The following is a 52601-nucleotide window of genomic DNA, read 5'->3' on the forward strand; positions in this document are numbered from 1 at the left end:
AATTAAAGTGCTTTTAACATATAGTTTGCTAGATTTTTAGAAAAATTCAAATTAGTTATACAAACACCTTGATCTCACAGCACAAAGCCATACTAGTACTGGAAAGTTAGAACTTTGAATTGTGGTATGATGGCACTACCTTCAGGTAACAAGCTGAATTAAAAAAATCAGACCTGAACATTTGAGAGCACTTGTTAAAATTGTCCTTCAAGTATCTGACAATAATTATTGGCAACAGGTACCAGATGTACAGCTTCACCTGTCTATCAGCATATAATTATAACTGGGCTAAGGATAATTCAGTGGTAATGACCTAAGCTAATCTTACATCTAGCAAACAAAAGATGAAACAGAAAGCAACAGTTTATATTTCTTTTAACTGTTTTCAAGTTACTCTATGTAAGTTCTTTATTGCTTTGAAGCCATAGTAGGATCCAGAAGCAAGACTCATGCAATATAGCGAAGTCCACGTTGCCCCTTGGCAGCAGCTAGCATGGAATAAGTGACTTCAGAAAGTATTAATATACTGTGGCTTTCTACAATGGACTACAAATCACCTACAACAAATTCTACAACTGACTACAAATCAAAATAAAAACATGGCTTTGAGCTCAGCAAGTATAAAAAATTACCTCCTGCAATAAGTTTGTTTCTGTAACAGCCTAATTTGAATTTAGGGAAAGAATAATTGTGTCCAACTCTCAGCGAGGAAGCCTAAAGATAGCCTCTTGTTTTTACCTTCTAAAATGCACAGCAGGGGAGATGTTTTCTAATTCGAATATCATTACACTAAAGAGTTAGAGCACTTGAGAGAACCAGTACCTATTACTGCTATTTGCATACTCTGACAGTGTTGTGCCTTAACTTGATACTTGAAAGGTTTGCTAAAGTTAACAGGGCTCAAAGCCCTTTCTCTAAACCAGCTTTAAGCCCCTCAGAAGCCAAAATATTTCATTAAAAAAGTTTAAGAACAACTGAATTCTGCCAATCTAGTTGATTATTCTTGATTGTTCCAGAATTCCAAATATGGTCATACGGTACTATAGCGTGAAAACAGCCTGAATGGCAAGCACTTCAGAGAACCATAAAATTTCAAATTACATTACAGTATCAGCTTTGTTCTCAGTCGGGTTTAACAATTACAACAGAGCTGAGGTGACACCTAGTGGATAATAAAGTATCGTTTTAAGCACACAATTCAGAGCACACATACTCTCAGTGTAGGTGTTAACAAACATGTCGATTTAATCAGTCATTACCCTTACAGATTAACAGGTGACATAAAAACATTTAATAAAACATTTAATTTAATTTCCTTTAAAAAAAGGAGAAAGCCGTGGATGACGACCCATGCACTTTCATATACATGGCTTATTTCCAGGAATGTCCCTGCCTTTTCCCACTGGTATGGAATATCCCTTTAGCCCTGATAAAATGAAACTGAACAATTTGTCAATTAGGTCTTCCATTAATTAGCATTCATTCTGTACAAGAAGGAGCAAACCAACAAATTCTGTAGGAACCACAAGATGTAGGCAAAACAGACTCACCAAAGTGTCTAATCTTTTGTTCATGTTTTTGCATAAGTGGTTCAGACACAGCTTCATCTTCAATTTCTTTTCTTTTTTGATTAATAAAACTCTGAGGAAGAGAAAAATTGTACTATCACAAGCTCCACACATACCATTTAGTGAGACAAAGGAGTTATATTTTAATATGTTCCTATTTAATTGGCTATGTTCCAATTTTAGAGTCGTATCATATTTGAGAAGGTTGTTTTTTTTTTTAGGAAGCGCATTACCTAGTAACAGAATTTCAAAGATTCCTTATAGTCTCTGAAAAATTTCTGTTTTCAGATAAGAACTTACTGATCTGTTAGTCATGAGAATCATGTACATTGCAGCCTGGATCAGATAAATCAATGAAATTAGGAGATAATGATACTGATGCCAAACAGATTTTTGCTTTTATATATTCTTAAATGTAAATTTGTAGCTCTGTAGCCTATTATTGTATAGCTGTATAGATTCATAGCTAGATTCACCTGCTCAGTTAGCAGGAAAGACAAACACATTCCTAAAAGATCAATCCTAATTTGGTTCTTCTGACCCCGAGGACAACACTCTTCCATAAAGAACTAGAGAGTAAGTTCAGAAGACAGTCGAACTTAGAGGGGCAATTACCTCAACATCTGTGTTTCTAATTGGGTATTCTTGTAAGTTATGCTTATTTGCTAGATTTATAAAATTGTAGTTGCTCGATGTCACATGTGCACCTTTGGGGCACTTTTCAGTGTGTATTTTGGTGTGCTGTGCACCTGGAGGTGCACCTTCATGAAAAGTCGACCACATTTATCACCTGACTGCGTCTGGCTTGTGACTTTAGGGCTCAGAAAAAGGCAACAATAGCTGTTGAAATAAAATTGTGAAATTAAATATGAGATTATACTATTGTAAAAGTTCATATAAATAACTTATATTTCAGTAGACAGTATTAGAGGCAAACTAACAGTTTCATCTTCTGGATTGGATAGGCCATTTAAAGACCACAGAGTTTCAACCCTCCCTACCCAGGCAAGAACATCTACCACTGGATTAGGCTGCTCCAAGACCAATCTGATCTGACCTCTGTTATTTCAAGGGATGGGGCATCTACAACTTCCTTGGGCAACTTGTTCCAGTGTCTGGACGCCCCAATAATAATAATAAAAACTCTTCCTTATATCCAATCTAATCCCACCATCTTTCAGTTCAAAGCCATTCCCTCTTGTCCTGTCACTACAGGTTGCGATAAAAAATGTTTCTCTCCATCTTTCTTATAAGGCCCCTTTAAGTACTGAAAGGTTGTAGTAAGGTAAATAAGGGAATCTTCTCTTTCTTCAAGCTGAAGAACTCCAGCTCTCCCAGCCTCTCCCTGTAGGAAAGGTGCTCCAGCACTCTGATCATCTGTGGAGCTCCTCTGGAGCTGCTCCAACACGGGTCCTTCTTGTACAGGGGACAAGAAGAACTGGCTAGAACAGGCTGCATTACTCTGAGGGTGGGTCTCAGCAGAGCAGAGGGGCAGAATCCCCTCCCTGGCCCTGCTGCCCGCTCTGCTCTGGATGCAGCCCAGCACACATTTGGATTTCTGGGCTGGGAGTGCCCATGGGTGGGTCATGTCCAGCCTCTCACCCACCAGCATCCCCAGCCTGTGCTGGTACCAGTGACTGCCCTGACCCAGGTACAGCACCTTGCACTCAACCTTGTTAAAACAGATTGGGTCCCATGGACCCAATTCTCCATCTTGTCCAGGTCCCTCTAGAAGGCTTCCTTCAGGTCTGATAACTGCACCACTCAGCTCAGGGTCACCTGCAAACTTGCTGAGAGTGCCCTCAATCCCTCTGTTTCATTTTAATGAAGATATTAAATATTACTGGTCCCAATACAGACCCCTGAAGGACACCACTGGCCCCTGATGTCCATTGGGACTTTGAGCCATTGACCCCTACCCTTTCCATGCCACCAAACAAACAATCATTTTCTTATCCACCTAACAGCCCACTCATCAAATCATCTCTCTCCAGTTTAAGAGAGAAAGCTATTGTAGGAGGCTTCACAGAAGTCCAGATAAATGACAAATGCAACACTTCCCTGTCCACTGATGTCGTCACCTTGTCATTGGTGATGAGGCCACTGAATTGGTCCAGCAAGGACCTGCTCTTGGTGCAGCTGTGCTGGCTATCCCAAACCACCTTCCTGTCCTATATGTGTCTTAGCACAGCTTCTAGAAAGGTCTATTCTATGATCCTCCCAGGCAGAAAGTTGAGGGACATAATGTGTTTTTGTGCTGTACAAGACACAGAAGACACTCAGACTAGTAACAACTGGAATGAACAAAAGAGACCAGCACTTGTTTCCATGCACTATGATGCAGGACATACCTTATTAAAAACTTCTTTACTAACAGGATCGGTGTTCCATAGGTTCTGTCGTTCCCTCTGGTTCAGTGCTTCTTCTTTTCTTCTCCACTCTTCCTCTCTCCATCTCAACTCAGCAGCTTCTGTCCTTGCTTGAGCAGATTCCTGATCACAGGATTCTGAATTATGCAGTGCTAAACTACCAAATTTTTGCTGGGCTTCTGCTAGGTTCCATGTGCATTCTACAGAGTGCTTCACAAACTCTCTTTCTTTTTGGCAGGCTAATTCAATCCCTTGGCTGTATGTCTGTAAGGAAAATCAGACATGCCATTTATGGAGAGAAAATTGTTGGTTTGCAGTTTCTATAGAAGCAGACTGACCTAAATCTCAAGGGCAATAATAATGCACCTGGAAGGCACCTTAGATATGCAGCATTATAATAGCAGAAGTGATGAAGCATGACAATGTACAGCTATGTCTTCTAGAAAGAGATTTCCAATTCAAGTCACCTTAACTTTATTGACTATATTTGCAAAATCATGGATCATGTGCTGCTATCAGTAGTAGTCTCCAGACTGTAAAAATACTTTTGACACAACTGAAATCCCTCTGGCCATCTTAAGGCTGGAACATTAGCAGCAACTAAGTGTGAGAATACTCTGATTATACACTTTTTATAAGAAAGAACTGGGTTTGTGATATCAGATCACAACAGTAAAGTAACTGCTGCTGTCTGCATTTCAGTACTAGTACCTAAACAGATGGCCAACATCTCCTCTTGAATTGACACTAGAAGTGGTATTTAAGTTATAAAGTGGCCAAGGCCCAGCACAAACATGTGCTCCTGTTGGTCAAAACTGTCGAGGATGTCACCACTCATAGCTGGGAGAGGAGAGGGACATCTTAAGCAACCCTATTTATACTGCTTCCAGGTAATACACTTCCAGGTGCGTGCTCAGAATCCACACTCCGTAATTCAAGAAACTACCCTCTACAGCATACGCCATGCCTTTTCTACCAAGAGTGAAGAAAAAATGCATCCGTATGCATTAGTTCCTCAGCTTTCCACTGCCACGTTATGAAAGCTGCAGTGCTGATAACCTCTGGCAGGGGCACCCGAAGGACAATTTGCGAAAGATTATCTGAAGGAAACTTTAACGCAAGTAAATCGAACTTGTTATCCCAACTTTGTTTGGGAATTACAGGATTTTTATTTCTGCAGTAACAAGAAGAAAATTCCACCGTTGAAAAAGTAACGTAATGGCAGCTGCTTGAGAGAACACACAGAATTCCTTGGAACGCGTTTATAAATCGCCGCCTCGCCCTGGCCAACAGACAAACACACCGCCTGCCTCTCTGCTCCCTAGGCACAGGGACGCTGGGACAACTCCAGCCCAGCTCCTTCCGCATCGCCTGCCCGCGGTGGAGCTGTTGCCCAGCGCGGGCGGCGCCGGCCCCCCAGCTGTCCCCGCCGGCCCCCCCGGCACGGCCCCGTCCCGACACGCTGACCCCGGTCCCGCCGCCCCTCCGCGGGCCGCGCCGCCCGGCACCGACCGACGCCACGGCCCCGGGCGCCAGGGCAGCGGGGCCGGGCCGTACCTGCACCTCCGGCAAGCGCTGACGGAAGGCGGCAGCCTGCGTCCCCTCCTCGTCCTCTTCCTCCGGGGCGCCGCCGTCCCGGGAGCGCGGCAGCCACAGCGCCATGCCCGCTGCCGTCCCGGCGGCGCGACCCGTCCGCCGGAACTGGGGCAGCGACACTTCCGCCGATGGCAGCGCGGCCCGCAGCGCCCGCCCCGGCGCGTCGGGAGGAGCGAGTGCCGGGCGCGGCCCCGGGGCGGCAATAAAGGCAGCGGGGCGGGCGGGGGCGGGCAGTGCCGCGGCTCCACCTCCGTCCCTGCTCCTGCCCCTGCCCCGGCCTGCCCCCGCCTCTCCCGTGCCTCTGGAAGGCCCGTCGCTTTCCTGCCGGCTGCCGCGCGGCGATGGCAGAGCGCCAGGTGCGTGTGTGTGTACGTGTACACACGATCCTTCAGTCCCAACAGCCCCTGTCGTGCTCTCTAGGGTGTTTTAATAGCTTGGGTTTCAGCTGGGAATGGAAGTTAGCGAAAAATGAGGCCATACCTTTGTGATAACACCCCTGTAAAGATTAGATGTGCCCTCATTGTAGCCCTACTTTTTTTACCCATGCATTGGCTATTTAGTTCTTCCTCCAGACAGGAGTAGCTGACTGATTATTTGGAGGGTCACATGTGTAAAGTCTGCTAGAAAAATATTCCAGGAAAACTTCAGGTTAAATGGGACCTGTTGCTGTTGTTTATTTAATAAACTGATTACTGCTGTGGCCAAAGGGATAATATTGGTATGTTGCTCACAACAGTTTTCATCAGATAGAAGAAAAAAATTACAGTTTTCACTAAATCGTTTCCTTGTAATCAAATGTTTCTGTGTAATGCTATGGCCTATGAAATTTAGTTCCTGTTACGTGGAATGATAGAAGCAAAAAATACAAAATGAGAGAACTCCCACTGATAGCTTTTAACCTGGCACCCTTTTGAGGTTATCAATAACAAAGCTAAGGGCCACCGAGTCCGTTCTGAGATAGGGTCCAGCAGACTTGGACTGATGCACGTGCCTAAAACTGAACCAAGGGGTTTCATGTGAAAATATCCTTTTCTTTCATAAGGTTACGTTTCCTGGTGTGCTTCTGGCTGAGAAACCAACGTATTTCTCAGTTTGCGCATCTTGGATCAACGCAAAAACGAGGAACAAATGTTTTCCTCCTGTTTCTTCTCTCTTGTCTCATAAGGTGTGTTTTGAAAAGGTGACTAGTTTGTAGCATACCTTGGGCTAGAAATTGATGTCTCAAGTCTTGTACAAGATGTGATTCAGGTATAATCTCATTTTTCTTTACAAGTTATAGATTATTCTTGTTTCACATGTATCTTAACCTAATAAGATGCATTATTAGGCTCATTCCTCAAACAGAACTTCACATTTCTTTAAGATTTTATTATCTGGAACTTTGACGTAAGTGGTAATGAAAGGTCAGCTCCCACATGGACAGTTCTTTCCCAGTCTCTGCAATAGCAACAGTTTGTATGAGGGTAATTGAAGCTATTTTGATTCTGGTATGATTGATCTGGGATCAATATGATACCCTAATTATAATATGGCTATCATCTGTTAAGATTTCTGTCTGTATAGAAGACATATGAGGTAAATGAAGACCTAAATAAATGATAGACAAGTGTTTTTGGTGCCCTTTTACATGTCACTCAAACACCTGGAACTGATGATAGGAGTCTTCAGTGTTTTTCCTGTATGTTACCGGATGTTAATGTATGTTGTGTTTGAAGATTGTTTTAAAAAAAATGTTATTAAGACACAGTGACAATGTCTACTGTTGATCAAGCCCATGCTGAAGCCATTGCAAAACAGGTATGCAATAAGTTTAGAGAAATAGTATTTCTTGTCTATTTGATGGAGAGTCTTCTTGTTTGTTTTTCAAATTACTCTCACTACCTGTGTGTTTTTTTTCTCTAAAACTGTTTACATCTGTCTTTCAAGAAACATAAAGGAAAACTTCCTTACATTTTCTCTGTGGAAAATTACTGTCCTTTAAGGTATTTAAAGTTACAGCTTTTAATTTTTTATTTTGGAATGTGTCCTATAGGATTGGCCAATAATTAAAGTATTTTTCAAACATATTTCCTAATTATTCTTGTGGTTCTGCTGGTTTACAGTTCAAAAAATTGCTCTTAGGGTAATGTAAACCTGGCATTTTTTCTCTACAAAGTACAGGTGGTTCTGAGGTTGATGCTGATATGAATGAATATGAAATTTCAGCTTTGTTTTTTCCGAAACATTGCATAACTTCAAAAAGGTAAATCACATCCTAAAGTACACACTAATATATAATATTATCTAAGTTATTTTCTCAGTGGCAGCTTGGCAGAAATTACAGGAATTATTCGGAATAGGTATTAAAATGTTCTTGTGAATGCTGGTTGGTTTAATTAGTGTTATAATGAATTTATTTACCTCTTACTGTTTACCCAAAGGTGTTTGAAAGCACCTTAGATCCTGCTGCAGAAAGCAGAATACAGAAAGTAAGTATGATTTTTAAAATATTTGAGTAGGTGATAATTAAAATTGAAAAAGTAGATCCATGTATTCACATAGTGAATCCCTTTCTCTGACTGTCTATCCAGAGTACATGACCTGGAACATGGTGATCCCCCTTTATGTTGTTCTTATTTAAGCAATTTGAATGGCAGCCTTTATAAGCAAGCACCCCTCAAATCAATTACATAATTTTTCCATTCTTAGGACAGGTCATGTCCTGACACCTAGTGTGACACACTAGGCTAACCTGACACTGTGCTTTTTATTTTTCTATCAGTGATTTTGCATTTTGAAGTCTATGACAAGTCATGTCACATTTAATGATTAGGTACTCTTTTAAAATCCAAAATCTATTGCTTGTAGGAGCGTGGGGGAGAGAAAAAAAGTTATAACTATGGCCTGTGTACATTCTGTGTTGTCATTGCTAGTAAACTTTCAACAGTCAATCACCTACAGAGGCACATGTTTTGTTAAAATATTTTCATCCCTTAGCTATAATTCAGTTGGAATCCTTTTGTATTAGCTGGGTTTCAGGTTTTTGTCCTTCTGGAGCAAGCCATTCATGTAAAATCAACAGAAGGTCAAGCAGAAGCCACTGACTGTCCCATTGTCCCGGTGGATTGTAAATCCATCAGAACCTGTCCGTCCTGATATTACTTTTATGTGTGTTTCTATTCTAATAATCATGATAATAATATTAGAACAAATACTCAAGGAATCAAAGTAGAAAGTAGCTTTTCATGCATCTCCTTTCTTATCTATATTTGTTCACTCTTCTGACTCCTTTTCTGTCCTTCCTCCATTTCTTTTTAAAAGGGTGGCTTTTGATTACTGTTCCAGCTGTAAACATTAAATCCATTCTATTATTCAGCCACTCTGCTGTAGTTTATTTTTAATCTCCCACTTAATGTAAAAAAAATTGGATTAACTCATCTGGTGTCTTCAGTTAATAGGCAAGTAAACATTTTTCCATAGGCAAGTAAATTTTTTTGCATATGCTAATTAATTTGATACTAAGCATATGCTAATTAATTTGATACTGTAAAACTAACACTGTAAATATGTTAGTTTTATATCATGCCCCCTAGCTTTCTCTACCTCATAAATTTAAGGAGCTCCTCCACTCGTATTTCTTTCTACTTCAGCATTTCTTGTATATTGTGGCTATACACTTGAGTAGAAAAAAGAATTATGTTCTGATTACAGTCATTGAATAATTTATTGGGATCAGTCATGATGCTTTAGTTTCTTCACCCTAATTTTCTTGTTTCTGATAGCAGTCTAGTTTGCTGGTTACATTCAACCAGAACACAGTAATGTGGAGGTCATCTTGTTAGATAGTCATCTTGAGGCTTTGTATTGTATGTTCTTGTAAGATGGGAAAAAGGCAAATGGACACTGGGTGGCAGATGAGTGCTATTGTTGGGGTCACTGATTATGGAGCATTCATGTATGTTCCAAAACTACAGGCAATTTGCTAAAATTGGTTAATATTCTGTTGCAGCAAATTATAGTCTATGTTCCCCATGTAAAAAATATTTCTTGCACATTTGATATTTGTTTTTCAAGATATTTTGCTTCAGATAGTCATTTTTGCCTTTCTTTTTTTCTTCATGCTTTTAAGAGTTGCTGATATATATTAAAGGATAATTTGTGATTGTATTCCTGGTTCAAAAACATCAATGATACTGAAAAAGGAGGACGCAAAGACCAAATTGAGAGAATCTATTATCTCTATATAAAACCTAAACAAGGCCCAAAAAAAGGTGATCTGGCTTAGTACAGAGAGTGCTCATTTTCTTGTATGATTATTTTCATGCAAGCTTTGTGGGTATCTCACTCTCAGGTAACAAGATGTAGTGTATAAAGCTTGTTTGTCTCCTGGGCATAGCAGATTTTTTGTGTGTGTCAGGACAGAAAAGTCTGTTCAGTATTAACTCTAAAAGGGACTCTTTAAAATAATACCAGAGGATTTAATTACCTCATCAGCATATTCTGGCCCTATAGAATATCCATTCTTTATTCTGCATAGTACTGATTGATATATCCTTCATCCCTGAAATTTCATCTGTTTTTCTTCTTGTTGTTGTTTGGCTCTGCAAAAATATGTAGCTTTGAGATTTGCCTTGCTTATTGTACTGTGAGGCATACTATCTTCTCACAACTTTTTTAATTTGGAAGATATTAACAATAGCAAAGTATATTCCTCACAAGGGGAACCAGTGCCTACCTATGTCCTTGGTGCATCCAATGTAATTTGCCTCATATGGTAAAACTGGGTATTGCCTTCTCTTCAGTGTCAAAAGCTCACAGAAGTTTTTCTTGGTTTTTGTAAAGCTGGGATCCATTAGAAAGGCAGAAAAGTAGTGTGGCTAAAAAAGACGAAACTGAATATGATCAAACATAATAATCTCATTATTAACATCTTCCAAAAATTGTCAGTCTTGTAGCGTGGTCTGCAGGGTTTGTTTTTCCTCTGACTAGAAGTGAACATGTCCCTGCTTCTTTAAAGACAATGAACCTGTCCAAGTGAAGGCAGCAGCAGCTTTTATAGCAGAATATCCATTGTGGCCATCTTACTGTCACATCTCAGGAAGGCAAAACCCCTGCTGTATTTTCTAAGCCAGATACTCGACAGTGTGGCATACAGATTGCCTCCTGTGCTGGGAGCTTATGAAACTATTTTCTCTCTCTGGTTGTGCCACCTGTGTGGAGCATCACTGACCTCCTTTACTCAGAACAGTTAGTAGGCTTCTGAAGGAAGAGAAGAACTAGCGTGGTGTAGGACTTGGCAAGATTTTGCTGTAGTAACCCAGGGTAGTTCATATCCCTCATCCAAGTGCCTACAGTCCCAAGCACATCATATCTGGTCATGGTGACCTGGGGTACCTTATTTCTTCCCATCTGCATGTGCAGAGTCCCAAGTGCATTTTATCTTGTGGAAGTAAACAGGATAGCTTGCTTCCTCCATCATCTGCACTCAGCTTTGCACAGGTGCCAGTGTGATGGCCAGCTGCCAGTCTTGGAATTCAAACAAAAGCAGTGAGATCCATAGGGAACAAAACAGAACTTTGCACATGTAAGTAAGGCAAGCTAGTTAATCAGTGCAACTTTTATTATCCACCCCTCCAGGGCTATTCTTTGAGTTGTACTCCCATGCTGTCCCACTGGTCCCCCCATTTGATTTGGGTTGGTGTATGGGTAACGCCATGCTATCAGATGCTTTCATGCTTTGGCAGAGCCAAAGTTGTTGAGTGTTGTGAATGCCTTGTCCCTGAGAGACTGGCATCACGTTTTTGCTTGTAATACATAGATACTTACACCCTCAGTTTGTAAGACACTACTTGCATGCTGTGTAGTTTGTTGGCCAAATTACACAGCGTTCATTTACTACATGCTGGCTTTCTGGAAGAAATGCATTTTGAAAATTATGATGATTGTTTTTCACATAAACACACTTTATGATGACACATCTGCTGAATAATCATTGGAATGTTGTAATTTCATATATTTTTTTTTTATTTTATTCCTGCAGGAGGCTGATTAGAATATTTAATTCTTTTCCCTGTGTGAGGCAACTCCTAATTGTACTGAAAATATTGAGAAAATAACTTGGTCAAGATTAAGTAATTTGTATATAAACACATACCTTATTTTATAAAATATGCACTAGATTGACATCCTCTATCACAGCTCTGGACATTCTCTACAATCTAAATAAGTACTCTGCCTTCAAGTCTTGTAGTTGTGTCCATCCCCAGCATACTTTCACTCCTCTATGATGCTTGGAAAGTTAATGACAACATCAAACTCCAGGATTGCTCTGCTAAAGCAAATCTTTCAAAATCAGTGCAAACATAAATGGTTTCCCAATGTCTTACCCTCTTCAATTCCTGTTCAAAGAACAAAGTAATCAGCTGCAGCAGTAAGAGCTCTGGGGGTTTATTGAATAAGCTGTTTTTCTGCAGAAGTAGTTTTTCTTTTAGTCAAGCAGGTAAAAAAACCCTGATGTTGTCCTATATACAAATACAGGAACAAATGGTTTGGGCTTGCTGTATTTCTGTGGTTTTGTTTGCTGTGGCTGTCAGGAATGCAAAACTAAATGTTCCCTGACAACAGAGGAGGACAGTATGCTAAAGAGTAGCTGCTGTCTTAAACATTTCTGACATCAAATAATTCTAAATTGAGCTGAATTGTGGGCTGTTCCTGTACCACATTTCCTAGGCCCACTAGTGTTCCAACTACCACCTGCTTCTGAAAGCATCATTATGCATGAGATGAGCACCATTCTTGTTAAGAACATTCACTCATTCATTCAGAATGATTGTATTTTCATCCCTCTCACTGCATTATGGATTAGATTATTTGATTATTATCAAATAATTATTATCAAATAATTAAATAATAATTATCAAAATAATTAATAATAATATCAAATAATTATTATCAAATAATAAAATAATTATTGATAATTATTAGATTATTTTGTTGCAAAAGAAGCAATGAAACTCTATTTCAGCATATGATATCTTTGAACAGGCAGGGTCATCTTTCCTGTGTGCTCAATTTTGCACGGATTCATTCAGAAGTTTCTTGTGCTTACTCTACAAACTAGTAATGGCATTATTTCACATTACAAAATCAGGTATTGTGTATAAATTGCCAGTATAGAAATATTTTAACAGATAAAAAAACCTGTTGGAGAGTTCTAATACAGGAATATTTTCCATAAATTTGGAATAGAAAATTAGAAATATATGCTCAGGTTAGCTAAATCTTACATTGTACAATTCTTTAACTTTGTCCTTAACAACTGGATGAAGGCAAAGAAGGTGGTGACATACTGGTAAAAGAGCAGGTGATTTGGGGGTACCTTCAGACTAATTCAGATCCAGAGTGAGAAATGGCAGCCTGACCTCATTTCCATGGCTGGATCTGGGCTATCCAGATGCTGCACTCAAATTACCAATATGTCATCATCGTATTTCCTTCCAAATATGCCTTATTTATTTCCTTCTTTATAACTACTGCTTATATTTTATATTTTTGCATAAGGGTAGGGGCAAACAAAGTTTGAAAGTGCTGTACCATGACTTCTCTGTCATTCTTGTAGGTGAGAGGAACTGGTAGAAATGCACAATTCAAAGTCTAACATAAGTGAGCAGTTGTTGTTGTTGTTGTTGTTGTTGTTGTTGTTGTGGTTGTTGTTGTCAGGCATCATTAGTGTCTTTACAGTATTTTTCATAGTCTCACCTCCCTTGAAAGGCAAATTTTAATTTCTTTTTCACATCGCTTTTGAAAGTGTCCTTTGGGTTAGCCTGGTCCACCACTGTAAAAAAGCAGCTGCTAATTACACAGTTGTGTATCTTTTTTGTAGATCAAGGGTTTCTTCTTGCCTTTCTTCACAATACTGGCTTTATGAGGAAATGTCAAAGTCAGCACCAAGTGTCTGGGTCAGTGCCTCAAGCATATGTTTGGAACATGCTGGCCCTGTGCATCATGTTCCCCTTCTGGCACAGTTTATACCAATTAAGGGAGCAGACTAAAATCAGACTGCTGCTTTTCATGGGACTCTTTGCCACTGTTATTTGCTGGTGAATTTGCTGCAAGGCTTCTTTAGCTGAAGTGCCTCCTTTAGTCACTTCTGATTCTGCAGTTTCAATGCAGGCCTTGAAGTGTTCTGGTTATGAAAGTGATGTATATGCAGTGATCAACTGTTATTATGAAGGGATTAGCCCCAAAATAGAGTTCTGCTCAAAGACAACTGTTAGAGAGCTTCCACTTCAGAACAGAAGGAAAAATTTGGTAAGCATTTATGGTAAGGATGCAGATTTGGTTACAGTTCTTACAACTTCTTACTGAGTCTATTTGAGTCTGCTTTTACTATTGCATTTGTATCTAGATATCTTAGACAAATTTCTGGTGGAAATCAGATAATTGAGTTAGGAATATTCGGGAAAGGAAAAGATATTTCTGAATATCAAATTCAAAAGATACATTTAGATATGATAAAATTATTTTCCTCTTTAACCTTCTCTTTTTATTTTGGACATAAACCAATCTGTACATTTCAATATTTAGTAAGAATTTAATAGGCAGGTTTTTTAATATTTTTGATCTAGGCCTTCTGCTTCCTTCCAGAATCTCTGGGGCTGTTTGTACTTACTGACAAGCCAAGTAAATTGAGGCACCTGGTGGTATGGCAGTGTTTGTCTGTCCCTCTGGTTCTACTTGGATCAATCAAATTCTTTTTTTAGTCATTGAAGTTAGTGGAAAATGTTTCTGGGGTTTCATTTGTAAGCCTTTGAGTTTAGCCAGTGGGGTGTTCCATCTGAATTTTTCAAAGCACTAAAAATTACTAGGACTGTGCAATTACCTGATTGATATATATTTACCTTATATATTTATACATATATATATATATGTATATATATATATATATATATATATATATATATATATAGGAACATATCTGAGGTGATCAGTGTTTCCAATCTAGAGTGATAGCTATCCAGAGTAACTTGGCTTTGCCTAGGTCCTGGTCTTGTATTCCACAGTATGCATGTTTTACCAACCCTCTATTTAAGAGTCATGTATGTTTTAAGTGCTACCACAAATATGTTAAGCTGTTATGAGTTACATTCTTTAAATCCAGCCATGGAGAATCATGATATCATTCAGCTTGAGATGAACCTCTGGAGGCCACCAAGTCCAAACCCGCCTTGAAGCTGGTTGAGTTAGGTTAAACTGCTTGAGGCCTTGCATGTTTCAGTTTTGAACATGTCCAAGGACAAAGAATTCATAGCCTCTCTGGGCTCACCACCACCATGGTAAAAAAAAGTTTTCCCTCCATCTAATTAAAAGTTACACTATTTAGTCTTGCCCTTTCCACTATGTATCTCTGAATAAAAGCCTGGCTTAATCTTCCCTATATCCTCACAGTAAATAGTGGTGGACAACCACCTAATCTCAGAATAACAAAATTTGGAAATGTCGGAAAACATTTAATGAAACCATCTAATCCAATGCCCTTGCTCACACAGGGTAGGCTAGAACTTGTTGCTCAGGATCATGCCCAGTTGCTCATTGACTATCTTAACCTCTCTGGGCAATGTGTTTGACCACCCTCCCAGCAGACCAGTGTTTTCCTGTGTTCAGATGGAATTTAATGGTTTTCAGTTTGTGTCCATTTCCTCTTGGCTCTGAGCACCACTGAAAAGAGCCTGGCATTGTACCCTTCATGCCAACCCACCAGGTATTTAAACATGTGGGTAAGACACCCCCAAGCCTCTCTTCTCCTGGCTGAGCAGTCTCAGCTCTTTTGGAAGATGCTTCAGTCCCCTAGTCATCTTTGTGGTTCTTCACTGGATTAGTCCAGTAAGTCCTTCTCGTTCTGGTATAGGATAACTCATAGCTGGACACAGTGCTTCATGCTTGGCTTTAGTGCTGAGTAGAGATAAAAGACTACCTCCCTCCACATGCTTTCAATTCCCTTCCTAAAAGTGGCCTGTTGGTTGTCTTTGCCATCAGCTTGCATCACTGTCTCATGGTCAGCTTGTTCACCAAGGCTCTCAAATCCTTCTCTGCAGGGTAGTTCTTTAGTCAGCCAGGCCCCAGCATTCTAACAGAGCTATGTGTTAGATGCATACCTCTGCATTCATCCTTGTTGATCTTTAAGAGAGTTCTCTCAGACATCCATTTTCTGTCTGTCCAAGACCCTCTGAATCTTACCATATCTCTGATTTACAATCACTTTATAGATCAGCTAGTCCTTCTAGCTGTGTACTGTGTACTTGCTGGAGATGTACTCATGGTCATTGGTAAAGATGTTTAACAGTGCTGGTCCAACATGGATCCCTTGGATACACCACTAATGACTTGACTCTAAATCACTGATCACAGCACTCTGGGCCTGGCAGGTAGGCTGTTTTAATCTACCTGTTGTGTGCTTATTTAACCTGTTTTTTGCCAGGCTGTGATGCTGTTCTGTGAGGCTGTTAGGGGAGCCAGTGCCACAAGTCTTACTGAAGTTGAGGTAAACAACTTCCACTGTTCTCCCATCATCCACCAAAACAGTTTCATCATCCAAATTGTGGAAGGTTATCAGGTTAGTTAAGCATGGCTTGGTCTTCATAAATCTATGTTGATGATTCCTGACTGTCATATCAGGAAAAATGCCTGCCAGGATTACTTTATCTTCCCAGAGATTATGGTGAAGCTGGTCTGCCTGTAGTACCCTTGATCTTTCACATTGCCGTTCTTGAAGATAGGAGTAACACTTTTTTTCCTCCAGTCTTCAGGAATCTTTCCCAGTTCCCATGACATTTCAAAGATAATAAAGAGTGGACTTGCAGTAGCATCATACAGCTTCCTCAGCACTTGTGGGTCTAACCTCTTATGCTCCATGAGCTTATGTATGTACAGTTTTTTAAGCTCTCCTTAATCTGTATTTCCTTCCATGGAGGGACAGGCATGTTCCAAACTTTCCCTCTGTTTTCTGGGGCTTGGGATCCCTCAAGGACAGTTTTACAAGAAAATACGGAGGCAGAGAAGGTATTGAATATCTCAGACTTCTCCATATTCTTTGTTGTCAGCACCTCTACCCCATTCAGGAAGAGTTTACATTTTCCCTAGTTGTCTCCTTTTTCCTTTTGCTATTTTCTACAACTACACATAGAATCCTCTCTTGTACCCCTCATGTGCAGAAATGCTGCTAGATTCAAGTCCAGGCTGGCCCTGGCTTTCCTGGTGTTATCACAACAGCTCTGTAGTCCTCCTGTATAATCTGTCCCAGCTTTCACTTCTATGTGTTTCCTTTTGAGTTCAGTCAGGAGCAACATACTCATTACAGTCTCCAGCTGCCTTTCATTTCCTACTTGTTGTGAAGGAGCTTTTTGATCTTGTAGGAGGTGATTCTTGAATATCAACCAAATCTCACAGAACACCCTTCCCTTCCCTTCCCTTCCCTTCCCTTCCCTTCCCTTCCCTTCCCTTCCCTTCCCTTCCCTTCCCTTCCCTTCCCTTCCCTTCCCTTCCCTTCCCTTCCCTTCCCTTCCCTTCCCTTCCCTTCCCTTCCCTTCCCTTCCCTCCCCTCCCCTCCCCTCCCCTCCCCTCCCCTCCCCTCCCCTCCCCGGAACTTCCCTTCCCGGAACTTCCCTTCCCTTCCCGGAACTTCCCTTCCCTTCCCGGAACTTCCCTTCCCGGAACTTCCCTTCCCTTCCCGGAACTTCCCTTCCCGGAACTTCCCTTCCCGGAACTTCCCATCACCAGGAATTGGGAGCCGAAGAAGTTTCTCTGCCTCTTGCAGATTTCTCTCCCATTTGAAGAAGATCAAAAAGAGGGTGGGAAGGAAATTTGGTAAAAACAACAAAACCTACCAAATAAAACCCCAACCTGAAGTCCTAAAAACCTCAAAAACAAGCAAACAAACAAAAGACAAAACAGAAAACTCTCCAAAACAACAAAAAACAACTCCAGAGGCTCAAAACTTGAGCATAATCTAGCTGCCTGCATCCACCCAATTGCCTGCATCAGTGTCCTGACACTCTCAGCTGTGCCTGGAGGGATGCATCTGTCACTCATGAAAGCTTTTTTTGAGTTGAAATTTGCAACATGTATATATGAACTTTGCGTGATGTGTCACCTGTGCTCTTGCCTGTGTTATTTCAATAAATGGAAGCCAACCAGTTTGATAAGCTTTTATTGATGCCACACCTCCATCAACACTGTGCCTGAGGCACAGGCCTTTCTGATTCTCCGGCTCAGTCTCATCTGTGCCCCCAAAACTAGTCTTGGTCCTCATGGTAAGAGGATTTGCAAGCCCTGAAATCTCCTTCAAAGCCAAAAGTGTGAGGATGGGGCTATTTCACCCCAAATATTGGCAGCAAGTGTCTTCTGGGATGGACATTTTGGGGTGGGTATTTGTCAGATGGAGGCATCGCTTTTCTCTCCATGTTCTGCTGCCACAGAGCAGAGCAGGAAAGGTTTTTTTTTGCAAACCCACTTGTGTTCAGCATCACATTTATTAACTTTGAAGTCCTTGGCTCTCAGTGTCCCGCACCCTTCATCCATCTCACGCAGAGAGGTACCAAGCCTGTAAAACAAAAATTGTATTGCTGAAGAGGAGGAAGCTCACCAAATCTTGCAGAAAAGCAGAGGCAGGTTGTTCTGCCCTTTTCTTGCACTGTCCCACCACGCATGCATAATTTCTCGGTGGAGGTTCACCAGATCTGAGGAGAGTTGCTGTGCCTGCAGTAAGATCTGCAAGGAGCATGTGTGGGGCATGAAAAGCCATGTTATTGCATGGGTCTGGTGCAATACCACATGGGGTTACTGTGCTCCGGTAGAGTTCCCCAACTTTTGTTCCATAGAGCTTTGCTGGGGGGGAATATGAGACTCTTGCATAAACTCCAACATCTTTGAGAGATGGGTCAGGGCATGAACTGGGTCTGAAATGGAGCAAAGCCAACAGTCTGTAGATACACTCACATTTTGGGGTTGAAAGGTGTGTTGTCCACCCATCTCCACACCTTCTGATGTGACCTTAATCCAATCCACACTGGTAATGGGCTCTTGCCTGTAACAGTCTTAATGTGCTCCTGGAAAATAGAGTGACCAGTTGCTCCCAAAATCTCTCTGTGGAAGGTTTCATGGCAATCAAATTCACAGAGTAAATCTGACTCCTAAAATCATGAGATATGAATGTCCCTCACACCTTGAATGCTTCCCCAAGCCCTCCTGTTGCTAGGCACTTTTCACTTCCCTGCCCACCTAAAAATCAGAACCTTTATGTCCTTCTTAAGCTTTCTTCTCTCTATTTACCTTTTCTTTCTTGTCCTGGAGCACCACCAGCTGGGAATCCTGATTTTCACAGCTTTTCATGCCTTGAGTCCAGTTTCCTGATTCCTCAGAAAGCCAGTAGCATCTTTCCCCATGGAGCTGCCAGTCCCGGGGACACAGCTTGCAGCCAGCATAGGCTGAAGAGCAGAAAAAGCCATGTGACATTCCAAAGGGCCATCAGGTTACTCCCCAGCCACCAGCTGAACATACTGAGGGATTCACTGTCCCACACCCTGGCTCTTTCCCCATTGCTGAGTTTTTCACATCAATGTGGTTTTTCCAGCCACTGGAGAGAAGGAGGGTTACTGAGGCTGGCTGACCACGAGGACATTATTGGCTGATGGAGGTGAAGAAAGACTGGTGAGAAACCTCCTCCCTAGGTCTGATGCTGCTCCTCCATGGAAGAGGGATCAGCAACAGTTGCATGAAAAAGAGTATTCTTCCTTGCAACTCTCCTCTTTACCAAATAATCCTTGTATCCTCACAACCCCAAGCGTATAAGGGTCTCTCTCCTTGCAGTAGAGGAACTCCACAAAGGTGTCACCTGAGCATCTCCCAGTAGCCAGATAAGAAGGGGGATTACCTGTGGGACTGTCCCCTTGAGGCTTGCAGAAATACCGCACCAGGGATGAAAACATGCACTGTTCCACCTGGTTCCCTCCCTGGATCCCACTGCCCAGCTGTGGAACACTCGTCACCACTGGCTGTGGGGAGCCCTGAAAAACTTGGAGCAGTAATCCGGGGTGAGAAGCTGTAGGCATTTGGGAATAAAAGCCACACAAAACTGGGTTTCATTTTCTCATACAGTTGCTTAAGCCAGCCTGAAAACCATGTCTTGTATTCTCCACCCTTGTTTGATAGCTACAGGTATAATCTGGGTTTACTCAGAATGGGTTTATTCTTGATGGGTGATGTCACATCTCTACAGGACAATCTTGTCCTTTCCAAAGACTGAAATGCTGAAATAAACCCCAATTTTCCCTCGCTGGCTGCTCACTGGAGTGTGAGATGTAGATAAGAGCTGGTTACTCACCCCGCACACTCAGCACCACCACCAGGACCAGCAGGATGAGTTGCCCCAGCCTCCTGGCTATGAAAAGGAGCCTGTGCCACCATGGACAGAAGGCAGGTGCTGAAAGAGGCCACATTTACTTTAAAAAAATGAAAGATAAGAAAGCTGGGGGTTTAGAGAAAAAAAAAATTAAAAAGCCCCTCTGTCAAGCTGGTAAGTTTGAGCAGAAGTTTACAGCTTCTTTTCTTCCTCCAAGAAAGTAAATCGCCACTGGTTAGGTCTAGGGTGAGGGTGGTTTCTCAGGTGGAGGAGGGACTGCAGGAGCCTCAGGAACCCCCTTGCTCACACCGTGATGGATCTTGGGGAATGGGAAACCTTCTGAAATTGGCTTAATTTAGAGCTCCTGGTAGATCTGGGAGTTGGTGAGGCAAAGGTCACTCCAGCTCTCATCTCCACCAGGATTCCAGACAGGATCTCAGCAGCTTTCCTTCCCATCCAGATGTGTTGGCTCACGTTGGGTTTCTTGGCACCCATTTTACCCCCCAGATGAAGTCTTGTAAGCAAAATGGCTTCCAGGTATCTGTCACCCTCTCCCATCCTTTCCTTTCTCTTTTTCCTCCTTTTTTCAAGCCAGGATCCCACCTGAAAAGACATTTTACCCACAACAGTGTTCTCCATGATCTTAGAAACCTTAACATGGAGATGAGGAAGCAACCCAAAAGTAAACAAACCCAAAAGTCCTCTCAAAATTTGAAACAAGCATTTTGCCCCCAAAATAGGACTTACCACCATGTTTCTCAGCAGAAGACCCATCCCCAAGATGGCTTAAATCAGCGTAAACGATTTCTCCTGCCATGGTTGCTCAGAAGGTCCCAGGAGCAGCCCAAAAGTAACACTGTCCTTGGACAACCCCAACCCTGTGCCTTGTGAACTATGCACTGTCTGCATCTGGCTCCAGGAAATGGTGTTTCCTGGGGCTTTTATCTGCTTTTCTGTTTGTACATATAAATATATATATATATATAGGTATATATGTATGCATTCTACACCCTTCCCTTGTAAATGGAAGGTGGTGTGGGAATGAGTGTCCTGCATCCAGGAAGAGGTGGCACACCTGGAGGTGTAGAAACATCTGTGAGCTTGGTTGTGCTGAACATTTGTGAGAGCAGAATTAATAAATAATAATTTCAAAAAAGCCTTTAAATAAGGTTTTTTACTGTGAGGTTGAAGCATGTCAGGAGCTGGATCAGTGTGACCACAGGCAGGTGAGGAGGAGACAGGTGACATTTGGGTTTTCTTCCCCAAAATACGGGCTGGGAGTGACTTGAAATGCCTGTTGTTGCATGTGACTTATTCTGCTGGTTTTGACACAATATTTGGCCTCTGTTTTACTCTGGGGCAGAGAGATCTGATGTGGTCAGGGGTTGCCTAGCTCCTGCACAGGAAGAGCTAAGAATGTGGATTTCCTCAGGCTCCTAATGAATTTTATTTTATTTTGTTACTATATTTTATTTTGATTTTTTTCTTCTACAAGCTGATCCTCCCACTCCTGATGTATCCTTTTACACCGTCTAGACCTATGTTTTCCTCAGGTTTGGACTCTTTGGCAACTGCATGGAACAACCACCGATTTCCAGCCTACGATAACTTTTTTCTCTCCCCTTTCTTAGGTTTTTTGATGTTAATCCCGGGTTTTATTCAATACCACAACATCCCAAAGCAACACCATTTCACAGAGGTAAAAATGATGTTTTTTTCCTCAGATACCCCCCAAAAAACAAGGAAAAAAGCAGAAATTTGCCACAATACCTATCAGCAGCCAGAAACAGGGTAAATAAGAGGATAAACCCAAGGGTCCAAAGGCTTCAGCAGAAAAAGCACTGTGTTTTTATTTTTAAATTATTTTAAAATTTTAGTTAATTGAAAAATACTTTTCTTTTGAATTTGTCTTTATGTAATTTTTATTGTTATATTTTATTATCTCATGTTTGTTTTTAGTTTCTTTTCCACATGCAGCCTTTTCTTTGCCACAGAAAGTTCCTGTGGTGAGCTGCTATCAGCCAGCCTTCCTGCCCTCCGCAAAGGCAGCTGCTCCAGTGGTGTGTGACCAGTGATTACAAAAACCCCCTTAAAATACAAAATAAATTTAAAAAAAACCCCTGCAGCTGGGTAGCTTAATAGCAAGAACACTTTTTAAAACATATTTTTATAGTTAAAAAAAAATTACAAAATGGGTTGAAGGGAAGTGTACTTCAACTTTGTAGAATCCCTGAGGGCTGTTCTGGGTTGCCCTCACATCCTGGAACAGAATCATCTCCAGCAGTATTTCCTCCAACTGTGCACTGAGAAAAATAGTTTTTGGACAATCCATCTTCCTAGCTGAGAAAAAAATCTGGAAATGCTGGAAAAGAGGGTGAAGTGATGCTGGGTGGAGCTGGAGGGGAACCCCTGGTTCAGTGGGTGGGCAGGTGGCCTTGGGCAGGCAGCCCCTTCTTCATTGCCCTTAAGGAGGGGCAGGAAAATCCCTCAGAAAACAATAAAATAAATCAAAACAACATTAAAAAACTACTTTGTTTCTCCTCACAGGAGCAGTTGTGCTTCAGCATTGGGCTTATTCCCACAGAACAGACACAGGTGACGGGGTTTGGGATGGGCCTGGGGGCTGAGGGGAGGTGGTCTTAAATTTTGATTGATGGAGAGAATTCCAGTAGCAGGGAGAAGTTTTTAATTGAGAGAGAAAATTTTAATTGGGAGGATTTCAATAGGGGGAGATTATTTTAAGAGGGGGGGAGAAAACTTTAATTTAGGGGAGAAAACCTTAATTTTGGAGAGAAAATATTAATTGAAAATAAAATATTAATTGAGGGGAGAAGATATTAATTGGGAAAAAACTTTATGGGGAGAAAAGTTTGCAGGGAGGAAACTTTATTTATAGCAGAAAATTTTAATTGCAGGGAGAAAATGGCCTGAGGAGACCTTTATAGGGGAAGATTTTAACTGATGGAGAAAACTAACTTGGGGTGGAAGTTTGACTGTGGGGAGAAAACTTGACTTACAGGGAGAAAATTTTAACCGAGGGGAGAAAAGTATAATTAGGGGAATAAAACTAATTGGGGGAAGAGGAAATTTTAATTGCAGGGACAAGGTTTTAATGGAGTGAGAAAGCTTGAGCTGGGGAGAAAATTTAGATATGGCACAGGGAGAAAATTTTAAATGGTGAGAAAAACTTAATTGTGGACTGACAGCCTTTGTAACAGCTTTGATAGATGGAACTTTGCTTGGCAGGTGAGGCAAGAGCCCCTGTAGAGGTGGAACCCCAAAAATGGAGGAAATGAGAGTTTATTCTGGATTTTTGGGCATGGAAAGGAGCAAGCGGGCAGGTAACTCTTGGGCAATGAACTGTAGAATCACTGGGTTTGGTCTTTATTTTGATACTTCTGTAATTTGAGAACAAAACACAGCTGAAGTAAGGCTGTAGGGGGAAAAAAGCTTTTTCTGGCACTTCCCTTGAGGGAAAATTTTTGTCACTCAGCAGATAGACTTTTTGCTCTAAACAAACCAATTTCAGACATTATGGGTTATTCTAATATGGTATTAACCCTTCCAGAGGCTCCTGAGTAACTGCTTCTTTTAGGTGTATTTTACACCTCCCCCCCCCCCAAAAAATATTCAAATTTTCTCATTTATTATGGATTAGAATAAATAAATGTTTAAACCATAGAAGATACAAAGAAGACATTTGGTGTTTAAATCCAGTTTGGACACAACAGAAGTATTTATTATTGTCTCTTTTCATTGGGAAATCAGCTTTCCATTTGCCCTGTTTCGGCTTTCCTGACTTTGTTCACATCTCTATCATCCCCTTGGCACCAAATAAGGTTAAAAAGGGACTTTTGGGGCCTTTTCCATCATCTTGTTCTACCCAACCATGGACTAAGATTTTCGAGGATTTTTTTTAGCACATTTGTGTCTTTTTCAAATTTGTGGGGTTTTTTTTTAATTTTAAATTTATTTGTTTATTTTAAAAATTTTAATGTAACTTTATAAAAAATATCGGGCATATTTGGGTTCTGACTTACTTTCTAATATTTTTCCCATGCAATTTTGTTCATATGATGGGGACAAAAATTAAAAAATAGGGTGGGCTGGGGAAGTTCTACTGGATGAAGACACTAAGATTTTTGGATAAAAACAGAAAAATAATTTTCTAGGAAAAATAATTTTCTTTGATCACAGTGAAGGGAAAGTGCATACTCTAGATCACAAGTTACAGAAATGGAGGCACCATGACCCTTAGTTTAGGTGGAGAAAAAACTCTACTGAACTTTAATAATGAGGCAAACCCCATAAATTAAAGCAAAATTTTAATTATGGTATGTTTCAGAGTTTGTATCCATTCGGAGCTGGGGAGGAAACTGTTCCCCAAAAAGCTCCCATTATAGGAAAAAGAAAAAAAGGAATTTTTGGTATTTCTCACCCAAAATGACACCAAGTCCACTGGCACAGGCACGAGACCAACCTTTCATCATCTTGCCATGACCTGTAGCATGTTGCTGCCCTGGGAGCCCTTGCAGAGGTGCTGAAGGTCTGTTCTCCTGCAGGTCACAACATGGAGATGAAACCAGAGGCACGTGTTGCCTGTCAGGTGATGCTGGCAGTGCTTTTCACTGCTCTGCTCATGACAGCCACTGCTTTTGCAGGTGAGTGTTGGAGTTTTAGTCTCACTGGTAATGTCTCTGAGATATTTTGGGTTGTTGCATTTGTGACAGATTTACTTCCATGTTCCTGGGGAAGACAAAGCCCGCCCAAACTGCTGTTCCCTCTGGGAGAAGGGCGTTTCAGAGCAGTCTTTCTACAGAAACCAAACCTATCCCCTGGGATGAATGAATGCCTCAACAGGAGGAGGCATTTCATGAGTAAAGTCATGCAGAAGTATTGTTTTCAAAGAAGACGGGGCCTGGAGATGTTGGCATGAGTTCCACCAAGTCAAGAAGTCTGCAGGAATAAGAGGACTTTTTTCCCGTCTTTTTCACTACTTTTGCATTAATGTCACAGAGCAGCACCCAAGGGCATGTTTAGGGATAGGGCTACTCTGAAACTGTTCTTTAAAATGTGTGTTTTTTATATCTACTGGCCTGTTTCCTTCTTTGAAGGTGCACCACCTATGTTTCTTGTGCAACATCAAGCTAGGCCATGATTTGACCTTATTTTCTCACAAGATTTCTCCTGGTATCTTAATTTCTCTCATTGCCCACAGCTGAGGCAGATGCAAGACTTTTGGAAGCCACGGGGTGGAGGATGATGTCCCCACCTCAGAGAGGCGAGGGTAAGGTGCTGCTTGTTAATGTTGTTCTATTTTTAATGACAGTGCAGGCTTTTCAGCCTTGTGCCCAGCCCTGCTTTCAGTGTCCCTTTGACTGGATCAGGTACAGAGGAAAATGCTACTATTTTTCTGAGGTTGAGGGGAACTGGACATCCAGCCAGGACAACTGCTCAGCACTTGGTGCTTCCTTGGCCATGCTGGACAACATGGAGGACTTGGTAAGGAGACAGGAGGACCTGCTCGGCATGGGGAAAAGAACCCCAAAGCAATGTATTTGAAACCTATTAGTTTCTTTGACTGCTCTTCCAGGATCTTTTTTTAAGATTTGGGGTGAGAAGTTGAGGAAGAGGCCTTGAGGGTATGTTATCATGGGTGTCTTCAAATTCCTCACCAAAGCCAGCTGCTGCAAGTACTGTAGGAATAAACCCCTGTTTCTAGATGACACTTTTTGGTAACAGATTGAAATGGTCAAGCCCCAAAGAAGCCCTAAAGCAGCAGGAGCAACTAGTAAAATTGAGATTTTTTGATTGGAAGATGGTGAAAACCTCTCCTTTTCCTCTTTCAGAACTTTGTGATGAGATACAAAGGCATCTCAGAACACTGGATTGGTCTTTTGCGGGAGGACGAGGAGCAGCCATGGCAATGGGTGAACCGCTCACCTCTATCTCACCCGTGAGTCCATGCTTTTCATTATTGTGCTGTAGGTTGGTGTTTCCTCAGCCACAAAATGTGCATTTCTTCTCATAATTCAGGTACATCCAGAGGCAGCAATGGGACAATGTTTGGGAAGTGCAACGTTGCATCTGGATCTGGTCTTTGTTTGATCCCTTTGACCTAAAAGATGGGAGTTGGTGTGTTTGGTTAGAAAATCCTAAATTTAGATGTTTTTAAGTTTGCTTTTTTCTTGCAAAGCTTTGGTTTCATATTAGAAATAGATCAGTGTCCATGAAGGATGCCTGAAAACTGAAGCTGAGGGAAGCCTATGTGTGACTTTTCTCCTTTTTCCTGCTACCCCATCTGAAATGGGTTATGTCTTCTGTACTTCCAGGTTTCCGATCCATGGTAGTGGGCTCTGTGCTTACCTGGATGACACTGGGCTCAGCTCCTCCCACTGCAGCACTGAGAGGAGCTGGATTTGTAATAAACATGAGCTGCAGAGCTCAGGCAAAGGCAACAGGATGAGACGGCCTCCAAACCTCTGTGTCAGCTCCTTGGGTGCTGCAGGAAGGCCTTCTCACTCCCAGATATCTAGTGGATCATAGGGACATGAAAGAAAATCTCAAAAAGGTTTTGAATCCCCTGGGGAAGGGGTTACTGGGGTTTCCAAGGGATTAACAAGTGTTTCTGGGACAAGGCAGCCTTTGGGGATCCCCATGAGAGAGTTTTTGAGAATCCAGGGGTTGGGGTGGGGGAGCAGGGCAGCCCTGGGGGATCTTTTTGTGGTTTGGGGCAACTTGGTGATGGCCCAAATGCAGACACCTTCTATTTCTTAGAGAAAAATAATTTTATTCTATTCTGAACATATTTACATACTAATTACTTGGAAATACATCTCAAGCATGGGGAACAGCAGAGGAAAAGAGTAGGGGCAGTGGGTGTGAGCACATCCTTGAGCATACTTGAGTATCCTTGTGCATGCTGAGCACAAAATCAGTATTAGTATGAGGTATAGCAGCTGGAATTAATACAAAGCCTGCAAAAATTTAAGATTTTTAATTTGAGCTGGAAGCCCAGCCAATCATAGGCATTGAGATAGGCAAAAGGAACATTCAGAGGAAGCTGAATTTGGGAGAAAAAAGCAAAGTTTTAGCTCAAAACAAGCTCAGGGAAGCCCAGGTCCTGTTAATGAGCTTTGGATTAATTTAACAAGTAGAGATGAGTCGTGCTGAACTCAGACCCCCTGGACATAACCCCAGCCAGAGACATCGAAGATGGAGGTAGGACTATGAACTGGGTTAGAAATTACTCTAAGACTTGGAAAATAAGAGCTGAGGAGCATCAACAAGCATTTCCAACCACCATGATGCAATCAGCTTCAGATCAGGAGGATCCTTCAAAGGGCATCAGCCCTTGGGGGACAGTTTAATGGTTGAGAGCAGCACACAAAAGTAGGGGAAGACCCTCTCCCCACTGAAGGAGGCCACAGGAAAAGTGAAGATGCGTTGGCGGCTGCTGACGGCGTAGAAAGAGACCTGTCCCACCTCATAGTCCAGGTAGACTCCAATCTCCCCATTGAGGAGTGGGACAGAGGTGTTGGATGGAGCTGTGAGGGCAACACAGAGCTCATCATACTTCTGCAAGCCCCAGATTTCAGTGTTGGGCTTGAAGAGGACCCGGCCTTTCCTCTGCACAGACTCACGGGCCACCCCCACGGCCCAGAAGCGCCCATTGGCCTCCACCTCCCAGTAGTGGCGGCCCGAGGTGAAGCCCTCGCTGCCCAGCATGCATGGGTCTGTGTCAAACCGGCCTGGACCCTCCGGCCACTGGCATCGAGGTCTGCCCCATGTGGCTTCTTTGAGGTCCTCAGAGAGGATCACCTCTGGACCCACTGTGGCTGGATCCAGAGTTATGTCCACTGAAAAGCAAAACAGAGAACGAATCAGAAGCCAAACTCAAGCCTAGAGAACACTCACCCCCAAAACACCTTCACTGGTGACAAGAGAAAGAGAGAGGAAAGGTGAGGCTGAAGATGTAAGTGTGAAGAGGTGGAAGTTGAAGATGGAGATATCCAGTTGAGGTTGGAGCTGGAAGAGCAAGCAGGTGGAGGTAGGAGACGGAGGCCCTGGTGGAGAAGGCAGAAGGCCTTTCCAACTCCATTGAACATCTCAGCCCAGAAGACACAAGGAACAGGTGTTTGCTCCTTTCTAGCCACCTCTGATTACCTTCAAACTGTTTGGCAGTGTGGTAGTCCATGGCAAGGTGCCATGTGCATGGCCGTGGTTTGAGGAAGAAAGCCATTGCACCCTCAGTGTCCTCTCTTCCTGACTGGAGGCATAAGAAAAGGAAGGAAAGGATAAAATCTAATTATTATCCTTCAAATAGTCACATCTCAGCTTCCACCCCTTTCTATGTCAAAAAATGTGTTTAACCACCTCATTTAATCAAAGTACTTCAAGAAAATAATGTTCTGTTTCTTCAACAGTTGCAACAGAACTTGGTTCATTTATGGAAAGACCCTTGGAGATGGGTTAAATCAATTAATTCCCTAATGACTACGTGCTATAAGGAACACATTGGGATGTATCCATCTCCACTGTAGATATTATTACACTCTCAAATCTCCATTCCTCATGCTGGCTGAAGGCCTGAATCTATCCGTCTTAAATCCATCTCTGCCTCCACCATTCATCAATCAAATCTAACAAAGTTTATTTGAGTGAAGAAAGTCCTTAAAATTGAGATAAGCCATATTCACCTCTCACATCCAGAGAAATCTTGTGAGAAGGGAAGAAATTTGCTGTTGATCTTGGAGAAAATGTGTATGGGGGAGATAAGAGCTGGCACCAAATGGTCTCAAATTCATCCTCTGGAAGTCAGGGTGGGGGTTTGCATACAAACAAGGGATTGCCCATGCTAAAGAGTCCCTGGCATGAGTAACAAAGCCCCAAAATAATTGAATAAACCATGCTGTGACAGTTGAAAACAAACAGGTTGCTTCTTTTCCATGTGTTTTCCTCATCCAATCTGCAGGTAAGGGCATTAAAACAGCAGGGTGATGAGTAAAAGTGGGAAAAAGGTGAGAAAATCACCCAGATGAAGATAAAAGCAGGATCCATGCTGCTTCTCACTCAAATTCCCCATCTGGATCGTTAGAGGTAGATGAGAACCAAATAATCACCATGACCCTCCATTGCAAAATACCATAAATCTGAAACAAAGACCCTGAGACCAAAGCAAAGGTAAATCACTTCCCTTCTTGAGTTCATGGGATGGGGAGGGGGCTCAAAATCCTACTTCCCAACCCCCCACAGACATCAGGGTGATGTAAACCCCCTGTCAGCACTGGGATTTTCCCCCTCACCCAAACCTTCTTGGTGTTTTCCTTGCTGTCGCTGGTGCTGTTTTGGGGTTCCTCCAGATGGTTTTCTTCCACTGGCTGCTTCTCCACTGGGTTTTTTTCCTTTTGGGATTTTTTTTTCTTCCTCTCTGGCACAGGCTCAGCCAAAGCTCAGTCCCGTCTCAGCCTCTGCCAGCTTTTATCAGGCAAGAAGGGAGGAGCCCTCCAATCTCTTGCCTGCAGATGGGGCCATGACGTGTTCGGGCACCTCCTGCACCATCTGATTGCCCCTTTTTCCCCCATTTCAGGGCTGTTTATTTTCTCAGCACAGGCACTGGGGACGGAAGGGAGGAAAATTTAGCAAAAAAAAAATGGGCATTATTGCATGGCACCACAAAGGGAGAAGTTGGTTAAATTTTGCCTTCCTAGTTCCCCAAATCTGACTCTGGCCCCTTACACATGACAGGTGAACAAGGCAAAGCTGGGAGCAGCTTCCAGATGAGGAATGTGACAGCAATGCCTGGAGATAAGACAACCTTGTGGACATAAAATATGTTTAAAGACTACTCATAGGTGATGACATTTGCTTTTCCAGCTGGGGCAGCTTGTGCTGAGAACTGAGCACAGGAACACCCAGGGACGGTTCAAGGGCAGGCAGCTTCACCCTGTGCCACGGCCAACCCCTAGCACTCCTTTCTCCTTGCCAGAAGGCCAGCATGGCTACAGCAGCTGCACTAACCCCCTGTGCTGACACTGGCCAGAGCATCATCTCTTGGTGTTGAAGAGACAAAAGCCCCTCAGGAAGCAATGGATGAGCCACCACAGGCTGTAGTCATGAAGACTTCTGGAGGACTGAGTGAGACCTGTGAGGTGAGATCACCTTCCTATGATCCATCAGGCCTTCCTTCTCTCCCTCTCCCTGAACAAAAGGTGCAAAGTGAAAATATTTCAATTTCTTCATGGGAAAGTAAAGCTTCAGTTTCTGCTCCTAGTTGTGGGAAAAACAGAAAGTGAGTTGATCCCTGCTTTCCAGGGAAGGTAGCAAGGGGGCTTTTTTAGGGGGATTATTGTTTTCCTCCCTCAGATAATGCAAGATTTTGAAGGTTTATACAAAAAGTCTGGGATGACTGCTTCAGGTTTTTTATTTTTTAATTTTTTTTTTTGGTGGTGGTGGTGTTTGTTTTTTTTTTGTAATCAGGAGAAAATCCAGTCTCACCTGCAATCCCTAAGGAAGGTGTTGGCAGAATTTCTGGACTGGAGAGCAAGCGAAGAGAAAAGACACCAGGACTACCTGGTACAGGCAGTCCCTTCAGTTCTTCAGCAGTCTGAATGGGTCTTGGGGTATTTATTTTTCCCCAAGCCCCTCTTGAAGGAACACATGGGATCATATCCAAGAGGCATCCTGGCGCCCTGCAAAACCCTACACCCAGCTGGAGTGGTTGGTGCAGATCCCGGGCAGGTTTGGCAAGCACCACTTCCATGTGCAGCTGCTTATTATCCACAGTTAAAATCAGCGTCATGGCACTGCTCATCTTCATCCCAGACTGAGTCATAAAGGGGCATTTGTTAACATGGAATTAACTGCTTCTCTGGGCCTGGATTGGTTTTGGACAGGATACAGAGAGGGAAGGCAACAGGGGAGGGGAAAGGAGAACCTTGGGGTGAAGTACTTAATTACCCTAGAGTCACTAATTAGCTGCATCCCCAGCCCTGCCCCAGTGTTACAGCCCCCCTGGCTACGGTGTAAGTAGTTCTGTCCTTTAACTCAGAAGGGGGAGATTCAGGTCTGGGGGTTGCATAAGGATATTTTGTCTCCTCCAGGAGATGAGTGAAGCCAAGAGGGGCCGCATTGAAGCTGAGTTCGAGCGGCTGCGCCGGCTGCTGGCGGAGCAGGAGCGCACCGTGCTGGGGAGGCTGGCTGAGCTGGACCATACCTTCGCAGCTGCCCACGCTGAAAAATCATTGCGGGTGGCTGAGGGGGTTGCACAGCTCCACAGACTCATTGGGCAGCTGGAAGCCAGGTGCTCGCCCCAGGTGAGTGCCCTCCTTACTGGAAAGCTCTCCCAAAATGCTGCCTATGGGATGTTGATCTCCTTTTTTTCTCTCTTTTTCCTTTTAGGATGTTGGGAGCACCCTAAGCAGGTGTGTGGCATCTGGTTGCTTCACGTCACTATCACTCCAGCTGCGGAGAGGGGCTTGGCGGATACACCTGTCACGTAACATCTGTCCCTGTCATATATTTTCCCAGCTGGAGTGAAATGAGGCTCCACCTCCCCTCAGGGCTCCCCAAGGAGCTGGAGAAGAGCCTGAGCTCCTGCTGCCGCCAAAGCCATGCTCTGTGGGAGGCCCTGGAGACGTTCAGAGGTATTTGGGTAGAAATCAGATATTTTAGGAGAATTCAGGGGTGTTTTAGGAGAATTTGGAGGCTCTGGGGAGGAATGCAGAGATGCTTGGGATAATTCAAATATATTGGTGAAAGGAATTCAGTCGCATTTTGGGATATTTCATTTATCTGAGAAGTCAGAGGCATTTCAAGAGGAAGTGGAGGTTGTCCAAGGAAAAGGCAGCAGCACGCTCTGCACCTGCTCACTCCCCACCTTCTTCCCTCCTCCCAGACACGGATCATCCCATGGGTCTCCCCACATCAAAGACTACGCTGGAGACTGGCACAACTCCTCTCCCACAGCTCTTGGCAGAAAGGAAAAGTGTGTGGTGGGATGAGGAGGAGGAGCAGGTCAAGGCCAGAGAGCCCCGTTGAGTCTAGGAGCTGTCTGGCAGCTGTCAGGGGGTCATTGCCAGGAGATGCAGGACATGGACACAGCAGCTGAGCTCTGTAAGATGCTGTCTGTGCATCCTCATCCTGAGTGCTGCCCATATTCCTAGGGACACAGTGGTATTATGACCGTGGGAATCCTTAAAATTAGAGGGTTTTGGGAAAATTGCAAAAAGCAGGTCACTGAAACAGCAGAACTGTAATTAGAGCTAAGTAGTAGCCGTAAGATTTGTCAGCAGAAAAGTTATATGAGATCTAGAAAGCAAGGACAAATATAACAATGGTCTGTGTATTAACACTTGGCTAGAATAACTCCCTAAGCTGCAGAAAAGTATATCTAGCAAGATATTAGAAAGTTCTAAGCTTAATAATGGAGCTCTGTGCATTGTATTTTAAGGCTTACAAGCAGGTATTGTATTCAAAATAAGCAAGCATTGTTTTAATTGAAGGTACGTGTACTTATATAGCACATGATCAAACTACTGTCAATATGCTTTTGCTTTTTGTGATTGGTCAAAAAACTTTTTAAAGTGCGTTGTAACACTGAGTTCTGTGGTGCTGCCGAGGACGTGAGCTGCTGGCATCTCCCCATTGACCCAATCATGTAATGGGACTGGTGCTGAAAATAAACAGCTGGAGACACATTCCACAGCAGTCCCGTCCCGTTCGTGATTCTGTACATAAATCCATGGCCAGCATTATATGACAATCTCCCCCCCCAACTGCTTTAATTAGTAACCATTCTTGCGCTGCTGCTCACCATGTAGGTAATGAATTAAAGAAAACAACAACAACCAAATAACAACAACAAAGCACCCCCCCCCTCCCCCCTTACCCCGATTTTCCTTCTGTTTGTGTGTGTACGTGTATGCCTAGGCTAGATTTTAAGGCATTTCTTGGTTCAGCTGGGCCAGGGAGGAGGAAGCAGGCGAGCGAGGGGCAGCGGGACAGGCGGGTCCCGGTTCGTGGGTGCGGAGTGGCGGGCCTGTCCCGGAGCCTAAACAACTCGGCCTTGATTTAGAGCAGCACGTCCCACTCCTCCCCGCCGCTGGAAGCGGCTGTGCCGGCCCTGGCTGCGGGCTTTCGGCTGTCCCCTGACCCCCACGCGATAAGCGGCGATTCCCGGCGGGACCGCGCCTGTCCCGTCCCGCGGTGCAGCTCTCAGCGCCCATCCCCCGGTGCGGCTCTTGAATTCTATTTTTTTTTTTCTGCTCTATACATTCTATTCATAGCTCGCCCCCCTCTCGGTGCAGCCCTTTTGGTGACATCTATCAGAAGCGACAGTCACACCCCGGGCCTCGCCCGCCCCCTTAGTGTAGCCCCTTCACCGCCACCTCACCTCGGGGAGAAAATTTCTGGGAAAATATTCATAACCTACCGTAGCCTTGACTTCTCTAGCTGCTGCAGAATCCTTATGTAGGCTAAGACTCTTCTTCGGAAAGAACAATAAGTGCCTGAAATAATTAAAAATTAATTAAGTTGGTCTGCTGTTAATGAAGTAATCTCTGGGTGTTTCTTAGAATAAAGCATAAATTGAAAAGAGGGAGAGAAAGAAAAGGATTTTAGTTTTGGTTTTAATTTTAATTTATTGTAATTTTTTTTGTTTGTTTTTTCCCCCGAGACATCAGACTTTGGGTTTGTTTGGGCTCGGTTTCGCTCTACACCTCAAGGAGTCAGTGACTCTCGCCGCTGCCCGAGATCGAACAAATGAGAAGGGAGTTTTCTGTGCGCTCCCATGCTCCCAGGCAAAGGCAAATCTGGGGCTATAAACATAATTTTGGGGTTTTTTTGAGAGCTACGAATGCCCAGTGCGGTTGTTTCCGCATAAACCTTCTCTATTTTCTATTTCCCCGTGAAAGAGACAAAGCTGATCAATTTTGCGCCACACCGGCATTTATTATTTTTATAGCTCTATAATAAAATTTGCAATTATATTTAAACATACACATGTTTCATATTAAACGGAGATATATTATATTGGAACCTCGTTAACGTTATTATCGTTACCAGACACACTTTAACACTCGCGTTCCAGGCTGGCATCCGCAGGAGCTCCAGGGAGCTGTGCTCACGTGCCGCGCTCCTGATTTATTCCTTGTCTCCTGGAGCCCTCTCCTGGCCGCACTCTGCCTCCCCCGGTGCAGCCGGAGGGGTGAGAACTCGCCCTGGAAATATCTCGTCCCTCCCAGGTCCCAGCTGCGTTTCCTTCCGTCCGTAAATCCCCGCTGTTCCATGCCTGGGGCGGTGGGAGCGTCGGACCGGCCCCAACCCCGGGGCTGCCTTTGCTTGGCAGGCTCCGGACCCCGACACCAGCGTCCCGCCCCGCCGCCACTTCAGGAATATCCAGGAATACCCTGCCCGGGCGCACTTCCCCAGTGGTAAACAACCATGGCTGCGGGAAACGCCATCAGCTACCTCCAGGAGGAAACCACCTACTCTTGGATTTTTCCCAGGATCCCGTCACGATCCTGAGCTGCGGCCACAATTCCTGCGGGCGCTGGCCGTGGCGGTGCGCGGCGCTCCGTGCCCGCAGCAGGGTGCAGCTGACTGACGTGTGCGGCCGTGCAGGAGCTGTGCCACCGGCTCCAGCCACCCCTTGGCCTCTTCAGTCCCCGCGATGGAATCCTCGTCCGCACCGCCTGCGCCGAGCATCGCGCCGGCCCCGCCGTGCCCCTCCAACAGCCCGCTCGCTGGTACGGCGTGGGTGGATCCCTGTCTCAGGCACTCTCCCCCTGCCTCAGCTACGCTACTTTCCTTTAAAACTCAGCCCCCAGAATATGTGTTTTGAGGAGAGGTGAAGTTTTTCCCTGTCTTTCTAAGGGAAGAAAAAAAACCCAAAAAGCAACAAGGCAAGCATCTAGAAGCCAAAACTGAGTTGAAATGCTGCAATTTGGTAAAGGTTAAGTATGAAACAGTAGGGCGGGTAGTAGTTTTGGGATCAAAACTAAATATTGCGGATTTGAAACTCCTGCTCTCACCCAGCGCCTGCAGCAGCTGCGGGCAGTGCTGAAAGGGCTCCACTGACTGCTGAGTGACCAGGAGTCATGGTTTCATTCCCTCTTCCATTGCCTGTCCTGGAGGCTGGAGGAACAGCAACATGGTGAAGCTGCCTGAGATGTCACAGATTCAGCAGTGCTGTGCAAAGCTCCAGACCAAGCGCCAGCAACCAGATGGTGACCTGCTACTGGTGAGCCAAAGCTTTGCCCCAGAATCTGTTTCCCCACTTTTGGCTTTTATTCGCAGGAAAGCAGCCCTAAGCATCTTTGTCCCTTCATCTCCAGGATGCCCAAACCACCCTGAGCAGGTACTGGAGCCAAAAAACATCACCAGGAACAGCAGTTTTGGCCCCAGATCCTCCTTTTTTTGTATCTTCTGATCCTGCGTTCTTTTCCTCTGGGATTTTTGCTTTGGAGCTGGAGGGGGTTGATGCTTAATCCAGAGCTTGGTGATGATGGGGGAATCTTCCATCATGTCTTGCAGAAGTGGAGCCTTGCCCAGGGAAGTAAAGATGTCCCAATGGTTTTCTAGCAATGGGGAAAGGAAATTTGGGTATTTCTTGGCATTAAACACCCCAATTTGCTCCCCTCAAGGCGCACAGAGAGGAAGGTGCAGCCATCACTGCTGTTGATGTCAGAGCTGGAAACAGCTTGAAGATTTTACCTGAAAAACCAACCTGCTGGCAGAGGTAGTGACATGATTTAAAGATGCTTGGAGGGTAAAAACTGGCAAAAAAAGGGAATTTATTAAGCAGAAATGGGAAACTGGGGTGGTTCTGGGAGGGCATAGAACCCCAGGGTTGACAGATTTGGCTGGAAAGTGAAAGCATCACAAATGCTCATTTAATTAAAAGAAAATCAGGGATTTATTCCTGATTAGCCTTAAGGGATAAAAACTGAAGGTGGGAGGTGCAGAATGCTGTTGTTGGTTAATTGGCACCCAAATTAGGATACTAATTATGTGTAGAGGGAGTTGATGCCCTGGAGGAGGCGGTTGTGTCTCCCACCTCAGGTGGTCTTGCCTTCTCCATGCAACAGGGATTGAGTGCATATGAGGAAGGCCCAGGGCCAGATCCAGAGGTAAAAATCTCTGGGCTCATCTTCTATTTCCAGACATCTTGGAATGACCTCTGGAGGAAGACTCAGGGGGATACTGGGGAGGTGAATCCAGCTTCAGGGATTTACTGAACCTCTATTTGGATTCAGTGCCTGGAGCTGATGCTCTGGTGCCATTTTTGGAGGTGATATTCCAGTGCATAGAGCCTCATGAACATCCCTCTCCTTGCCAGCAACCATGATCCTAGATCCAGCCACAGCTCACCCCCAAATCCTGGTATCATCGGATGGCTGGACTGCAGGTTGCTGGGAATCACCCCCAGCACCTCTTGCCCTCAGGAATGGAGCATTTTGAATGTCTTCACTGTGTTTTGGGTCAGCAGGGCTTTGTGGGGGGCCAGTGTTGCTGGGCTGTCCTGACTGGGCACTGGGGTTGGCTTGGGAATTCGTGTCCTGTGATTCGTGACCGCTGCTTCAGTCTCAGCCCCGAACGTGGGGTTTGGGCTGTGCGGCAGTGCTAGGGGAAGCTGCAGGCTCTCACCTGCCCCCCCCCCCCACATCTCTGCCCCACAGCCACACTCTCCAATGCATCGAGGTGGCTCTGGATTATGCTGGTGGGCAGGTGGCCTTCCGTGATGCTGACAGCCAGACTGAAATCTTTGCTTTTTCCCCAGCCACTTTTGCAGGTGAACGACTCCAGCCACTGCTCTGGCTGGCTGAGGGGCCAGCTCTGCTCACCCTCTGTCCCTGAGTCCTCCAAAAATCCACTATGAACCTCCCAAGTGCAGACGCTTCCACCACCCCAACAAACACTGAACTCGACAGCTAACAGCCCCACTGCCCCCAAGGCCCCATTTCATTTTCCTTATAACATCTAATTTAACAATCACATTTCACTCTTTTGCTTCTCAGTGGGAAAAGAGAGGTATTTTTAGTTCCTCAGCTGTTTATTAGTGGAAGCATGGACCAGAAAAACAGGGAGAACGTCCCTAAAAGATGTTTAAAAACTCACCTTGAGGAAGAAAATGGGCTTTGTTGCTGATGCTAGATGTCTCATGGTAAGGTTTTTTAAGTGGAAACTTTTCTGCTTAAGATTTGTAGAGAATTTAGGGGTAGTGGGCTAAAACCATACTTTATGTCTCCCAGGATCACTAAGGCTGGGGCCTTTTCAGGGTTTTGTATTCATTGCCAGGATGTAAGCAATGGGAGAGGCCACAGACAGGATTTCATCCCCCATTTCGCTGCCCACAAGGGAATAGAAGGGGAAAAAACCTAAATAAACCAGTATCTTAAAGCAGCAGAAGGTTGTTATTAGGGTTTGGCCATGTAATAAAGTGCTGTTATCAGCAAGCAGGACTAGGCAGGTCTCTGCCTCTTGCAGTCCCAGCCACTCCTTTGCTGCCAGACTCGTCTCCCCATCCACATGCACTCTTCACATTGGTGTGAGGAAGATGACAAACTACCAGGAAGAGGGAAGAACAGCAACTTTTATCTTCGGAACCCTAATTTTAGACAAGGGCCCCGACAAAACACAGGTCACAGCCAAATCCACATTGCAGTCCTACTCAGTTGTATAACTAGTTGTTTCCCTGTTTGGCTCATGGTGAGGTTGGTATCTTCCTTAAAAGACAAGGTCCAGTAATGTGTAGAAGCCAACTACTTCTTTGCAGCATCTTACTCCATCCACTCTTCATCTGAAAAGCTTTATGGATTATTTAATTTGAAAGTCCATACAAAAAATAAATAACAAAATCCCTTGCCTTTTTGTGTAACTCAGTAACCCCATAGCTGGCTCCCAGCATTGAGGTGGGGAGGAAGTCAGCCTGTTTTTGTTCAAAGGCAGCTCAACAGCATGCTATCAGCAGCTGGGAGTGCAGATGGGTGGGTGTGGAGAGTGCACAACCCCCACTCCTTGAGCAGAACCAGCAGAAGCACCTTGCAGCTCTCCCAAACGGGCCTGTGGACCCCAAAACCCTTCTGAGTCACAGGCATACCTCATACTAGCCCATGAAAGGAGTAGCTGAAGGTTGTTTTTTCACAAGAGTCAAAAGTTTTTTCCATGAAGCTGGAACCTGGGGTACATTTTGTCTGGGTTTGGGGCTTGAGGAAGAGCATTCCCAGGAGGAGGAGTTTTAGCCATTGCCTTCTGCTTCTTCCCATGCTGCTCCTCTTTCACTAGCACCTCAGGATCATACCGAGAGGGAAGTGTGCCTCCAAGGGAAGTGCAGCAGGCATGGAGGGACAAACCTGAGTGAGACTGCAGGCGCTTCACGGTGGTTGATGTGTTAAACCTCTCCTGGGCCTCACTGAGGTCCACTATAAGTGCAAAGAGGTGGATTTTGGGGATGGATTCAGGTTAATAATTTGTTGGTGTTTGTGGATGCTTGTAAAAATAGAGCTCAAAAGGCACTTTTTAAAATCAGAGACTTGTTACATCCAGAAGACAGAAAATACAGCTCCATTGCAAAGCAGGGGGGTGTCTGTGTTTTTAATCCTATGGTTTGGGGTATGTTTGCTCCATTTTAGGCTTTCTCCCCAAGGCAGCATCTTAGCACAGTGGGAGATGGGCATTTTCTATCTAGAAACAGTGCCCATAGGGAAAGAAATCCCCAAATTAGGGAAGAACTTCAGTTAAAGAAATAGTGGCCTCTGCACTGCTGTCTTGAGGAGAAAGAGCTGATAAACCCCCAACCCCTTTGTTTTTGAGAAAACTGTCCCCTTTTAAGTGAAAACAAGATATGTTGTTTTCAACACTAGCAGTGGATGTGGGGAAGAAACATCCAAAAATATCCCTAAACCCTCCCAGAATTAACCCATATCCTGTATGGGGGGAAGGAGGGGCTTGAGTTTCTCAGGCATCAACAGTTTGCACAGTTACCACCTCCAGGGGATTTCCCCCCTCTTCTTACACAGTTTATTGGGATAAAATTTCATAATTTCATTTAATTTTTTTCCATTCTATAATTTCTCCTGCTCTGAGAAGTGTCTTTTTCTCCCCAAAATGAAGCCAGGCAGGATGTTTCTCCCTCCAAGCCCCTTCATTGCCCAAAATCCCCTCCAAAAAGCCAAATCTGAGGGTTTATTTAAGCTAAAATATTTTTTTAACACAGGATGAAACATTATAGTGCATTACATGGCCTTAGCAGCATGAATAGAGCTGATAGCTGAGTAGAGCAAGAGAGATCTGAATTCTGGGTCAAATTTAGTTTCTGCCTTTTATTCTGTAAAATAGTTACTCTGTATGGACCTATGCTTTAGACCTGAATTTCCCACATGGAGGAATTACCCCCTAGAGGTACAGTGAGCCAGCTGTGTTTTGCTGCTCACCCAAATCCTTCACACAGCAAACTCCAAAAAAATTATGAACTGAACTTTGTCTTGAAATAAACTGGTTGAGCTCAGCGATTTATTGTGTCACTCATAACCGGGGACTGGTGTCTTAAACAAGGTGTTTTTGAGTCATTCTGCAGTGCTGCCTTAGGTGGGACTCTCTAGGGGATGGGGATAGCCAGATGTGAAGACATGCAGGGAGAAACTGGTTTGTGAGAACAAAGACATCTAGGATGGGGGATTGGGGACTTAGGGGGAGAGTGACCTCTGGGGCTGGTTGGGGACCCAGGGAGGTGAAGGGTCTCCAAGGCATGCAGATGACATGCAGTGTTGCAGATCAGGGGTGGGTGATGTACCCATGTTGAGGTGGGCCCGTCCCCAGCTCCACAATCCTCTGCTCCCCCTGCACACCTTCGCTGGGTCAGGGCCAGGGTTCACAACTTTGGTGTCTCTGTCCTCAACAACCAGCTCAGGGGAAGAATGAACTTCTTCATACTGCCACTCTTGTTTGACCAGCAGTGATTGGTGCGCCTGGCCATAAAATAATGGTGCCAAGAAGCAGGAGGACACTGACAGTTTAAAGCAGGTCCAAACCCACTGTAAAGATCAGATTAATGCTCTAAATGCATTGTCCTGGGAGGTCAGGAGCGAGCACTCTGGTTCCCAGGCCACAAGGAGGTGCTCCAGCTCATTTCTCACCCAGAGTGTAAATCATGGACCCCACGGGGGCCATATGACTATGTCTTATCCTGCCCTCACATCTCCTCTCCAGCTCCTGCTGTGGCCCCCCACCTCAGGAGCTCTCTGCCCACAGGTTTCCATCCAGCCTCACATCCACTAGTGCAACCCCCCCTAGGGATCTATGATACTGCCAAGGGCCCAGCAAAGGCCAGGGAGCAGGTCCCCATGTTCCCATGCTTACAGATCCCGCAGTAGCCTTCACACAGACAGAGCTAGTGGATGAGTTCCAGCAAGTCTGTCCTCCCTCCTGGAGGTGCCCCATAGCCAGCACTACATGGGGAGGGGATTTCATCCCATGCAGAGTCCCTCGCTCCTCTGGGCTCATCCATGCAAATGAGAACTGTTAAGTGTGGAAGAGGTTTTGATGACTAACATTTTGACTAATGAAAATTCAGTAAATGTTGTTAATTAAATTTTCAGAGGACTTCTGGAGACAATGGGTTTAAATGAAATTGGGGGAAAAATACATTGCTGTAAAACCAGCTGCATCTGATACAGGAGAAGCCAGATAGAGAAAGAACCAGAACCATGCTAGAAATGTTGCTGCCTGCAAATGTCCCAGCAGTGACGAGGTAAAATTCTGGAGTAAATATCTATTGTCTTCCAAAGCAGGTCTGGACCTGCCAGATGCTCTTGGCCCCGCCCCAGCACCTGGCACCAGACATCCAGGCCTCAAATCCCAAGTTATCCTCACCCCTCAACATCCTGCAGCCAGGGTGAGATGTCCCCAACCTTCTCCAGCACCTTCAGCTCTCCAGCACCCCTTGTCCTGCCCCTCTTCACCATGGCCCCCAGCATGCCATCCTGATGGTGTTGGGGTGGATGGGGCTTGCAGTGATGACTGCCTGGATCAAAGTCCAGGTATGCCTGACCAGCACCACATGGAAAAAGATGCCCTGCAGGGCACCCTTTGGTTCCTGAAGAACCCTTACCCATCCACCATCACCTGGTGCTCACGAGGCTGTATCGTCATCAGCATGCAGGCTGTGAGGATAGAGGCATGGCCCCTGTCCCCTGCGGGTGCCCACAGCAGAGCCTGCTGAGTGCTGAGTACCATGGGCTTGGTGGGACAGTCAGGATCCTGTGCACCCAAACACCTGACCTGGATCCCTGCATGTACCCTGACGCCCTGGTGTTTCCCAGACTTAAACCAGATGCAGAGGTCCCTGTCCCCATAAATTTTCTCCAAACCCCCTATGGTTGTCCCCAACCTTCCAGAATCCCCAATGCCTGTGACATCTCTGTCTCCACAGATCAATCACCCTTAATGTCCCCACCTCTGGCAGTCCCTATCCCCTTGGAAAGTCCTTGGAGCAGTACCCCAGGGTGAGACTGGGGCGTCCTCACAGGTCTGGTGAATGTGAAGCAGGTGAGGGTGATGTCACTGGACAACTTGAGGTCCTCAACCTTGGGAAAGGCAGGTGGTGTAGGAACTGCACCTGCTGCATTGTCACTGTTACTTTTGGGACACCAGGGACCTATAGGACACTGTGTCACCTAATTGACACCAGGGACAGTAGACACCATGGATGGTGAGGGCAGCAGTGACACTGGCATCACTACTGCATATTCCACAGGGAGCTGAGCATCCCCTGCAAGGGTCCCACAAGTTTGCTGTTCCCAGGGCCTGATGATGATGATGATGATGATGATGACGACGACGATGATGATATTAAACCCTGCCCTAAGCCTGATGTGCGAGAAGGAGCAGTGCTGCTCAGGCTCACCTCAAGTTTCCCCAAGACGTGTGGTGCTGCTGCAGCCTTGCCCAAGTTCAGTTCAGGGTCATCAGCAGCATGGGTGGGGGGCAACCCAGGGATTACACCTCTTGTACCCCCAAAACCCATGGGTTAGGGGCAGTCCCAGCCCCTCCACCTGGCTCAGGGACACTCCCCGCATATCCACATGATCCAGTCTGGGGGTTCACCCCAAGCTCTCCTGCTCCTGTCCCCACCAAAACTTCACCCTTCCCTGTGGCACCTGTCCAGCTTTAGGGTGGCAGCTCTGAAATGGGGGATTAGTTTTGAAATCAGTCTTGCTTAGAATATCTCAAAAACAGCAAGTTACTTTTTTTTTTTATTAACCTGAAAAGAAATCTCTTTGGGCAGTTGTCCCAGTCTTTTCTTCATGCAGGGGTTCTAAGCATCCAGTTCCAGCCAGCTGCCTGGCTGCAGGGGACTGGATTTGCAGCAAATGCTGCAGTACCCAGAATTAGTGTTTGAGGCCTGAGGCTGGCTGGTGCTCTAGGAAGGTGGTGGAGCCTGGGGGCAAAGGACAGAGGTAAGCCTGAAGCCCTGAGCCTGAAGCTCAGGGGCATCTGTATGGCTGGAGACCTTCAGGGACAAAGTACTGGCCTCTGCCCACCAACATATGGGCTATTTTCCCACACTGGCCAGGGTCATCTCCACACTGCACTCCATCTTGAATACACCCAAGCACCAGTTGTCCCATCCACCAGTTACCCCTCTCCATCCTGCTTACACCCCTCCTCAGCCTTCCCCAGACCCCATATCCTCCCTGCACCTGCCCAGGTCTGCAGAGAGAGCCTGCTCACCCATCACCAGCAAACTGCTGGTGCTCTCTCTCCCCACCACTGGTGTCCTGACAAGCCATACCAAACTTATCCTGTGCCCTCTTTGCCACCTCAGGCCTGTGGTCCTTGCCCTGATCCATACGGTCGTCTGTGCCCAGCAGCTCAATCACGCCAGGCTGGGAAGGAGAAGGGAGGCTGGCTGCAATGTGAGGCCCAATTCAGCATCCTCAAGCAACCCTCCCCACCCATCTCTCCTTGAGGAAACTGAGGCAGGGTGGCCTCCAGATGCTCAGCATCGCTCTCCCAGTCTTGTTCCTCCCTGACGTTCTTCCCTTCGCCATCCTTACCTTTTTGGAGAGGTGTAGTACATCCTTGAGCCGTGCACTGAATGTGTCCTGTCCCCTGCAGCTCTGTGACTTGAGGAACTTGCTATTAACCAGCTTCCTGAGGGATGGGGCATGGGGATGCTCATTGACCATCACTGTGGTACCTTAGGCTTCATCCCACTGTGCCAGGAAGGGGAGGCAGAGGGTGCTCCCTACTGACACATGTCCCTGCTGATTCCCCTACAACTGCTGCACGTGGACATGCCTGTCCCACTCTGCTAAATCTCAACCAAGACTGAGGTCAGACTGAGACCAGATAAAACTGGCACGTGGCTTCAGTGCCACTGAGACCAGGGTGTGATGGAGCAGTGTAGTAGGGGCTTAAAAATCCCAGAGACCTGGGGCAAGGACCTGTTGCTCCCTCTGCTCCCCTGCCCTGCCCAGCCTTCCTGGCCCCCTCTGTCCCCTTCCAGGGAAGACATCTCCCTTGCCAAGGCAGGACTATCCAGCATCCCAGAGGCCAGTGATGGGTTCCCATGCCCCCTACCTGTGACCATGCTTCTCCTGCGTGGTGATGGTAGAGAGGTGTGCAGCGTGGCTGCCTGGCAGCGGTGGCAAGAGTGGCAGTGTGTCAATGTGCCTGAGGAGGGCAGGAGCCATGGGTGGGTGATTAGGGACAAATGAGCCACCCCAGCTTGGGGCAGAGCACCAAAACCCATAGGCTTGTACCCCACAGCATCCCTCGGCTGCTATCCTTAGGGAAGTGTTCCTGGAGGTGTTCCTACTCCACATCTGAAAGACATGGCTTCAGAGGGGGCTCAGCAGATTCAGACACTCCGGGCAAACACTCTAACTCCTGTGCCTGAGACAGCAGGGCATCACCAGCACCCATCCCCTGTCCCATCCATGCAGCTCCCCAATATACCAGCACCAGATGCTACTCACAGGCCAGGCACCTGTATGTTGAGGTGGCGGTTGCAGGACAGGCACTTGTAAGGGACCAGCAGCTGCCTAAGGGAGAAAGGGCTGTGTGAGCTCCTGACAGGGCTGCAGTGCACACAGCCAGCAGCTCACAGGCAGCAACAGAAGGCAGGCATGTCGCTGCAAGGAGGCTCAATGTTTTCAGGGGAAACTGGCACTTTGGGCCTGCTTTTCCTCCTGCCCAAGGGGACAAGGAGATAAGCTTGCCTTGGTGGAACTGGCACTGCTGAACTGTGGCCATGGCCCATAGCTGCCCAGAGCAGGCAGGGATATAAGGTGAAGGGTGCAGGCACCAAAACTGCCATCCAAAACAGCCCTTCCCCTGGTGTCATCGCCTTGTCAGTGCTCACAATTCCCCTGCACCTTGCCAAGGACAGCGGGTCATGACTGAGGCCTGTGGCACCATGTGTTGCACCCCAGCCCAGGGGAACAACCCTCTGTCCTCCATCCTTGAATCTCTGCACCCACATCCCGGTTCTGGTTTGGAAAGCTCCTTTCTGCATATGCCGATTCTTTTGCCTCCTTTGATGTGGGGAATCTGATACTGGTGGGTGAAGAAGGTGTAGCAACTTTGTCAGCATCCCTGCAGTTTGTTGGCTACATTGTTCTCATGTCAGGGTACCATACAGGCAGGAACAAGGCCAGTGCTGCTGCCAAAGCCAATACCATCCCACTGCACTCACTGCTTAATTCCAGCAGCGTCGTCAATCTTTACTGACAACTCATCCTTGAGATCTTTGATGATCCTTGCCCAGGTATTCTCCAGCTGCTTCTGGAAAGGCCCAAGCTCCAGGCGATTCAGCTGTTGACAGATGCACACCCTTAACCAGCTGCTCCAGGATGGAACATGGTAGTCCCCAGGGAAAAGCCAGCAGAGAGGGACACCTCAGAGAAATGCTGCCTCAGGCTGCAAAGCCCCCAAGGAGCCAGTTTTGTAACATGAGGATAAGGCACCCCTCACCTTGGAGTCCAGGGCATCACTGAACTGCTGCTGGGCCTCCTGCCAGCGCTGCTCCTGGCCCAACACCCGTCTCAGCAAATCCTGTATCCTATCCTCCAGGTGCTCCATGCTTGCATCAAAATGGGCACAACTAACTTTGCTGCCCAGGGCAGCTTTGTCCACTTTCTAGCAGGAAGGAAAGGCAGGAGAGTGGTCGGGACAGGGCAGAGGTACAAGAGGCAGGGCCAGTACATTTTGGGGATAGATACAGAAACACTCCGACAGGGCCATGGTGCCCTTTTCAGGGCTGTGTGGCCTGCTTACCCCATCATCCTCATGGGGTCGAAGGGATTTAAAGAGGGGGACAGAGGGATCTTGCAAGGGATCTGCAGCCAGTCTGCAAGTACTTACACCCTCCCTCTTCCACATCCAAGCCAGTTTTGCCACTGAGCACTCAAAGGACATTTGTCACCCAGCCCAATATCCCTTGGGCTGAAGATGAACTCTCAAGACCATACCAGCAGCAGTAGGTCCTCCTTGTCTGCTTTCTTCTCAAGACCCTCCAGGGACTGGAACAGAGCCTTCCAATACAGAAAGCATCTCATGAACCACAGCAGGGTCAGAGGTGTGTTTGGGACAGCCAATGCTTCCCTGCTCTTAGGGAAGGCCATTTGAACCAACAGAGGGCTGTGAGCAAGTGTGCAGGGGATCAGACCTCTGGCAGTCTCCAGCCTCAGTGTGCCTCTGACCCTCTGGTGGTCCAGTCACCAACCTCAATATCTTTCTGATGCTGCCGATGGTCATCCTGGAGGCTCCCCGTGATGTAGCTGAGCTGCTCACAGTCCCCTTCCACCCGCACGATGGTGGCCTGGATGCTCTTCAACAACTCCTCATCCTGCTCCAGGGAGAAGGACAAACAAGATAGTGTCATGCAAGGGGTGTCTGGCTGCCCTCAGGGAGAGATCTGGGTTACTTGGTTATCAGCCATGGGCCTTCAGTGCCAGCTGGACATTTGTATCAAGGCTTTAATTTCCTGCTATACTGCCAACTCATGCAAACCAAACTGGGGGGTAGCAAGGTGCTGCTCTACATTACAGTAAGCACAACCAGACAGAGGGTCCTGACACAACCTCCCAAGCGCCACCCCTCCCCCCTCCCCCACCACCATGTTGCCAGCTGCCCACCTGGGTCTTCTCTGGCAGTGACCTCTGCACCTGCTGGGGCACCAGGGAGTCCACCTGCTCTTGGAGCCTTTCACAGCGGTGTAGGAGCTTCCTCACAAGCTTGGTATCCGAGCTGCGATCGGCGCACACTACCTGTGACTCTCTTTGCTGCTGCCCCATACTCTCCATCACCGCCATCTGCTTGTTCAGCTGCAGAAAGGGGAGAAGGAATTGATTTTGAGATATAATGGATGCAGCCAGCAGAACCTGGTGCCCAGATGGTCCTGACCAGGCAGGGAGTGTGGCCAGGAACCCCACAGGGAGCACCCTGCCATTCAGGACAGCAGATGGAGTGCTGCTCGCAAACCTCACCTGCTCCTGAAGCTGGTCTGCTGTGACCAGCTGCTTCAGTGTGGCCTTGGTAATCTTCTGCTCCTCTCTCAGCTCCTTCTGCTCTTCCTTAATCTGCTGCAGTGCAGACCTAGCCAACAAGATGAGGACATAGGCAGGCTGAGCCTCCACAAGGCCACTCAGGGGTGAGCTGTTCTCCCCAAACATGATGCTCCTGGACTGCCACCCCTCTACCTCCCAGCTCTCTTGCAGCCCCATAGGATACAAAATCCTCTCCCCATTCTCTTACTCCAGCTGTAGGGGGATCTGGTTGGTGCCATCCACTTCACACTTGGCAACAGTCATACCCAGCTTTCCAAAGGTATCCTCCAGCTGTCTGATCTGGGAAGGGTGGTAGTGGCAGAGTCAGAGAATGGACCCCATGCTTTCCTTTGCCTGCCTCCTCACTGCCAACTCCCCCTGGCATTCTTGCATCCCCCTTAGGGACTGCTATGGGCTTACCTTCTCCTTCTCATCCTGCACGTCTCTGGCCAGGCTCTGAAGGGAGAACATCTGGCCCTGGAGCTCAGACAGGTCTCTGATGATGCTCTCCATAGCTGGATGGCCTGCTTGGGAACCAGTGGTGCCACTCTGTGCACTGGGAGTCCCTGTCTGCATCCCAGGGGTGGGCTGGTCATGGAGAACCAGTGGCTGGCCAGCAGCATCCTGGAGGTTTCCCTGGCGTGGGGTGAGAAGAGGAACTGCAGTCAGGACCTGGGAGCATCCATAACTGAGGTTGGGCCCAAGCCAAAGAGCCCCTGGGCACGCTGCCAAGCACTGGTAGAACTGTATTTTCTTTCCTTCCCAGCACTCCTGTTCCCTTTTTCCAGGGCTGTTTAGTTCAAAGCGCCTCAGCAACCCCTCGGCTGAGGCAGACAGTGACCTCTACTACCAGGTTGATCTGCAGGCAGAGGTGGGAGCCTCCTAGTGGGCAAGGCTGAGTTCCCATGCTTCCCTCACAGGACACCCTTCCTACTCTTCCCTCCCAGTGCCCTTCACACTGGGTGACACGCACAGTTACAGGGCAGGGGTGGCAGTCTTGAGAGGTAGGGAGGGCCCAATTCCCTTTCAGAGCCAGCAGCTCACCTGGCCAAGTGTTTCCTGGATCATCCGGATATCTTCTCCCATGCAGGACTGTGTGGCCTTCATCTCACCGATCTCTTTACGGAGATCTTTGCAGAGATCCATGGTCTAGGAGGGGGGGGGTGGGGGGATGGGGATGAACCTCATGGGAGGGTCCCTGGGGACCTGCAGAACCTTTGCCTGCACCATGGTCTGTGGGGCACAGCTGGATAGCTGGGCACTGGGAGTAGCATTCTCCATTCATCTAGCATGGCTGGATGCAGCTGAACCTCTGGCACACAGAAAGGTCTCAGACCTTCAACACGTTGATGGAGGCAGCTCACCTGGCCAAGTGCTTCCTTGATCCTCTGTATTTCTTCTCCCATGTTGGATTGCATGGCCTTAGTCTCAGCCATCTCCTGGGAGAGAGCTGCGGCCTAGGAGAGACCAGTGGCCGGGGTGAACCCCAGGCAAGCAGCTCCCCAGAAACTCCCACCCCTGTTCTGGGGGGCCTATGGCACATCCTGGGTCTGCAGGAAAACACCCAACCTAGGAAGGACCCAAAGCACCCAGAGCAGTGATTCAGCCCCAGATTTTCTTTACAAATCTCTCTCCCTTTCCTACAATGAAAGTCAACATGCTGTTTGGAGCTTGGGCTTCAACCAAACCTTGGTATAAGCGCACGGACCCCAAAGGAGGGGTGCCTTCAGGGGAGCACCCAGGGAGTGGGAAAAGCCTCTACCTTGGAGATGGCACTCACTTTGGCTTCAGTCTTCTCCACCCGTCCCATGTCGGCAGCCACAGGAGGGCCGCTCCCGGTCCCCTGCAGCTCGTCCTTCCCAGGCAGCTGCCCTGTGGCCCGTGCCCCAGCCTCGGTGCCGGTCCTGCCTTCCTCCTTCTGCGGGATCACATCCTGCAGGCCCAGCAGGCTCAGGTGTCCCAACATGATCCTCAGCAGTCTGCGGAGCGCCTCTAAGTTGACATTGACCTCGGGTGTCCCGATGGCGTCATCCAGCAGCTGTAACATGCTGACCGAGGCCATGGCTGCTGCCCTGTCCGAAAACAAACCACTTCGTGCTCGGAAGGAAGCTGCAGCCAGGAATATGGGCAGCCAGCAGCCTCCTTCCTCCTCTTCCCCTGCCTTCCCGAGCCCCGGTCACACGTGCCTGTGTTTGTGGTGTCTCTTGTTGCCAGGTAACACCTGGCCCTGGCAGCCGGTTGTCGTGGAGTCCTGGAAGGGGCCGGATTGGAAGGGACTTTTTACAGATCACCGAGTCTCATGTCTGCAGCTGTGGTGGGCCAGGGACCCCCGGCTGAAGGGACCCTCCCTGATGGCTCCCTTCTTCTTCAGCCACTCCACCTGGGACTGAGGCAACAGGAGCCCCAAAATTCCCTTGCTCCCCTTGATCTTCATCCACACCTTGGGCTGCCCCAGTACAGCACAGCTGAGGGCAGTGATACAGCTGCCATGGTGCTCTGAGCCATGGGGCTGAGCAGAGGTCGTGCTGGAACTCAAGTGGCTTCAGTGGCAGGCCTGGAAACACACACACACACACAGGGACACAAAGGCCTGAACAGACTCAAAATCCTGTAAAGACCCAGGCAGCTGGATGGGGGGGAAGCAAAGAGAACTGGTGTTGTCCACACCTGCTCCCTCTTTGGGGTCCCAGAGACAGAGGACAGGTGGCACCCCAAAAACACAAAACCCCCAGGTGTTTGGGGTGCACACCACAACCAGGAGTGAACATGTATCTGGGCAGCTCCCCAGAGAGATACAGATTTTGGTGTGCTCTCCCTGAGGGGACCCAGACATCCAGCAGGCCTTCAGATGGGACTCAGATGCCCAGATGGCTCCCCCAGGACCAGGATGGGATGCAGATGTCTGTGTGGCCCCCTGCAACAAGGAGGAGAGCCGTGTGTCTGGGGGTCCCTCTAAGGCCAGAAATGGAGCACTGGCATCCAGGCTGTCCCCTCACAAGGAGGAGAGCCGTGTTTCTGGGGGTCCCTCTAAGGCCAGAAATGGAGCACTGGCATCCAGGCTGTCCCCTCACAACCAGGAGAGGACCCAGGCATCATCTGGGGGTTCTGAGGGAAGGCAGCTGGGGGGCAGTGGGTGGGGGTTTGCCCATCACCTTCTGCATGGGGTAGTGGGTGCCCCTGGAACTGCTGTCATCCTGAGGGCACTCCCACTCTGGCAGCACACTGAACTGCCAAACCACCTTCACCTCCACTGCTCAGACATGGAAGGGGGCAGTTGGCCTGTGGGGCAGCCTTTGTTCCATGACCCTTAAGCTCCCAAAATACCCCCCAAAACCAGTCCATGGCCTACAAATATTCACCTTGGACCCCAAATACTCCCCCCAAAAATGCCTGCCCTAGCACATCCAGCCCCCAACCACTCCCTGAAACACACTGCTCCTATTGCCCCCAGTGCCTCCTGTCCCAGTATGGCCCAGTGTTCCGGTACTCTCAGCCCAGTGCTGCTAGTACTCCTGCACTAAGACTCCCATTATAGCCTACCTCAGTGCTACCAGTCCCCACTGACAACATGCAACAACAATGTTCTTCCAGGCAGCCAGCAAGAATGTCCTACCAAACACGACCAGTCCAGCTTCCCCATCCTAGTGCTTCCAGTACATTCAGTCCCAGAGCTCCTACTAGTCCCTGTTCCAGTGGGCACATGCAGTGGGAAGGCAGCTGTGTCTAAGATCTGCTTTGATTTTACAGCTCAAATTTTAAATAAACCACCTCTCTTCTGGTGAGAAACCTATGAAAGACTCTTAACACCCTGGCCCTTACCCTGATACAGCAGGTGCATTTGGGGGGAGTAGAGGGTCTTGGATCTGGGAACAGGGCCACCTGTGTGGGGATGTCACCCACCCATGACCCACAATACCAGGTCCCCTGAGAGTATGAAGGTCCCTGACCCCACTGGATCCTATACCAGCACCCAGAGGTCCTTGTCCCCAGGAAGTCCCCATTTCCACTGAAGGTCTCCAGCCTGGAGCAGTACCCTGAGATGGGTTTAAGGGTCCCCATAAGCCTGTGGCAGGTCACAGGGGTCACCAGGCACCTTGACCCTGTGAGGGGCAAGTGATGCAGGAGGGGTTTGTGTGGTGATGGCAGGATGAGGGCACAGATCCCGTGGCATCCCAGCATGGGGGTCCACTGGCTGCCTCCTCCCTGCCCATGCACCACTGGTCAGTTTCTGTTCTGTTCAGGGAATGTTAAAAAACAAGTGAATTGCATGTGTCATGGTTTTTTTGCAATTTTAGATCTTGTGGAGCTGATATAGCTGACCTCTATGTGTTCACAGACCTGTGTATGTTTATGTACAAGTGCTTTCTTTGTTCAGAGTTGAGGAGTCAACTAAAACTCCCTGAGTATTTCAGCAGGGATGGGTGAATGGGTGACTTAGTCCTCTAGGTCAAATTTACTTAAAGTCACAAACACTATTCAAAATGCAGAGTCCAATCCTGTGATAGCTTCTGCAGCCCCAAAACCATAGCAAGAACATAACAACATGGTGTAAAGGGCCAAAATCTGCAGATGCTTCCCTAACAGTGATTCTCCATCACTCTCCAAATCTTCCAGACCAGGAGACTAAGGAAAAGTGGAGACATTGCTCAAGCAGGTTGTTTCCATGTATATACAGAAGGTACATACTTGCAATACTGTGTCAAGAAAAGCATCCTTGGACTTAAGAGGATCTTCAGCATATGGTTTGGTCTCTTGGTTGTGAGTGGATGCCAAAACAACACCATCAACACCTACTCAGTTAAATCTGTTCCAGATAAATAAGTTACAGGTAAACAACCCCCTGCTTAATCCCCTGTGTTTAATAATAGCATACTCCGAATCCAGATCATCTGTAGTTAGAGGGGTATCTTGCAATCTCAGCATCTGCTCTTAAGCATCTGTTTTATTGGAGGAAAAGCATAATTCTTGCCAAAACTACAGCTAAATCACTAGAGAACAGTAACATAAATCCTGAATTTGATGAGGATTGGTTTTCTTGTTATAACTAAAGGAGCTCTTAAGAAGAAGACACTAGGCTAAAACAAGAGTTAAGAGAGAAATTATTTATTTATACCATGTTAGGAACACTGTTCACAGTACATCATTAACAGGGTGACTACATAATAAGGTGATCAAAAAAGGGTGACTTAAAAAGCTAGTTAAAGACAAGGCATAGATTATAGGCTAGTCATGGATACTGGTAGGCTTCTTCCTCCCATAAGCAAAGCTGCACAAATAAAGACTGTCTCATACTGTTTCTGCAATGGTAAAAGATTGATTTATTCAATCTGTACATTTTCTTTATATTGTATAAATTTACCAATACTTAGATTAATGTTTTCATATAATTTATGATGTTAAATTTAAATACAGTATTATGTCTCATTAATTTAAGGTGCAATTTATCAAAATCTACAGTAAATATTTTATTCTTAATCAGTTCTCTTTGGCACACTTCTGGTCTGTTTAAATACAAAAGTGTAGGATTGAATAAAGTATATAACACTGCAGGTACTTGTAGGTTTTTTTTTGTTAGCACATGAATGTGATTTTATGCTTACCACAAGCTTTTTCACAAAGAAATAACTGCTTATGAATTTCAGTTTAATTTATATATAAAATGGCTAACTACTTCAATGTGCAAGGCAGAAAATAAAGTTGTTACAGCAACTCCTCCCTTGAGAGAGTGATTTTTGCACTATGGAAATCTTGTATAAAATGTTATAGAAAATGGAAATTTTTAATGAGGAAGTTCTCAGTGCTTCTTATAGCAAGCCACCTGAGGACATGATTTTCTAGGTCCAGAAATGATGTATAAAGATACAGTTTAGCTGACAGGTTGGCACTGTAGTGGTGTTGCAGCTATAAACTTGCATGTTCAACTGACAAACTAAACCAAGGAGCCAAAAAAAAAAACCAACCAGTCTGTGTAAAGAGTTTAGTGAGAGTGGCTTCTTTCTATAAGAAAGGTCTCATTCTTATATTCTTGATATATGTATATATATCTATCTGCTTTTATTGCAAGGAAGAAACATTTAGAATTTCCACTCTGCACTTTTGTCTTCATGACCTCTGCTTACTTTTGGGCTGACTAATACTTTGT

At 46.1% G+C, this 52601-nt stretch overlaps 5 protein-coding genes across 21 annotated transcripts in view; 2 read left to right on the forward strand and 3 right to left on the reverse strand.

The window, feature by feature from the left end:
• Window positions 1-5682, reverse strand: part of CDC37L1 (cell division cycle 37 like 1, HSP90 cochaperone) — a 9276-nt gene extending 3594 nt beyond the window's left edge. The window contains exons 1-3 of one of the 2 annotated variants that reach the window (XM_062513661.1): window positions 5495-5675; window positions 3920-4201; window positions 1551-1641 (exon numbers count right to left, since the gene is read on the reverse strand). In XM_062513661.1, the coding sequence (XP_062369645.1) occupies window positions 1551-1641; window positions 3920-4201; window positions 5495-5599 (478 nt within the window). In that variant the 5' untranslated portion in view covers window positions 5600-5675. Of the gene's footprint in view, window positions 1-1550; window positions 1642-3919; window positions 4202-5494 lie in introns of both variants that reach the window. The other variant, XM_062513662.1, reaches the window with a different exon arrangement.
• Window positions 5683-17701: 12019 nt separating this feature from the next.
• LOC134056868 (killer cell lectin-like receptor subfamily G member 1) lies at window positions 17702-26025 on the reverse strand. Of its 5 annotated transcripts, none has more exons than XM_062513772.1 (7): window positions 25851-26025; window positions 24388-24463; window positions 19890-19988; window positions 19440-19607; window positions 18839-18993; window positions 18506-18615; window positions 17702-18110 (listed from the first exon to the last, which is right to left on the reverse strand). In XM_062513772.1, the coding sequence occupies exons 2-7, from the start codon at window positions 24395-24397 to the stop codon at window positions 17942-17944; spliced, it is 711 nt and encodes a 236-aa protein (XP_062369756.1). In that variant the 5' UTR covers window positions 24398-24463; window positions 25851-26025; the 3' UTR covers window positions 17702-17941. The 5 variants fall into 5 exon arrangements, with proteins under 5 accessions (XP_062369756.1, XP_062369754.1, XP_062369755.1 ...); XM_062513770.1 differs by having other exon boundaries at window positions 24346-24463; XM_062513771.1 differs by lacking the exons at window positions 24388-24463; window positions 25851-26025 and adding an exon at window positions 20655-20785 and having other exon boundaries at window positions 19440-19580.
• On the forward strand, window positions 22470-26733 carry LOC134056869 (C-type lectin domain family 2 member B-like). Of its 3 annotated transcripts, none has more exons than XM_062513775.1 (5): window positions 22470-22502; window positions 24470-24568; window positions 25126-25409; window positions 25757-25863; window positions 26240-26733. In XM_062513775.1, exons 2-5 carry the CDS (start codon window positions 24478-24480, stop codon window positions 26451-26453), a joined length of 696 nt encoding a protein of 231 aa, XP_062369759.1. In that variant the 5' UTR covers window positions 22470-22502; window positions 24470-24477; the 3' UTR covers window positions 26454-26733. The 3 variants fall into 3 exon arrangements, with proteins under 3 accessions (XP_062369759.1, XP_062369758.1, XP_062369760.1); XM_062513774.1 differs by lacking the exon at window positions 22470-22502 and adding an exon at window positions 23191-23248; XM_062513776.1 differs by lacking the exon at window positions 22470-22502 and adding an exon at window positions 23191-23248 and having other exon boundaries at window positions 25237-25409.
• Window positions 26734-26889: 156 nt separating this feature from the next.
• LOC134056870 (butyrophilin subfamily 1 member A1-like) lies at window positions 26890-29348 on the reverse strand. 2 transcript variants are annotated; one of them, XM_062513778.1, is made up of 3 exons: window positions 29219-29348; window positions 28074-28176; window positions 26890-27766 (listed from the first exon to the last, which is right to left on the reverse strand). In XM_062513778.1, the coding sequence occupies exons 2-3, from the start codon at window positions 28147-28149 to the stop codon at window positions 27255-27257; spliced, it is 588 nt and encodes a 195-aa protein (XP_062369762.1). In that variant the 5' UTR covers window positions 28150-28176; window positions 29219-29348; the 3' UTR covers window positions 26890-27254. The 2 variants fall into 2 exon arrangements, with proteins under 2 accessions (XP_062369762.1, XP_062369761.1); XM_062513777.1 differs by having other exon boundaries at window positions 28607-29219.
• A 166-nt stretch (window positions 29349-29514) lies between these two features.
• LOC134056866 (E3 ubiquitin-protein ligase TRIM11-like) lies at window positions 29515-39416 on the forward strand. 9 transcript variants are annotated; one of them, XR_009934178.1, is made up of 8 exons: window positions 29518-30058; window positions 30387-30647; window positions 31010-31222; window positions 31308-31330; window positions 31437-31552; window positions 33583-35148; window positions 35243-35265; window positions 35552-39416. XR_009934178.1 is itself a non-coding variant. In XM_062513765.1 (7 exons), the coding sequence occupies exons 2-7, from the start codon at window positions 29996-29998 to the stop codon at window positions 31944-31946; spliced, it is 819 nt and encodes a 272-aa protein (XP_062369749.1). In that variant the 5' UTR covers window positions 29518-29761; window positions 29896-29995; the 3' UTR covers window positions 31947-32605. The 9 variants fall into 9 exon arrangements, 3 of the variants coding, with proteins under 3 accessions (XP_062369750.1, XP_062369749.1, XP_062369751.1); XR_009934179.1 differs by lacking the exon at window positions 35243-35265 and having other exon boundaries at window positions 35552-35646; window positions 36688-39416; XR_009934175.1 differs by having other exon boundaries at window positions 33583-35646; window positions 36071-39416.
• The last annotated feature ends 13185 nt before the right edge of the window (window positions 39417-52601 follow it).

Source organism: Cinclus cinclus, chromosome Z (genome assembly GCF_963662255.1).
Source record: "Cinclus cinclus chromosome Z, bCinCin1.1, whole genome shotgun sequence".
Classification (NCBI taxonomy): Eukaryota; Metazoa; Chordata; class Aves; order Passeriformes; family Cinclidae; genus Cinclus; species Cinclus cinclus.

Bases quoted from the DNA above. Each gene is read 5' to 3' on its own strand.
- LOC134056868 (XM_062513769.1), bottom strand. From the start codon at position 20,724: ATGGCAGGAGAAATCGTTTACGCTGATTTAAGCCATCTTGGGGATGGG. The intron at 19,989-20,654 runs GTAAGTCCTATT...GGCCTCTTTCAG, and splicing joins TTCTGCTGAGAAACATGGTG to CACCTGCCTTCTGTCCATGG. The intron at 19,608-19,889 runs GTGAGTAACCAG...AAATGCCTACAG, and splicing joins GGTGGTGCTGAGTGTGCGGG to CTTCTCACCCCGGATTACTG.
- LOC134056869 (XM_062513774.1), top strand. From the start codon at position 23,191: ATGGAGGAAATGAGAGTTTATTCTGGATTTTTGGGCATGGAAAGGAGC. The intron at 25,410-25,756 runs GTAAGGAGACAG...TTCCTCTTTCAG, and splicing joins TGGACAACATGGAGGACTTG to AACTTTGTGATGAGATACAA. The intron at 25,864-26,239 runs GTGAGTCCATGC...CTGTACTTCCAG, and splicing joins CGCTCACCTCTATCTCACCC to GTTTCCGATCCATGGTAGTG.
- LOC134056870 (XM_062513778.1), bottom strand. From the start codon at position 28,149: ATGGCTTTCTTCCTCAAACCACGGCCATGCACATGGCACCTTGCCATG. The intron at 27,767-28,073 runs GTAATCAGAGGT...TTTGCTTTTCAG, and splicing joins CACTGCCAAACAGTTTGAAG to TGGACATAACTCTGGATCCA.
- LOC134056866 (XM_062513765.1), top strand. From the start codon at position 29,996: ATGGATGAGCCACCACAGGCTGTAGTCATGAAGACTTCTGGAGGACTG. The intron at 30,059-30,386 runs GTGAGATCACCT...TTTTGTAATCAG, and splicing joins GACTGAGTGAGACCTGTGAG to GAGAAAATCCAGTCTCACCT. The intron at 31,553-31,803 runs GTATTTGGGTAG...CCCTCCTCCCAG, and splicing joins GGCCCTGGAGACGTTCAGAG to ACACGGATCATCCCATGGGT.